This window comes from Neovison vison, chromosome 6 (genome assembly GCF_020171115.1).
Source record: "Neovison vison isolate M4711 chromosome 6, ASM_NN_V1, whole genome shotgun sequence".
Lineage (NCBI taxonomy): Eukaryota > Metazoa > Chordata > Mammalia > Carnivora > Mustelidae > Neogale > Neogale vison.
Genome location: NC_058096.1, coordinates 217,343,967 through 217,415,510, shown reverse-complemented (window position 1 = coordinate 217,415,510; position 71,544 = coordinate 217,343,967). Strand labels below are relative to the sequence as shown.

At 42.9% G+C, this 71,544-nt stretch overlaps 2 protein-coding genes and 1 long non-coding RNA gene across 9 annotated transcripts; all 3 read right to left on the bottom strand.

The window, feature by feature from the left end:
* Nucleotides 1-478: 478 nt before the first annotated feature.
* ZNF846 (zinc finger protein 846) lies at nucleotides 479-12,284 on the bottom strand. Of its 7 annotated transcripts, none has more exons than XM_044254272.1 (7): nucleotides 9,328-11,241; nucleotides 8,790-8,878; nucleotides 8,022-8,148; nucleotides 7,254-7,337; nucleotides 3,349-3,431; nucleotides 2,358-2,877; nucleotides 479-655 (listed from the first exon to the last, which is right to left on the bottom strand). In XM_044254272.1, the coding sequence occupies exons 1-7, from the start codon at nucleotides 9,374-9,376 to the stop codon at nucleotides 639-641; spliced, it is 969 nt and encodes a 322-aa protein (XP_044110207.1). In that variant the 5' UTR covers nucleotides 9,377-11,241; the 3' UTR covers nucleotides 479-638. The 7 variants fall into 7 exon arrangements, with proteins under 7 accessions (XP_044110207.1, XP_044110200.1, XP_044110202.1 ...); XM_044254265.1 differs by lacking the exon at nucleotides 479-655 and adding an exon at nucleotides 12,255-12,284 and having other exon boundaries at nucleotides 1,686-2,877; nucleotides 9,328-9,555; XM_044254267.1 differs by lacking the exon at nucleotides 479-655 and having other exon boundaries at nucleotides 1,686-2,877; nucleotides 8,790-8,901.
* A 22,500-nt stretch (nucleotides 12,285-34,784) lies between these two features.
* Nucleotides 34,785-55,885, bottom strand: LOC122909756. Its single transcript, XR_006385180.1, has 4 exons — nucleotides 55,789-55,885; nucleotides 39,045-39,188; nucleotides 36,934-37,015; nucleotides 34,785-35,823 (listed from the first exon to the last, which is right to left on the bottom strand). It is a non-coding gene; the product is annotated as an uncharacterized LOC122909756 (long non-coding RNA).
* A 7,942-nt stretch (nucleotides 55,886-63,827) lies between these two features.
* On the bottom strand, nucleotides 63,828-67,785 carry FBXL12 (F-box and leucine rich repeat protein 12). The gene is made up of 3 exons (XM_044254264.1): nucleotides 67,488-67,785; nucleotides 67,297-67,369; nucleotides 63,828-65,238 (listed from the first exon to the last, which is right to left on the bottom strand). The coding sequence occupies exons 1-3, from the start codon at nucleotides 67,571-67,573 to the stop codon at nucleotides 64,417-64,419; spliced, it is 981 nt and encodes a 326-aa protein (XP_044110199.1). The 5' UTR covers nucleotides 67,574-67,785; the 3' UTR covers nucleotides 63,828-64,416.
* Between the last annotated feature and the right edge of the window lie 3,759 nt (nucleotides 67,786-71,544).

Sequence of the window (71,544 nt, the reverse complement as noted above, 5' to 3'; positions counted from 1 at the left end):
ACTTTGTAATACAAAACCACCACAAAAATAAAGGTGCCAGCTGCTTTCCTTGAGAATGAGACACAGAGAAAGGTGACTGCATTTATGTCATTTATTTCAATCTGACCTCCAGGAAGAATTGTCTTCTGTACACTAAGGAAGAGCAGTGCCTGAAGGCTTCCCCAAATTCCTCTCATTCATACTTCATTCCTCCAGTGAGTATTCTGTGAGTCTCTTAATGGATGTGTATTTACCAAAAATCATTCCCACATTTTTACGCGCATTCAGCTTCTTTGCAGGGTGGGTTTTCACACGTAGAGTAAAATGTATAAGATGGATACACCATTTCCCATGTATCCTACAACCACTATTTCTCTCCAGTGTGGATTATTTTTACCAATAAGTAGCCAAAGCCAAAAAAGTAAACATACACACACACATACACACACACACACACACACAGGCATATCCATTATTTCTAATAGTCATAACATTGTCTGCCTCTGTGAGATTGCCAAAGAATGTCAACAATGGGGCTGTTTTCCCACGTATCTTACCATCATAAGGTTTCTCTTCACTGTGTGTTGTGACTTCCTCATTAACACCTGAACAATCTTCAACATTTCTTACATTCACAAGTCTCCCTGCACATGAAGCAATCAAGAATTTCTAAAAGCTAAAAAAAAAAAAAGAATTTCTAAAAGCTTTCCCGAAGCTTTCCCATATTTCCTCCATGCATAGAAATCTCTCCAGTTTTTTTTGAATGTTGAGTTCTTAAGATAAAAGAAACAACTGTAGGTCTTCCTGAGTCCTTTACATTTGTAGGGTTTTATACCAGTATGAAGTCTCATGTGGCTATTAAGACCTTGACACTAAGGTTTTACCACATTCCTTACATACAGGTGATTTATCCCTACTAGAATGAATTATCATGTGCTCTCAAAGCCCATTGTCATATTTTTTTTTCATTAAGATTTTATTTATTTATTTGACAGATCACAAGTAAGCAGAGAGGGAGACACAGAGAGAGGGGGCTCAATCCCAGGACCCTGAGATCACAACCCAAGCCAAAGGCAAAGGCTTTACCCATTGAGCCACCCAGGCACCCCACTGTCATATTGTCATATTTTAAGGCTATACTTCATTCTTACCTTCACATCACTTTTACAGTCATTTTTTATTTATTTATAAGTAATCTCTATGCACAACAGGGAGCTCAGACTCACAACCCTGAGATCAAGAGTCGCCTGCTCTACCAACTGAGCCAGCCAGGCACCCGGACTTTTATGGTAATTTTAGTTATGTAAAATTAATGTCAGAGCAACAACAAAAAGGCTCTCCCACATACCTTATAACTGGAAGGTTCTCTCAAGTGTGAGTTTTTGTTTTTTTTTTTTTTAAAGATTTTATTTATTTATTTATTTGACAGACAGAGATCACAAGTAGGCAGAGAGGCAGGCAGAGAGGAGGAAGCAGGCTCCCCGCAGAGCAGAGAGCCCAACGCGGGGCTCGATCCCAGGACCCTGAGATCATGACCTGAGCCGAAGGCAGCAGCTTAACCCACTGAGCCACCCAGGCGCCCCTCAAGTGTGAGTTCTTACACTTTACATTCTGTAAAGTATGAACAATTACTGCTCTCCCATATACCTTATATGCATGCAAATTCTGCCCCAGGATGTTCCTATCACGTAAGCATGAAAAATGAGTACAGCTTTCTCACACATTCTTTACTTTCATAAGGTACTTTTTATCCAGATGAGTTTAGATGTGAATACTAAGATCTGGAGAACATTTACAGGTTTTTCCACATGCCTTAGTTCTTAAATGTTTAGTAAGTGCCGAAGATTGAGTGAAGGTTTTCCCACAGTCCTTACATTTATATGGTTTCTCTCCAGTGTGAGTTCGCATGTGAATATTAAGGCATGTGGAGTACCTAAAGGCTTTCCCACATTCTTTACATTTGTACGGTTTTTCGCCAGTATGCGTTCGCATGTGCATATTAAGATTTGTAGAACGAGCAAAACCTTTCCCACATTCTTTACATGCATAGGCCTTCTCTCCAGTGTGAGTTCTTAAGTGTGTGGTAAGGCCTGAAGACTGAGTGAAAGCTTTCCCACATTGCTTGCATTCATATGGCTTCTCGCCAGTGTGTGTCCTGACATGTTGACTAAGCATTGAAGAGTTATTAAAGGCTTTCCCACATTCCTTACATACATAGGGTTTCTCTCCAGTGTGTGTTCGCACATGTAAGACAAGTCCTGAGGAGCGAGTGAAAGTTTTCCCACACTCCTTACATAAATATGGCTTTTCTCCACTGTGAATTCTTACGTGTTTTGTAAGGTATGAAGAGTGAATAAAAGCTTTTCCACATTCCTTACATTCATATGGTTTTTCTCCAGTGTGAATTCGCATGTGTAAAATAAGTCCCGTGGATCGAGTAAAGGCTTTCCCACATTCCATGCACACAAAGGGCTTTTTTCCACTGTGAATTCTTCTATGATCTGTAAGGTACGAGGAATGAGTGAAGACCTTCCCACATTCTTTACATTCACATGGTTTTTCTCCAGTGTGGTGTCTCCTGTGTGCCTTACGGGATGACTGATTAACAGAAGTTCTCTGACTCTCTTTGCATTCACACACGTTCCCTCGTGTCTGAGTTTTCTTGTGCCCAGTAAGATCTGAAAGCTGACCAAAGGCTTTACCAGGCTCGACACTCTCAGAAGTTTTCTCCCCAATGATTTCCTTGAGCAGAGTACAAATAAAGTTCTTTTTAAAGGCCTTTCCATTCTGATTACCCTTAGAAGTTTTCTGTCTACTGTGAGTCAGAAATGAGTGTCCACTAAACGCTCTTCCACACAAGTCAGAGCCATATTGTTTCGCTCCAGCATTGCTTCTCTCCTGTTGATTAAGGTTTAAATAACTAAAGACTTACTCACAATACAACAGAATTTCTCCCCCATCACAACTTTTATGCATTGGAAACATCATCATAATTGAAGTGGTTTTTTTTTTTTCCCATTTCAGTGTACAGAGTTCCTGCCCTGTTTTTGAGTTATTTTAAGTCAAATAAACAGACTCTGAGGCTACACTCTACTTTCACAGAGTATCTTCTGGTAATTACTCATACTAAATCATTTAAAACCGAATCCCAGTTTATCAAAAACTGGGCATCTGAGCTATATTTATGTGGATCTCTGAGGAGAAACAGGTTTGAAGTAGGTTTACAGTGCTCCCCAAATTCTTGACATTCAAAAAAATCTCTTCAGAGATTCTTTTTTTGGGCAAATGACATTTATTTCATATCCTCTGCATCAATTCTGTACTTCTGGTCCAGGTGTGGAAGAAAGGAATTACTTTTGGATATCTTACCAATTGTATTCCATTTGATGTTTTTTCCAAAGAAATATCCTGAAGGGCTGTGAAAACTTTAGTTTTGAGCTGCAAATCCAATTCTGAAAAAAAGTAGAAAAATTTTGTTTCAGAGAAAAATCCTGGGACAAAGTTGTTTAAAAACATACAGCACAGAGAATGACACCACGAAATATGGTGGATCAGGGAACTCCAGGACTCCTTCCCACCAAAAAACAAATAAAAAGCTTACAAAAACTATCAAGATCAACTATTACAGAACTTGGGAATCTAGTCAAAAACTTACAACTGCCAAGCGAACACTTATAGAAAAACGCAGCAGCTACAGTTCACCGAGAGAGTGTGGAAGCATTTTAATTACCCCCTACCATCCCCACTCCTCAGGTCAGCTGCAGTCATGTAGACAACAGGATGCAACCCTGAGAAAGTTACAATTGCTGAAAGGAGCACTATGGACTTTGCTCTCGGAGAACTGCCATTGTGTGTTTCCATCTGTCTGGCAGCTTCAAGTATCATGGCTGCAAGGGTGTGCCTTTATATCATCGAACTCAAAGAGTTCCCAGAAGCAAGGCAGCATCAGACAACTACTGATTAAAGTATCTGAAGGCAAAGTATTGCCTATGGCAGTCCAAGGACAGGGAAAACATTTGAGACAAATAAAAGACAGCCTGAAAAGCCTTAGAAGGAACAGACTAGAAATGTTGGTATGTGCGTAAATAGGGTTTTGAAAAGCTCAGGTGTTTACCAGTGAATCAAGAAGTACACATGCACACATGGGGCTGGGAGGCTGGAGAGGACCCAAAGCTTTCACCTCTCACTGACCTTCAGCATCCACTCTACCAGGAATGGAAAGCTAAGAAAGAGTTGTACATGGCCCAGCTAAACACTGAAGGAGTGGCCCAACACATAGCCAATCAGCAAAAACTAAAAGAATATTTTTAGTTTTCTTTTCTTGGTTCCAGTTATTCAAGGAATTTCTGTCACTCTAAGATGACCACTAAACTAACAGAACACGGATTTCAGGGACCGCACTAAAAAGAATGAAGAACATACAAAAATAATTTATAAAAAGAGCCACAAAACAAACATCAAGAATACACAACAAGCAGCAACAAACCCAGGGAGGGGCTGAATCATATTTTCAATTGCCACATTATGATGTCTAAAATTTATACTTCCAACTAAAATATATGAGGTATGCAAAGGAACAATTAAAAAATTAATACAAATTGTTCCTGAAAGCCCAGGCATTGGACTAATAACTTTAAATCAATTTGTTTCAACACACCAAAGAGCTAACAGAAACCATGGACAAAGAACTAAGGAAACTAGAAGAATTAGGACTCAAGTAAGAGACTGTCAAGTAAGAGACAGAAATTACAAAAAAGAACCAAATAAAATTCTGGAGCTGAGAAATACATTATCAGAAATGTGTTGGAAAAGTGCTCAACGTAACTTGGTATCAGGGAAATACAAATCAAAGCCACAATGAGATACCACCTCACACCAGTCAGAATGGCTAAAATTAACAAGTCAGGAAACAACAGATGTTGGTGTGGATGCGGAGAAAGGGGAGCCCTCCTACACTGTTGGTGGGAATGCAAGCTGGTGCAGCCACTGTGGAAAACAGCTTGGAGGTTCTTCAAAAAGTTGAACACATAGCTACCCTACAACCCAACAATTGCACTACTGGGTATTTATCCTAAAGATACAAATGTGATCCAAAGGGGCATGTGCACCAAATGTTTATAGCAGCAATGTCCACAATAGCCAAACTATGGAAAAAAACCTAGATGTCCATCAACAAATGAATGGATAAAGAAGATGTGATACACACACACACACACACACACACTGGAATACTATGTAGCCATCAAAAGAAATGAAATAACCAGAGGGTATTATGCTGAGTGAAATAAGTCAATCACAGAAACACAATTATCATATGATCTCCCTGATATGAGGAATTTGAGAGGCAGGGTGGGGAGTTTGGGAGTAGGGAAGGAAAAAATGAAACAAGATGGGATTCGGAAGGAGAGACTCTTAATCTCACAAAACAAACTGAGGGTGAGTGGGGGTGGGGAGGTATGGAGAGGGTAGTTGGGTTATGGACATTGGGAAGGATATGTGATATGGTGAGTCCTGTGAAATGTGTAAGCCTGACGATTCATAGACCTGTACTCCTGGGGCAAATGATACACTATATGTTAATAAAAATAATTAGTTAAAAATAAATAAATAAATGTCCAAAAAAAAAAAAAAACCAGAAACGTGTCATACAGGAAAAAGGATAGACATATACACAAATAGAACAAAGAATCCATAAGAAAATCCCCATACATTTAGAATAAATATATTCTCAACAAGTGTGCCATGACCATTCAATGGGGGAAAGAACAGTCTCTTTAATACACAATACCAGATAACTGGTATTTCTATGCAGAAGAATCAAACTGGACCCCTACTTCACACCATATATACCAATTCACTCAAAATGGATCAAAACCCTAATGTAAAGGCTAAATGTATAAAACCCTTAGAAGAAAACAAGGGGGTAAATCTTCAGAACCTCAGATTTGATAGTGTCCAATATTTCTGTTCTTAGATATGACATCAAAAGCACCAAAGAGAACAAAAGATAAATTGAACCCCACGGCAATTTAAAACGTACATCAAAGAACACTATCAAAAAAGCAAAATGATAACCCCAAAAGTGGGAGAAAATATTTGCATATCATCCATGTGATATATGTCCACTATTAGAGTACAGAAAGAACTCCTATGCTTTAACAACAAAACAACTCAAAGTAAAAAATGGGCGAAGAACTTGAATCGGCATTTCTCCAAAGACACAGAAAATGGTCAACAAGCACACAAAAAGATGTCCAACATCACTTGTTTTAGGGAAATGCAAATCAAAACTACCGTAAGATACCACTTCATACCTGCTAGGATGGTTACTATTAAAAAAAAGAAGAGGGAGGAGAGAGGAAGGAAGGAAGAAGTGATGGCAGGGACGTGAAGTAACTTCTACACTGCTAGAGGGAATAGAAGATGGTACAGCTTCTGTGTTAAACAGTTTAGTAATCCTTAACAAGTTAAACATAAAATGACCATATGCCGCACAAATCTATTTCTAGGTAATAAGTAATAGTCCTGAAACTGAATTCTGTATGATCCTATTTGATATGCACAGAACAGACAAACCTATAAATTATAAAGCAGATTACTAGCTGCAGAGAATAGGGGTAGAGCTGAAGGGAGACTGACTGACTAATGGTTACAGGGTTTCCTTTTCAAGTGATAAGTGATGAAAATATTTTGGAACTAGAAAGAGCTGATGGTTGCACAACACTGTGTATGTACTCAACAACAATAAATCATATTTATTAAAATGGTTAATTTTTGTGTATTTTATCTTAAAAAATGGCATATACATATGTTTAAATATGCATGAAACAAGATAAAAAGGTTGAAACAAAAGGGAAGTTGGATTACACAAAGTACAGCTGTGTTAGGAGTCCAGCAATGGTAAGGCTATGGTGTTAAAATTGTAGGCAATTTCCAAAGCTTAATACTCTGGAAAACTAAGGCTGACAGTGAACAAAAAACACTGATAGAATCAGGAAAGCAAGAGAGAAAGCACTGCAAAATGAGCTACTGTAAGTAATGACATTTTCAATTGAGTCAGACAGAACTTTCTGGGAGAACAGAAAAAGGTTGAGATCGCTGGAAATTTAAAGGAAAAGGGAGATGAAGGTTCCTAAGCAAACTCAGAAACCAAATGACTTCCTTCTCAGAAAGAGTTTACCTTTGAAAGTTTGCCAAGTGGCATTTCCAAACGTACTGTACCTTTCCCAGGCTAGTCACATCACTTGTCACAAAACCGTACCTCATGAACTTACCCTGCAGAATTCCTCTCCCTCCTGTGCTCAGCTCTTCTGCTCCTCCCATTAGAGAGTTGAGATCAGGTTTGCATGATTCATATCCTGCTTACAGGAAGAATATGTAAGGACCTCGCAAGACATGAAACATGGCTCTTTGGATAGGAACCAACACTTTAGCTTCAGGGATTTTGTAGACAGTGAAGTCTCACTTTACAAACGCCAAATAATCACACAAAATTTTAAATCAATGCAATAAAACTATTCTAAAAGGAATAAAAATGTGAGTATATTCTTTCTGTGCCCTCAAATGACGAGAGAGCTCAAGACTTGAAAATCGTGTCTAGGGGGGCCTGGGTGGCTCAGTGGGTTAAGCCGCTGCCTTCAGCTCAGGTCATGATCCCAGAGTCCTGGGATCGAGTCCCGCATCGGGCTCTCTGCTCAGCAGGGAGCCTGCTTCCCTCTCTCTCTCTGCCTGCCTCTCCATCTACTTGTGATTTCTCTCTGTCAAATAAATAAATAAAATCTTTAAAAAAAAAAAAAAAGAAAAGAAAATCGTGTCTGGCCTCTACACACATTTAAAGTCCTAAGGATTTCAGTCCCTAAAAGGAATAAAGTCATTTATTTAGACAGATCTTCATTTTCACAGGGAATCCTCTAGACAGTAAGGCCCCTGAGGCCAGGAATTACATCTGTCTTGTTTACCACAGTATTCCCATCTGACAGCAAAGATACTTATGAAACATTCATTTCATAAAGGGCTCAGTGAAGAAATGATGCCAACCTTACCTAGTATAATGAGATTCTGGTAGTTCTCCAACATCACATCTCTGTAGAGATCTCTCTGTGTTTGATCCAACAAAGTCCACTCCTCCTGGGTAAAGGTCACAGCCACATCCTCGAAGGTCACTAAGTGCTAAACCATCAAATACATACTGGCTTCAGCTAACCACTGTCTTCTTTGAGGTTCTCAGGAAGATGTATGAAAGACTGAGGAAGGTAGACCAGAAACCTACAGTACTCCTGGGACCAGACATCATCTCTTCTCTACCTACAGATACTGTCTGGTGATCACAGCCAGTAACATGGACTTACCAGCATCACTGACATGTGACTAAACTTCTGTTACCACTACTTGACTATGGTCTCTTTTTGCTTTATTACTCCTCTATTTATAAGCTACACTTAGCACTGAACACAGTGCAACACTGTGTAAAATCTTCTAACAGATAAATTATTTCCACAATAACACATGCTTTGTATGAGATTAGATACCTTCATATCATTCCTCAGTATCTATCATAACACTCAGCAAAACAACAGGCCAACAAGCATGACTGAGGATCAGAAAGAATTAGTGAATAGTGGGATAAAAGAATCATATCCATGTAATCCCTATATATTCTGAGATGGCATGAGTCCTGGAGAAACTGACCAGAGACTCATTCCTTAAGCAGGGTCATTAGTTGCTATAAGAAGATTGGGGACATTACAAGGAGATACGGCTACCTAATATATAAGGCTGACATTCTGAAGAAAGATCAACTTTTCACTTACCTGAGAAGAATCCATCAGTAACCCAGCCACCATCTTTGCCTCCTCAATCTTCCCCTCAGGAAGATAGAAAGGGTTCCGAGAAAGATAACCTCAGAGAGAAGAATGCCATGAACTGGGAAGCCAATCCAATTCCAGTAATAACATGCTTATAAGCTATTCCACACCATGCATAGAACATACCACAAACACACTAATTCCATAAACTGGCAAAGTGCTGAGTTACCTGGAGCAAAAAATGGTTTTCTGGATCTTGCTACCCATAAGAAACAGGTTAAATATTCCACCTTAGAGTTACACAAATTACAGTAGAGAGAGACAGAGCTGTCTGACACAACAGAATTCATGAACATGTTATTCCCTCAAACAGCACACACACCTTCTTGCCTCCCAAATCCCAGGAAACTGACTTATACATGCTCTACTCATTTCCATTTTTCTTCTATGGCCCACTGCACCATCGCTCAGGCTCTGAGCACTGAGCACTGGATCTTCCACTTGTGAAGGAACTACATAAAAAGAAGCATCAATAAGAACTCACCATACACCTGATTCACATCAAGGGCTTCCATCCTGTGATCTGATAGCATTTCCAGAATATTCCATAACTCACTCTGAAGACCACTTCAGAGAAGCTTCTGAGTTTAAATTAAGAGCTTGATCTCAATTTTCTTTGAATACTGGAGTGTCTGGGTAACTGGTTCACAATATCCATCATTAAGCAATAGACATTTTCCCTCAATCATCCAACACCACTCTCTAGCCATCTCTGTGCAGATGAAACATGTGACAGCCATTAAAAACCCGAATATCCTACCATGCAAATATTAATGCCAACCTCTATTTACTGAGGACTGTTCTACAATATATACTGTTCTACATATATAACTCCTTTAACTGCCCTAACAACCCTCCAAATTGGGTATTAATAACTGTCATTTAATAGTTCAGAAAATGGAGGTTCACACAGTATTAATAGCTATCTCAAGTCACCCATCAGAAAAGCTAGGCAGACACATACTGGAATGGCAAGAGCCTTATCTCCTGTGGTGGTTGTTATTCCTGACATGACCAGAATTCAGTCCACATCCTCTGCTAGGCATAATGGAGATGAGAAATACAAAAGGTTTTATGAAATGAGAAGTCCCTCTGAATACCCCTGCGGGAGCTTTGTCGGATTTGGAAACTTTGCCACCTTCCGTCTCTTATTCCTTCATTCAGTTAGCAAATACTTAGTACGGGTCTTCCTTCTGCCAGGCCAGGTACAAGGCAATGAGAAGGGAACAGTTTTTAGGGATCTCACAGTACAATCTGGTAATGCAGGTAATAAACAGATAATCATCAGTTGGTGATATGCAGTATAAAGAATCAATCCCATTAAAGTATAAGGAGTACTGCACATATACAAATATACTCCTGATACAGAGACAAGGCTAGTTAGAGGTAGGATAAAGACGGAACTGGGAAATAATCACTTCAGAGGCCTGTGATAATTGATACCTCACTTACTTCAAAAGTAGTGCCCAAATTTTGACCCAAAGACACCCAACCTTGAAATATCATAATTTTAGAAAAACTCAAAATAACATTTCTCATGTTACCCACTCCAACAGCATCTGAATCATGTCACTGGGTTGTTGTTCTTTTTTTTAATGTTGAAACTAAAGGCTTTCCATATTATCTCACAGTTAACCACAAAGACTAGTATATAAATATATCATGCATTGTTTCACCTTTTCTTATTATTGATCAGTTCTACTTTTTTCCATCATTAGTTTTATTTTTATTCACCCTTTCAGTACATTTTCTTCTACTTCTTTATTTCTTGCTCAATCTTAATGAAGTAGCAAGCTTAGTTCCACTTCTCAAACTTCTTTTATTAAACTACAGCATACATACAACTAAGGGAGGCAATCATGAATAAAAACCTCAATAAGGTATTAAGAAATGAACAGCCCCATGTAACCATCATTCAGGTTGAGAAGTAGAACACACCCAAATCCAGCATCTCAGACATATTCCTGGTCTCCCCCAAATCACTCATTCCATGCCTCCCAACTGCATCCACTATCCTGACATTTAACACTCTAGAGTGTTCTGCCCGTTTTTGAATTTTAAAGACAGAGTATCAAGCAGCATGGATTCTTTTATGTCTGGCTTCTTTCATTCAACATTATGTTTTGTGACGTTCATCCAAGTTGTTACATCTGTGCTCCTTTCTTTTACTAAATAGTATCCCACAAAAAATATATGCTACAATTCATCCACTCATCCTTTGATCAACTTTGGATTATTTCCAATTTAGGGATATTTCAAATAATGATGTTACAAATAGTGTTTATGTTGAATTGGCAGACGTGTGTGTGTACTGGTGTGTAAGTTAGTTGATACACTTTGAAAATGTGTTTCCAGGGGCACCTGGGTGGCTCAGTGGGTTAAGCCGCTGCCTTCAGCTCAGGTCATGATCCCAGGGTCCTGGGATCGAGCCCCGCACCGGGCTCTCTGCTCAGCGGGGAGCCTGCTTCCTCCCCTCTCTCTGCCTGCCTCTCTGCCTGCTTGTCATCCCTGTCAAATTAAAAAAAAAAAATGTGTTTCCACTAGCAGTTATGCACATCTCACTTGATACATTAACCCTTGGCACTGCCACTTTTTTTAGTTTTTCTTTTATTTAGATATTTAGTGTGTGCAGTAGTATTACACCATGGTTTTTATTTGCAAATCTCTGGTTGCTAGTGATATGAAGTATCTTTTCATGTATTTATTGTCTATTTGCATTTTTTTTGCTTTTATTGAAGAGCCTACCCAAACCTCTTGCTCATTTTTCACCTTAGGTATTAATTTGTAGGAGTTATTACATAACTCCTCTGTCCTTACACGTGAGGCAATTAACCAAGTACTAAAGGTCGAATATCATGCCTGCAAATTATTTTAATCTTATTTTCAAAGAGCTTATCATAAACATTTAACTATACACATGGAGAGAGATGTAGAAAGAGGTATACTACGCATGCAAAATACTAACAAATGGTCAATGTGCGACAAGGGAACACCTGAATAATTCGTCAAACGTCAATAACGGGTGCCCACAGCCAGAGAGAGCATTTCCGTCCAGCGCTCACCAGAACCTCCCGCCATCCCCAGGTCAGTGAAAAGAGGGCACTGCGGCCGTTTTCCACCACTGCGTACACGTTTCTCCTCTGGAGAAGGGGCAAAGCGGTCTGGTAGCTTTGGAGGAGCACACGGGAGGGAGAAAAGGCCCTGCCTCCTCCGGGGTCCCTGAGCCACGACCCCTCCCCCAACCCGTGCGGGCGGAGCAGACAGAAGCTCTCGGAGAGACCCGGGCGGCTTCAGTCCCTCCGGCGCTGTGTGCCGGTGGGGAGGAGGTGCCGCGACTCCCGACCACCCCAAGAAGTTCGAAACCCCCGAGGCTGAGCGCCCTGCGGGAAGCCAACAGAATGGAAAACTCACCTCCCACGCAGGGCGGAGCGGGAAGTGAGGCGTTAGCCGAGGAGCGCTTCCGCTTCCGCTTTCCGCCACGAGGTCAGCGTAAGGGGCGGGGCCCCAGGAGCATCTGGGTCTGGTGGCATTTGGACTTGGTTCCCCCCCGGTGCAGGCTGTCCACACTGACTGGGCAGGAGAGCCGAGCGGAGTCCAGGGCACCGAGCTGGAAGAGCAGCGGGCGTGGTGGGCAAGGTGTGCCTCCGGGTTCCCGGCCAAGGAGGCTCATCAAGTGGTTTTCTACAAGTCTTTCTCGTTGGTTCAGCTCCACGCAGCGCTATGCAGATTTATCAAGATAACCCTACTAGTCCATAAAATGAACTCCTAGCCCATTCAGTTCTCTTTTTAGATCTTGAGTCTTGTTTGAGATGGCATTTTAGCACATCATTAACCCGCTTAAAATTCTTTTTAGTATAGTCAGAACTGTGCATCGATCACCACAATTTTAGTACATTTTCATAATCACAAAAGGGATCCCAGTACCCACCTCACCGCAAGCCCAAGGCAACAACTAACTTACTTTTTGTCTCTAGGAATTTACCTATTCTCAACATTTCACGTGAACAAAATATTACAATATGTGGTCTTTGCGTCGGCTTCTTTGACTTCTGTAACGTTTTCAAGGTTTGCCCATACTGTAGCGTGTACCAGTACTTCATTTCTTTTCCTTACTGAGTAATATTCCGTCGTATGGGTGTGTCACAATTTATCCATTCAATAGTTTATGGACAATAGGTTACTTCCCCTTTCTTGACTTATAAATAGTATGGGATATTTTTTTAACAGTGATCAGAGGAAAATTGATATTCTTAAACGTTTATATCCTGAAAAATGAAACAATTATATATATCAAGCTAAAAAACAAAAACAAAAAAACTGGAAATAGAGCAAACCAACATAGAAAGTTATATAGGAACTTATCATTATGAAAGAGCACCCAGCCCAGATGGATTGGTTTTTGTCTGAGTGGGGGTAATAACAGCTTTACTGAAACATAATTCACATACAGTTCACCCATGTAAAGTGTACATTAGTGGTTACCATATTCAGAGTTGTGAAATCATTACCACAGTCAGTTTTAGAACAATTTCACCACCCCAAACTCCCCATCCTATCCCTAACCTAAAGCAGTTAATAATCTATTGTCTCTCTAGATTTGCCTATTCTGGCAATTTCATTTTAAGTTTTTAAAAATACTATATGGGGGTGCCTGGGTGGCTCAGTGGGTTAAAGCCTCAGCCTTCAGCTCAGGTCATGATCCCAGGGTCCTGGGATCAAGCCCCGCATTGAGCTCTCTGCTCAGCGGGGAGCTTGCTTCCCCCTCTCTCTCTGCCTGCCTCTCTGCCTATGTGATTTCTCTCTGTCAAATAAATAAATAAAATCTTTTATTTAAAAGGCAAAATTTATTAAAAAATAAAAATAAAAATATATGGTCTTTTGTGACTGATTTCTTTCACATAGCATAAACTTTTCAAGATTAATCTATTGTAGCATTTATCAGTATTTTATTTTTTAAATTTAAGTAATCTACACCCAATGTGGGGTTCAAACTCACAACCCTGAGATCAAGAGTTGCATGTTCTTCTGACTGAGCCAGCCAGATACCCTAGTATTTTATTCTTTTAATCAGTGAATAATATTCCTATCAGTTGGTGAACATGTGGGTTGTTTTCACTCTTTGGCCATTGTGAATAATGCTATGAAATACTGTCATACAAGTTTTTATGCAGACATGTTTTCATTTGTTTTAGATGTATGCCTGGGATAGGAACTGCTCCATCATATTCTAACACTATGTTTAAGCTTTAGAGGAACTGCCTATTTTCCCTAAGTGGCTGTACCACTTTACAATCTCACCTGCAATATATGAGGTTTCCAATTTCTCATCCTGTCCAACATTTAGTGTTTTGTTTTGTTTTTAATATTACACACATCCTGGTAGATGTGAGGTAGTATTTCATTGTAGTTTTCATTTTCATTTCCTGGATGATTAGTGGGTATTGATTATCTTTGCATGTGCATATTGGCCATTTATGTTTTATTAGGAGAAATGTCCGTTCAGAATCCTTGACTATGTTTTGTGCTATTTACCATTTTATTATGGACTCTGAGAGTTCTTTGAATATTAAAGATGTCAGCCCCTTTTCAGATGTAGAATTTTCAAATATTCTCTCCCATTAAATAGGTTGTCTTTTCACTTTATGGTATCCTCTCAAGTACAAAACAATTTCATTTTTATGAAGTCTCAACTTGTCTATTTTTTTCTTTCATTGCTTATGCTTTGGATGTGAAATTTAAGAAACAACTATCAAATTCAAGATCACTAAAAATTTACCACTATTTTCCTCTAAGAGTTTTAAGCTTCTAGCTCTTATATTTAGTTCTTTGATCCACTTTGGGTAATTTTCAGATACAGTGTGAGGCAGACATCCAGCTTCATGCTATGTTGTATGGATATCCAGTTGTCCCAGCACCATTTGTTGAAAAGACTCTTTGTTCCCCTAATGAATTGTTTTGGCACCCTCACCAAGCATCACTGGACCCAAAATATAAGCCCAGGTATATTAATTAGGAGAATTATACCTTCAAAGTTCAAATATTTGTACTACTCCATAAGTTAAGAGCAATGAGAATGAAGAAAAACTTCCTAACATACAAAAATAGAAAGTTAAAAAGCCATATCACTTACGAGTATTGATTCAAGTGAGCTATGTTAAATATTAGCAAAAATAATGTAAAACCACAAGGGTACAAGGCGGTTGCAATTAGTTAAGCATCGGATACTTGGTTTCTGCTTAAGGTCTCAGGGTCATGGGATCAAAGCCCCACATCAGGATCTGGGCTCAGCTTGAAGTCTGCTTAAGATTCTCTTTCCCAGCAACTTCTTTCAAGATACGTCTCCAAAGGCAAAGGAAACAAAAGCGAAAATAAACTTCTGGGACTTCATCAAAATCAAAAGTTTCTGCACAGCAGAGGAAACAGTCAAAAAAACAAAGAGGCAACCCACGGAATGGGAGAAGATATTTGCAAATGACAGTACAGACAAAAGGTTGATATCCAGGATCTATAATGAACTCCTCAAACTCAACCCACACGAAACAGACAAACACATCAAAAAATGGGCAGAAGATATGAACAGACACTTCTCCAATCAAGAAATACAAATGGCTATCAGACACATGAAAAAATGCTCATCATCATTAGCCCTCAGGGAGATTCAAATGAAAACCACATTGAGATATCACCTTACACCAGTTAGAATGGCCAAAATTAACAAAACAGGAAACAACATGTGTTGGAGAGGATGTGGAGAAAGGGGAACCCTCTTACACTGTTGGTGGGAATGCAAGTTGGTGCAGCCTCTTTGGAGAACAGTGTGGAGATTCCTCAAGAAATTAAAAATAGAGCTTCCCTACGACCCTGCAATTGCACTCCTGGGTATTTACCCCAAAGATACAGATGTCGTGAAAAGAAGGGCCATCTGTACCCCAATGTTTATAGCAGCAATGGCCACAGTCGCCAAACTATGGAAAGAACCAAGATGCCCTTCAACGGATGAATGGATAAGGAAGATGTGGTCCATATACACTATGGAGTATTATGCCTCCATCAGAAAGGACGAATATCCAACTTTTGTAGCAACATGGACGGGACTGGAAGAGATTATGCTGAGTGAAATCAGTCAAGCAGAGAGAGTCAATTATCATATGGTTTCACTCATTTGTGGAGCATAACCAATAGCATGGAGGACAAGGGGCGTTAGAGAGTAGTAGGGAATTTGGGTAAATTGGAAGGGGAGGTGAACCATGAGAGACTATGGACTCTGAAAGACAGTCTGAGGGGTTTGAGGTGGCGGGGGGGTGGGAGGTTGGGGTACCAGGTGGTGGGTATTGTAGAGGGCACGGCTTGCATGGAGCACTGGGTGTGGTGAAAAAATAATGAATACTGTTTTTCTGAAAATAAATAAATTGGGGGAAAAAAAAAAGATTCTCTTTCCCTCTCCCTCTACCCCATTCTTTCTCTCTCAAATAAATGAACAAATCTTTAAAAAAAAGAATATGAAACCACATTAAGAAAATAATAACCTTGAGCAAGTGGAATTTACTCTAGAAACTCCAGGTTTGCTTAGTTATTAGGAAATCTATTAAATAATATACCATATTAATACATTTAAGAAAACAAGTCATTATCATCTCCATGGGTGCTGATGAAGCCTTAAACAAAATTCAACATCCATTATTGACAAAAGCACTCAAAAATAGAAATTGATGAATATTTTCTTAAGATGATTGCCTATATCAGGGCACCTGGGTGGTTTAGGTGGCTAAGTGTCTGGCTTAGGTCACAATCTTGCAGTTGTGGGATAAAGCCCTGCATTGGTTCCATGCTCCAATGCAGTCTGCTTGAGATTCTCTCTCTCCCTCTTCTTCTGCTCCTCCTGTTCTCCCTCTCTCTCTCTAAATAAGTAAAAAAAATTTTAAAAGATGATTGTTTATATCTATAGCTATGTGTGTGGGTATACATGTGTCTGGGTGTGTACAGCTGATATTGGTTAATGCGGTTAGAGAAGAGAAACTAATAAGAAACATAAGAATTGCAAAAAAAAAAGTAAAACCATCTCTTTTTACAGATGATATGATATTATACATAGAAAGCTCTAGAGAATTAATGGTAAAATTAATTAATGATAAACAATAAAGAATTTAGTATGTTAGCAGGATATAAAATTGTCATCTAGAAATCGAAAGCCTTCATTTACTCAACCAATAATCAGTGTATACCAGTTGAGCCAGTCAGGCACCCCTAATTCTTCTTTTTTTTTTTTCAATTTATTTATTTTCAGAAAAACAGTATTCATTATTTTTTCACCACACCCAGTGCTCCATGCAAGCCGTGCCCTCTACAATACCCACCACCTGGTACCCCAACCTCCCACCCCCCCCCCGCCACTTCAAACCCCTCATTATTTTTCAGAGTCCATAGTCTCTCATGGTTCACCTCCCCTTCCAATTCACCCAAATTCCCTTCTCCTCTCTAACGCCCCTTGTCCTCCATGTTATTTGTTATGCTCCACAAATAAGTGAAACCATATGATAATTGACTCTCTCTGCTTGACTTATTTCACTCAGCATAATCTCTTCCAGTCCCGTCCATGTTGCTACAAAAGTTGGGTGTTCGTCCTTTCTGATAGAGGCATAATACTCCATAGTGTATATGGACCACATCTTCCTTATCCATTCATCCGTTGAAGGGCATCTTGGTTCTTTCCATAGTTTGGCGACCGTGGCCATTGCTGCTATAAACATTGGGGTACAGATGGCCCTTCTTTTCACGACATCTGATTCTTCTTTAAATGATTGGTAGAATTAGCCTGTGAATCCTTCTGGTCCTGGGCTTTTTTTGCTGGGAGGTGTTTCCTTCTAGGTTCAATATGCTCATTCATTATTGGTTTGTTCACAATTTCTATTTCTTCATGATTCAGTCTTGGTAGGTTGTACATTTCTAAGAATTTAAGCTTTTCTTCTAGGTTCCCCAATTTGTTGGCATATAATTGTTCATATTATCACTTCCAGCCCTTTGTATTTCTGTGAAGTCGCTTGTAAAGTCATCTCTTCCATTTATAATTTTATTCATTTGAATCCTGTCTCTTTTTCTTGGTAATCCTAGCTAAAGAGTTGTCAATTTTATCTTCAAAACAAAAGATTTTCTATTGTTTTCCTATTCTTTTTTTTTATTTGACAGAGAGAGATCACAAGTAGACAGAGAGGCAGGCAGAGAGAGAGGTAGAGGGAAGCAGGCTCCCTGCTGAGCAAAGAGCCCGATGTGGGACTCAATCCCAGGACCCGGAGATCATGACCTGAGCCGAAGGCAGTGGCTTAACCCACTGAGCCACCCAGGCACCCTGTTTTCCTATTCTTTATTTCATTTATGTCTGCTCTGATTTTTGTTATCCCCTTCCTTCTGCAACTTTGGGTTTAGTTTGTTCTTCTATACATAGTACCTTGAGATATAAAGTTAAGTTGTTGATTTGATGTCTTTTTTTCTTTTTTTAAGATTTTATTTATTTATTTGACAGAGAGAAATCACAAGTAGATGGAGAGGCAGGCAGAGAGAGAGAAGCAGGCTCCCCCCTGAGCAGAGAGCCCGTTGTTATAAAATTCCCTCTTATACTCACACTGCTTCACCCCATAAGTTTTGGCAGGCTGCATTTTTATTTTTGTTTCAAAATATTTTCTAGGGGTACCGGGGGGGCTCAGTCAGTTAAGTGTCTGTCTTTGGCTCAGGTCATGATCCCAGGGTTCTGGGATCGAGCTCTGCATTGGGCTCCCTGCTCAGATCCCAGCCTGCTTCTCCTCTGCCACTCCCCCTGCTTGTACTCTCTCTAATAAATAAATAAAAATATTTTTAAAAATATTTTTATATATGGTTATGGTAGGGTTTGTTATTACCAGGTTATACTTCTAGTTGCAATATGAATTGCCAATTTTGGGAAGCAATTCAAATAAGAGGATTCTCAACTGTTAATAGCTTTGGCTCAGCAACGGCACTTTTTAGGTATTTATTTTATGGGAAAGATAAAATATATGTATAAAAATTTAACTACAAGGATATTTGCTACAGTATTGTAACAATAGCAAGAAAGATTAGAAGCAAGTTTCTAACAAGGCATTAGCTAAAATATAGCTTATTCATGTGAAGATAATAAGATATAATGATGTCATAAAATATTTAAATATATGGGAAGTTGATTAAGTTTGAAAAGCAAATTACAATACATTATAATATGACTATTACAAAATATGTGTATAGGAAAATGATTAATAGTGGTTTATGTACTCCATGGAATTTTGGGTTATTTTTCTCTTTTTGTTTGTCTTTGTTTTTTTTTTGTTTTGTTTTTAAAGATTTTTATTTATTTACATGTCAGAGATAGAGCACAAGCAGAGGGAGCAGCAGGCAGAAGGAAAAGCAGACTCCCTGCTGAGCAAGGAGCCTGACATGGGACTTGATCCCAGGACCCGGGGATCATGACCTGAGCCAATAGCAGACACTTAACCAACTGAGCCACCCAGGCATCCCTTGTCTTTGTTTTTTACAACAAATATATATTGATTCCATAAAAACATCTTTTTTTATTTCCCTATTGTTTACTTTTTAGACTCACTGGTTGCTCAGGAATATGTTGTCCACATATTTGTGAATTTTCCAGCTTTCCTTCTGGTAATTTCTAGTTTTTTAGCATCGGGGTTAGTAAAGATACTTGGTATGACTTAAGTCCTCTTGAATTTGCTGAGACTTCTTTTGTGACCTAATATGATCTGTCCTGGAGAATGTTCCATGTGTGCTTGAGAAGAATGTGTATTCTGTTGCCGGTGAATGAAATGTTCTGTGTAAGTCTGTTAGGTCCATTTGATCTAAAGTATATTTCAGGTCCAGTGTAAGTTTATGGACTTTCTGTCTGGTTGATCTATCCATTGTAGAAAATAGGGTATTACTTTGTTGCCTATTTTTCCTTTCATATGTCTCTTAGTATTTGCTTAATATATTTAGGTGCTCTGATGCTCAGTAAATACATATTTACAATTGTTAAATTCTCTTGACAAATTGATTCCTTTATCCTTATATAATGACATTTTTGTCTCTTGTTACAGTTAATGACTTAAAGTCTATTTTTCCTGATATAACTATTTCTGCAATCTTTTGGTTTCCATTTGCATGGAATATCTTTTTTCATTCTTTAACTTTGACTCTATGTGTGTCTAAAGCTGAGGTGACTTTTGTGTAGGCAGCATACAGATGGGCCTCTTTTTTTTTTTTTTTAAATCCCTTCAGGCTCACTTTGCCTTTTAACCAGGAATTTAAAGATTTTATTTATTTATTTCACAGACAGAGATCACAAGGGGGGGGGGATGGGTGGAGCAGGCTCCCTGCTGAGCAGAAAGCCCGCTGTGGGGCTTGATCCCAGGACCCTGGGATCATGACCTGAGCTGAAGGCAGAGGCTTTAACCCACTGAGCCAGCCAGGTGCCCCTCAACCAGGAATTTAATCATTTACATTTAAAGTATTAACTGGTAAGGACTTACTAATGTCGTCTTATTAAGAGTTTTCTGGCTGTTTTGTAGTTCCTTTGTTCCTTTTTGGCTACGTTGAAAAGATGTTTACCCTAAATCTAACCTGTAAATGCTTATTGCCCAATAAGCTAGCCACTAGCCAAATGTGACTGTTTAAATTTAATCAAAATTGAAACCTCAGTTTTTAGTCATGCTAGCCATATTTGAAGTGCTGAAGAGTCACATGTGGCTCAAGTCTACTATGTTGAACAGTGCAGATATAGAACATTTCCCTCATCACAAATAGTGCTGCTCTAAGCCATGGTTTCTCAGTTTCAGCACTATTGACACATGGAGCCAGCCAAGTCTTTGTTGGGGAGTGGCGGCGACCTGTACACTGGAGAATGTTTAGCCACATCCCTGACCTCTACATATTAAATGCCAGAAGCACCCCCAGTTATGACAACCAAAAACATCTCCACATATTGCCAAATGTCCTTTGGGAACTGAATGACCTCCATTAAGAACCACCACTCTAGACCTAACTTCCAATTTACAGGAAATGCAGGTAACTAAAAACAAGCTAAAATAAACCATGAGAAAACATTGAAACATCCATAAAGTGAAACATCCCACAAGAAATTGATGTCGATTCCTCAAAATGTCATGAAGGCAAAAAAAGAGGGGGCACGTTGGGTGGCTCGGTCGTCAGGTGTCTGCCTTAGGCTCAGGTCATGATCCCAGAGTCCTGGGATCCAGCCCAGCATCAGGCTGCCCGCTCAGTGGGAAGCCTGCTTCTCCCTCTCCCATTCCCCCTGCTTGTGTTCCCTCTCTCGCTGTCTCTCTGTCAAATAAATAAACAAAATCTTTTTTAAAAAATGTCAGGAGTACTGTTCTAGACTGACAATATATACAGACAGTAATAACCAATGTAAACGTGTAAACCTTGACTGAATCCTGGATTAAATAAATAATTAGCTCTGTGAGACTGTATTTTGGATTGAGTATATTGGGCTGTATATTAAATGGCATAACTATTTTTAATTTTTCTAGGTGGAATAACATTGTGGTTAAGTAGAAGACCACCCCTGGTTCTAGGAGATGCACATGAAAGCATTTAGGGGTCTGACATATGTCTTCTACTTGATTCAGTTCAAGTTCAGCAGGGGGAAAAAGTATAATAGGATTTGGTAAAGGGTTAACAATTGATGGCTCCAGGTTAAGGGTATATATATACATTCTTTCAACTTTTGAAATTTTTTAAAATAAAAGGTTGGCCAGAGGGAGGCAGGGGGTATTTCATTTGGTCCCAAACAAAACCATTTTACAAGGAAATAAATTTTGACATTATTTTTCCAAAGAAACCAGCTTCTCTTCTTAGTGACACTGGGAAGCTACAGCTGGATGAAATGTTAGGGATTTAACTCCTCTCACACAAGTGGGGATTAGGGGCTGGGCACCTGGGTGGCTTAGTCAGTTTAAGCCTCTGACTTCCGCCCAGGTCATGATCTGAGAGTCCTGGCTCAACCCCCAGGATGGGCTTCCCGCTCAGGGCACAGTGGTTTTGTCCCTCTACACCTCCCCCTGCCCCTGCTCTCTCAAATAAATAAAATCTTGGGGGGGGGAAAAAAGAGACTTTCCCTCTGCCACTCCCCTCGCTCACGCCCATGCTCTCTTAAAAATAAAAGAGGGATTAGGGGCTCCCCAAGGACAGTCTGTCCAGTTCTCACCAGAACCCGCCCACATCTGCAGAAGAGCGATAATACACCGACAAAGCCTCTGCGGAACTGAGCGGAAGTAGCGTGTTTTCTCCCCGTCGAAGGCCAGTTTTTCACCGGAAGCCACGCCTGGCATGGGAGACCAGACTCACCCGTTGACCCAGTGCCTACCAGTGCCTACCATGTCTGTCCAGGGCCCTCTGGCCCGTTATGGTCCAAGACCAGCTGGGCCAGACCGGAAGCCAATTTCATAGACTCCGCCCCCCATGTTGTGGGGAAGTTCAGCAGCCACGGTGTGGCCCCAGAACGCACACTTCCGCTTCCGTTCTGGAGGAAGGAAGGGGTGTGGCCCACCGCCTACCACTTGGAGAGCGGAGAAATCCGTGTTCCTTCACCGAGAGCCTAGTTGAATACAGTGGTTGGACCAGGCCAGAGGCGTGGTTTGACTCGGATTCCTACCGACTTGGAGGCGAGGGCTTTGTTTCTGCAGTGATATTTTCTTTTCTTTCCACTCATCTACCGCCTAGGACCATGACCAGCCATGTTTATAGTGGCAGGCCTGCCAGTCTGTGAAATGTTATAGCCTCCCGTTCATTCGTTTTTCTTAAAATGTACTTCACTGGTTTGCTTTTTGCCATGTTGGTTAGAGTCGTTCCTGGACGCTTCATATACACTTGTGTATATATACATTTCACACGGATTAGTTATCTGATTAATAGAATAATGGTATTTTTATGTATTGATCACGAATCTAGTAACCTTGACAGAGACTAGTTCTAATAATTTGCTGATTTTCTTGGATTTTTAATGTAAATGGGTCTAAATAGCTATAAACAATAATCTATTTTAAGATATTTTTCTTTCTGCCAGTAATTGTATCTCATTTTTCTTATGGTGTTGATCAGAATTCCTAATATTATGTTGAATAATGGCAGTGATTAGTAGGCATCCTTGTCTTATTCTTGATGTATAAAGCAGTGATTCTAGGGGCACCTGGGTGGTTCAGCTGGTTAAGCCTCCAACTCTTGATTTCATCTCAGGTCATGATCTTGGGGTTGTGGGCTGAAGCCCCAAGTCTAGCTCTGCGCTGGCTCAGAAACTGCTTGGGATTCTCTCCCTCCCTATCTGAATAATAGTAAATAATAATAATAAAGCAATGGTTCTAAAGTTTCTCTATTAATTATGATATTTGTAGTGGAGGGGTGTCAGTGACGCAAACACGTAAAAAATTAATTTTTATCCTTGGATTGGGAAGAGATTTTATTGGAAAATGTGTTGAACTTTATCAAAGGCTTTTTTATGCTTTTGTTTTCTTTAACCTTAGGGAATCGTAAGTCATATAAAATATTTGTGAATTCAAATTTGTCCTTTATAGTTTCTGGAAACTATTGTCCTTTTTAAAAGTGAGTTCATGATGGGTGCCTGGGTGGCTCAGTGGGTTAAGCCGCTGCCTTCGGCTCAGGTCATGATCTCAGGGTCCTGGGATCGAGTCCCGCATCAGGCTCTCTGCTCAGCAGGGAGCCTGCTTCCCTCTCCCTCTCTCTCTGCCTGCCTCTCTGCCTGCTTGTGATCTCTATCAAATAAATAAATAAATAAATATTAAAAAAAAAAGAAAAGAAAAAAAAAGTGAGTTCATGAATGCCTGGGTAGCTCAGTCAGTTAAGTGTCACCTCCAACTCAAGTCATAATCCCAAGATCTTGGGATCCAGGCCCAGGTCAGGCTTCTTGCTCAGTGGGGAGCCTGCTTCTCCCTCTGCCTGCCACTCCCCCTGCTTATGTGCTCTCTCTCTCTGACAAATAAAATCTTTTAAAGTAAATAAATAAATGTGTATGTTAGGTCCCCCAATAATGGGTCCGTGATTAAAGGAGACTGATACAAAACGAAGGTCAAGCAAAGCTTTATTTTGCGCCAAGCACCAAGAATCAAACCGAACATTTGGGGCCTCGCCTCTTACAGAGAGGGCGACATCTTTCTGCTTCACAGACTAGCTTTTAAGGGCAAAGTCCACGTGGTTGGGCCTGGCCACGCACAGGTGGCCAATGAGATTGTAACACACAGAAAAGGCTGCACAATCATGTTAGGTCACACATAAGTGACCAATTGAATTACAATTTACCCTAGTAGATATTTTAATTAGCCTATCACCTTGGTTAGAATTGGCACCCAAAAGGCTCCCAAAGGGTGGGGCCCATACTCCCTGGTAACTAAGGAGACAGTATGCACCCCCCCCCCACTGATTGGATGTCTCCACCTGGCCTGATCCACCCTTGTATTTGGGCTTTGTTACCTGGGACTGGTTTCCTGGACTTGTTTTTAAGTAAGTCCCCTGGGGAAAAGGGGCAGGGACAGTTTAAGGCTTAAACAACAAGGTTATTGTTTAACTGGATGGAAGCGCTCTGGCTAAATAGGTCCTTAGAATCACAAGTAGGCAGAGAGGCAGGCAGAGAGAGGGAGAAGTAGGCTCCCTGCTGAGCAGAAAGCCCAATGCAGGACTCGATCCCAAGACCCCAAGATCACGACCTGAGCTGAAGGCAGAGGCTTTTTAACCCACTGAGCCACCTATGCACCCCAAATAAATATTTTTAAAATAAAAGGGGGGCCTGGGTGGCTCAGTGGGTTAAACCCTCTGCCTTCGGCCCAGGTCATGATCCCAGGGGTCTGGGATCAAGCCCCGCATCGGGCTCTCTGCTCAGCGGGGACCCTGCTTCCTCCTTTCTCTCTCTGCCTACTTGTGATTTGTCTGTCAAATAAATGAATAAAATCTTTTAAAAAAATAAAAATAAAAAAATAAAATAAAAATATTTGCCATCCTTATGGGAGGAAAATAATGTCTCAGTATTATTTTAATATTGTTGGGGTCGATTCCACATTAAAACCTGCTAAACCCTTAGGGCCTGCCTGGGCCTGCTTAGCCAGAGTGACTCCATGTTACCTAGATAGCCATTTTGTTGTTAATAAACGCCTCAACAGTTAGTGATATCGGTTCCGGGTAACCGTTGCTAAAACACACATCTAAAATAAGGCCAGACAGGTAAAAGAGATCCAATCAGCCAAAGCCACATATGCAGAGGTCTGCGGTTGTGCCCTATAAAAACTAGCCTGTAAAATGAAAGGGGGTCGCTTGCTTCAGAGGTGGCCCTGGCCAGTCAGTCTAACTTCTAATGCTTGGCATAAAATAAGGCTTTGCATAACTTTCACTTTGTCCCAGTCTTGTTCCTTTGATAACAGACCCAACAAATATACTTCTCCCTGACTATTCCTGTGTTAGGGTCCATAATCAAACGAGCAAGACTGATACAAAGCGAAGGTCAAGCAAAGCTTTATTTTGCGCCAAGCATCGAGAATCAAACTGACTGGTCAGGGCTGTCTCTTGCAAAGAGGCGACCCCTCCCAGCCTCACAGACTTACTTTTATAGAGGTAGTTTAGCCAGGCTATACACAGGTGGCCAATGAGATTGCAATACACAGAGAAAACTGCACAGTCATGCTAGGTCTGCCACACACAAAACTGCTAGGTTACACATGGGCGGCCAGTTGAATTTCAATTTACCCTAGTAGATATATGCGCGCCCCACTGATTGGATGTCTTCACCTGGCCTGACCCACCCTTTGCAAGTAAGTTCCTCTGGGAGGGCCAGGGTCAATCTAAGTTTACTGCATGAACAACAAAATGGCTCCCTCTGATCAAGTAGGCCCTTACAATGAGCAATTGTTTTTTTCATTCATCTAATTTTCTGTCTCAACATGTGAAATTTTTTTCTTTTCTGTTATTTTTAACATAACCAACCGATGACACCATGTAATAGAAAAACCATTTGTATTTTTATATATTCTACTTTACTAATGAAATTTATTTATAAACTATCATATTGTTTCAGTTCATTCTTAGATATACAAAATCTTGTCTTGATCTCTTTACCTTGTCTTCCAAAGTTTCTCCCATTTCTGTAAAATATCTTAAAGTTCTGCTCATATCTTTTTTTCTGCTCGTATCTTTTTAAAATGTTAAACATTAACAATGTTAAAATGTTACTTTAAAAAATTACAACTTATCTGTTAAAAATAACAACAAACCATTACATGTAGACATATATAACATTTTTATTTTTGAAAATAGAAGTATATTTTCCAAACCAGAACATTTAGAAAGAAGAGTGGCATTGATATTTTTGCATAACTTAATGTCTGCTTAACAGGTAAACAGCTGAACTCTCATATCTGCTTCTACAATCTATCTGTTGTGATTTGTTTTAATTGAAGCATATGAAGACTTTCAGCTTCACAAAGAAACAGATGGAAAAGACAAGAGTTTTTTAACAGAATTTTCAGATAATTGTGGATAATCCTTTTTGATACTGCATCAAAATTAACAAGTGGTCATTCCTTAAAGATTAGTTACAATGTGAAATCTAAAACCGTATCAGTAAATTTGTTGTGTTCTGTTGCATACAAAAATAGAGATTTTTAAATTTTATTTATTGGGACGCCTGGGTGGCTCAGTTGCTTAAGCAGCTGCCTTCTGCTCAGGTCATGATCCCAGTGCCCTGGGATCGAGTCCCATATCAGGGAGCCTGCTTCTCCCTCTGACTGCCTGCCACTCTGTCTGCCTGTGCTCGCTCTCCCTCTCTCTCTCTGACAAATAAATAAATAAATAAATAAATAAATAAAATCTAAAAAAAAAAAAAAGATTTTATTTATTTATTTGACAGACGGAGATCACAAGCAGGCAGAGAGAGGGGAGGAAGCAGGCTCCCCGTCAAACAGAGAGCCCATGAGGGGCTCGATCCCAGCACCCTGGGACCATGACCTGAGCTGAAGGCAGAGGCTTTAACCCATTGAGCTACCCAGGTGCCCCCAAAATAGAGATTTTAAATGTGAAACTGAACTTCAAAAAATGAAGAAGACACTAAAGCCAAAAACATTTATAATCACTTGTTTGGGGAAGGATTTCTTAAACAAGACGCAAAAACTCACACCAAAAAGGAAAAGACTAATAAATTTGACTAAAATTCAGAATCTCTGCCATCAAGACACCATAAAGAGAGGGACATTTACAGGCAAAAGTAAAAATTGATAAAGTTATCACACTCCTAAAAATCATAGGAAAGACAAAGATACAAAGAAAAATCAGCAAAAACATGTACAGGTAATTCCCAAGGGGAAATTAAAAATAGCCAATATTAGGACACCTGAGTGGCTCAGTTGGTTAGGCAACTGCCTTCGGCTCAGGTCATGATTCCGGAGATCTGGGATCAAGTTCCACATCAGGCTCCCAGCTCCATGGGGAGTCTGCTTCTCCCTATTACTTTTCCCCTCTCATGCTCTTTCTATTGTCTCTCTCTCAAATAAATAAATAAATATCTTTCTTTTAAATAGCCAATATTGGGGCACCTGGGTTCAGTCGGTTAAGTGGCTGCCTTCAGTTTGGGTCATGATCCCAGGGTCCTGGGATTGAGCCCCGAGTCGGGCTCCCTGTTCGGCGGGGAGTCTGCTTCTCCCTCTCCCTCTGCCTGCTGCTCTGCCTACTTGTACTCTCTCTCTGTCAAATAAATAAATAAAATCTTTTTTAAAAAGCCAATATTATTTAAAATGCCCATTCTCAATAGTAATCAGCAAAACATGAATTAAAACAATGAGATACCATTTCCTAACTACTCGAAAAAAAAAATATAAGAAAAAGCATAAAACACAAGACAAATTTTAGCATATAGATTCTATAGCCAGCGAGTTCAGTTCTAGAGTAATTCAGTATATATGAGCAAGGGAGATGAGCAAGAATGTTCATGACAGGGGCACCTGTGTGGCTCGGTCAGTTAAGCAGCTGCCTTCAGCTGTCCTGGAAATGGAGCCCTGCATCGGGCTCCCTGCTCAGCAGAGAGCCTGCTTCTCCCTCTCCCTCTGCCTGCTTCTCTAGTTGTGCTCTCTCTGTATCTCTCTGTCAAATAAATAAATAAAAATCTTTAAAAAAAAGAATGTTTATGGCATCAATTTTCATGATGGATGAAAGCTACAAACAACCCAAGGAGGTCCATCCACTGTAGACTGGATAAATGAGCTGCGGTATATTCACATAAAAGGCCCCTATGCAGCAATTAAATAAATCTAAAACTAGGTCCATCCACTGTAGACTGGATAAATGAGCTGCGGTATATTCACACAAAAGGCCCCTATGCAGCAATTAAATAAATCTAAAACTATGAGACACACAAATAAAAGTTTAAAAATGTGAGCAAAAATATGTCACAAGAATGTATAAACATGCTATTCACTTACATAGTGTTTTTCCTTCCTTGATTTTTTTTTAGTAATTTTATTTTGAAATAGTTTCAGAATTACAAGAAGTTGCAACAATAGAATAGAGTTCCCATGTACTCTTTACTCAGATTCCCCCAAAGGTAATATCTAACATAACCACAGTCTATTCTCAAACCAGGACACTGGCATTTCTATAATACTATTCATCTACAGACCTCATCTGGATCTTATCTGTTGTTATGTGCACTCTTTTCTTTTGTGGGGGTAGATTATATAGTTATGTAGGTAATATATGAGTGATAAAGTTCTTTGACTTTTTTTCACTTCCTATCACATATACAGATAGGTTCAGAGAACCATTCTTATAATCAGGATACAAAATGATTCCATCTCTACAAAGAAATCTTCATGTTATCCTTCCCCCAACCCTTGGCAATGTTATCATACAAGAAATTAATAAATTTAAGAATCACAATAGTTACTTCATCTTGAGAATAATCATGAAGATCCCACACTTAAGACCTGAGGTAGAGCAATCTCCTATCTCTTGGCTTGGTTGATGGGTACAAGTTTATTGATCTTTAACTGTATGTGTATATTTTCAACAAATCTTTATTTCCAATTTTTCCAAAGAAAAATACAGAATAGAAATCACAACCATTACTCTAATTTGGTAGAAATTAATCCAAAATATTAGGCATCATAATAAGAGACCAGAGTGGTTCATAAACTAAAAGATATTTTCAGATTGGACTTTCTTATCCAGCTACATCCTATTTATAAGGGACACATCTAAAGCTTAAGTACACAGAAGGTTTAAATTAAAAGAATGGAGAAATACATAACAGATACTAACAAAAGAAAACTGGCATGGCTTTACTAATAATATTAAATTAATAAGATTAAAATAAGATTAAAAAATCTTTCTCTTTACTATCTCCAATTTTTCTTCTAGTTTGTCCTGAACCCACTTCAATCAGGCTTCTGTGGGCAAATAGGTCACAGAATCAACTTCGACAAGGTCATCAAGGACTTATATTGATATTTTGATATTTTTTGCCAACTCAGTCAGGAAAAAGGGGTAAGGGCCAAGGAGGACCAGGTAGGGAGAGTCTCAAACCTCAGCACAGTCTAGCCAAGTCTGGGCCAGGCCAGTGGAGGGTTCTTGAGCCACAGACATCACTTGAAGAGCCCTACACAGGAGTGGGCCTGCACTATTACTCCTGCCATGCTTAGTCACTGCTAGGAGTAGTCTTAGCACAACACCAAAGGTAGGTCCTGGCATGGGTAGCAACCAGGGCCAGCAGCCAACTAAGTCCCCAGGTGGCTATCCAAGGAGCAGGTTCTCATAGCTGCCACACAAATTTCTGATTGCTCCCCTACTATGAATCTACAATTAGGACTTTGTTTTAAAAGAAGATCTCTTTTTCTCATGTAACATGAGTCTAGAAATAAGCAATTCAGGGCTGGTGCAGTCACTCAAAGAAACCCCTTGGGGAGCAAGGAGTCCTATGATCTGGGTACACCAACTCTACCTGTGGCTTCTGCCTATGGGTTACAAAGTAACCTCCTTCCAACACTAGGCTCTGTATCCAGGGTCTAGGCAGAAAGGAGGAGGAAGGACCGTGAACAAAAAGTGAAAATAACAAGCATGGGGCTGTCCCCTTTCCAAGAACTTTCCCAGAAGCTACACCAGTGATTCTGCCTACCTGCCGCAGGCCAGGGCTCTGGGACATGACCACTCCTTCAAGAAAGACTGAGAGAGCTGCCTGGGTTTTTGGTTTTGTTTGGTTTGTTTTTATAGTAAACATTAACAAATTGAGCAAAATCCAAGTTCTGGGAGTAAGAAGAATGAGGAGAATGGATAGAGAGGCAGCCAGCAGTGTCTGCTACACTGGGCTAGAGAGAAAGTCCCAACAAATGCCAAAGAACCCATATCCTACAGATCACTGACTCTGACCACAAAGCAGTTACATGTGAAATGAAAAACAAGCCACCTAAGAACTCCTGGCATCGCACTTGAAAACACATTCCTGAACAACCCACGAGTCCAAGAAGTTGTTAAAATGGAAATGAGACAGCATTTACAATTGGGCCATAGTAAATACAAATATCACCTATCACAACTTGTTCAATAATGAGGGTATTTAGAGGGATAGGAGTGTTCTTGACTATTTATATTATGAAAGAAAAAAACACATTAATGAATTAGGGGTCCCCCTCAAGAAGGCAGCACAAAGTCAATCCCGTATTCACAACATGGACATGGTCTCTCTCCCTCAGAATGAGTTCTCTTGTGTAGAGCAAGCAAAGATCCATACCTGAAGACCTTCCATATTCATTACACTAACAGGACTTTCCTCCAATGTGTCCTCATGTGTTTCATACAAGAAGGAGGGCTTGTAAAGGCTTTCACACTTTCTTTTGTGAAAAAAAATTTATATATATATATATATATATGACTTTTCTGCGCAGTTCCTGCCCTGATTCGGAGTTGAATAAAGTGACTTTTGCCAAATGGCTCTATTAAGTGTCTGTTATCCCAGAGCTTCGCACATAAGATTTCTTAAAATCATTTTTATAACTAAATTATGTTCCAAATCCTCAATAAAGAATGTTTGTGATGGGAGAGATTTGTTATTTGTGTGCTCGTAACGTTATTTTGTTAATGCTAAATTTCATCAGTGTATTAATGATATTTGATTATAGAGGAAAATGTCTGTGGGAAGGCAATTCTTCATGGGTAGCTCATGTGTGCACACCTTATTCTGCTCTAAACTATGTCTTGGAGGATGTTTATAAACATCCTTAGAGCAAAGGGCGGGTTTTTTGTTGTTCTGTGTAGGAAAGATAACATCTCCCTGTGGGGGAAAGAAAGAGCAGGTTTGTGTGCAGCTCTTTAGAAAAGATTGGGGCTCCAGCTGTGATACAAATCCACTTCATGTCACCCCCAGGGGACTTGGGAATCAGGAGGAACTGACAGCAATATGACGCTTCTACTGCCTGCTGGGCTGTAATAAAGTCCTGACCCAGAAGTCTGGTGTCTTTCGCCAACATCCATGAAACTGTGGCAGGCTAACTTGTTACCCTGTAAGTAGGGGGAAATCTCAGACCTTTGAGCTCCTGACAATGTCCCTGTTCTTAGTATAAATGTTGAAGAAGTCTTATATCTGTAATGGCTCATCCATACAATAAAATTATACACAAATGAGAAAAGCTTTTAACAGTCAAAATGTTGACAACTGGTGAATCTAGGTGAAAGAATGGACTTTGGGAGAATTTTCCCAACCAGTACTATAAGGCTACCATATCCTTGAAACAATAACAGAAGGACAACATGAGAAAGAAAAACTGCAGGGCAATCTCATTCAAAGATGCAAAAATCCTAATATATTAGCAAACTAGGAAAAATGATGTGTAACTGATATGTGATGGCCAAGTTATTTAGGAATGCAAAGTTAATTTCACAGTGAAAAATCAATTAAAGTAATTTACCACACAAACATGTTAAAGATGTTACATGTATTCATTCATTCATTCATTCATTCAACAAATACTTATTGAGTGCCTAGCCTGTGTCCTACTATTGTTCTAGGAGTTCTGAAATACATCAGTGAACAAGTATCATCATCTCAGGAGATGCTGAACAAACATTTGATAAAATTCGACATCTGTTCATGAGTAAGGATGCCAACCAATATCCTAGGAAAAAGAAACAAACTTTCTTACCCTAGTAAAGTTATCTACAAAAATGTTATAGAGAACACCACAATTAAAGATGAAATATGAAAAAAATGCCCTTTAAGATCAGGAAGAAGACAAGAGTACCTATAGGACTACTTCTAGTCAATATGGTTCAAGTCCCAATCAGAGAAAGTCAAGCAACAAACGCATGAGAAAGGTACAAATTAAAAAGGAGCAGAGGAAATCTGCCAGGTACATACGATCATCTACAGAAAACATCAAAAGATCCACACATCGGTTATTAGAGTAAGAGTACAGCAAGTCTACTACAGGTCAAACTCAACATACAAAGAGAATTATAATCTATAAGGACCAGCAAGATACATATACCTCTAGCCCTTCTCCAGAAAACTTACATCCTGCTTTTAGTTTGAAGTACCCAAAGCCTATGAAAGAAAACCATTCAAGGTCTCACAATAAGCCCAAAAAGACTTTTAAAGAACACAAGGAAAATAACCAAATTAGAAAGTGTGGCACTGAAACTACTGAGTAAAAGGAGGAAGACTCTGAAAAGGATGACATCTCCAAGCTAAATAAATATCTCACCTGAATTCCAATAAATGAGCTTATAGAGGGTCATACTCTTCGGTCATGCATCTACTCCAAAAAGGATTCATCAACTGAACTCACGCATCATTTGAGAAAAGATCATGCTGTTGTCCCCTACGAGGAATGCCACTATTGTAACGATGACTTCAGAGCTAAGTATTATGGACATATCCCACCACAGTGGAGACCGTGGCTCATTTATAAAAGGAATCTCCTTTTATAACAGCTTTAGTGAGATATAGTTTACATACCATAAAACTCAACCCTTTAAATGTACATTCAAATGATTTTTAGTGAGTGTAGCTGTGCAACATCAGCACAAACCAGTTTTAGAACATTACTATCAACCCAACAAGATACTTCGTGCCTGTTTAATCAAGGTCCCCCCCACAGGCAAGGCAAACATGAACCTACTCTATGGCTTTCTCTATTCTGGATATTTCATATAAATGAAATCACACAATATGTGGTCCTTTCTGACTGGTTTCTCTCACTGAGCATAATGTTTTCAAAGTTCATTCATGTTGTAGCATGTATCAGAACTTCATTTCTTTGTATGGGCAAATATTGCTTCCTATGGATAGCTAGATTTTGTTTACTTATTCTCCAACTGATGGACTTTCAGGGTTTCCTCTTTTGGGTATTATGAAACATGCTATAAACATTTGTGGGCAAGTCTTTGTGTGGAAGTACCTTTTTCTTTCTCTTGGGGGCCAAATGGTAAATTTGTTTTAAGAAATTGCCAAACTTTGGTGTGTAAACCTGGCGATTCATAGACCTGTACCCCTGGGGATAAAAATATATGTTTATAAAAATTTAAAAAAAAAGAAATTGCCAAACTTCGGGATACCTGGGTGGCTCAGAAGGTAGAATGTCTGCCTTCCGCTCAGATCATGATCTCAGGGTCCTGGGATTGAGCCCCGCATCAGGCTCCCTGCTTGATGGGGAGTCTGCTTCTCCCTCTTTCTCCACACTGTTCCCCTACTTGTGCTCCCTTGTTCTCTTTGTCCAATTAATAAAAAAATAAATAATTAATTAAAGAATCTTAAGGAAAAAAAAAAGAAATTGCCAAACTTCGTCAAAATGACCACACATCACTTTACAATGCCACCAGCAACACATGTTCCCTAAATGCTGGAGGCTGCTTTTTTCTGATCCCTCTTTTCCCTCAAGACCCATGTTTGTCAATATAGATGGTTATTTTAGATACTAAGAAACCAATGCCCACCCATTTCATATGTTTAAGAAAATAGTATTTTAGGGGCGCCTGGGTGGCTTAGTGGGTTAAGCCACTGCCTTCGGCTCAGGTCATGATCTCAGGGTCCTGGGATCGAGTCCCACATCGGGCTCTCTGCTCAGCAGGGAGCCTGCTTCCCTCTCTCTCTCTCTGCCTGCCTCTCTGCCTGCTTGTGATCTCTCTCTGTCAAATAAATAAATAAAATCTTATTTTAAATATGTATATATTTATCAAATGTATAAAACTTTACTGAAAGACATTAGAGAATGACTAAATAAATGAAGTTATTGAGTTTAAGGCCTGAAAGACTTAACAACAATTCTACCAGTACTGATCTAATGAGATGCCAGACAGGATACCAATAGGACTTTTTGTGGAATTGTGCAAGTTTACTGTAAAATACATATGAAGAAATGAAAGGCACAGAAGAGAGAAGCTACTCTTGAAGAACAGGTTGTAGGGATCTCTTAGATGTTACAAAATAGTATAAAGTTATTAAAGATGGTGCTGGATTGATACAGGATTAACAAATTTGATTATAATAGAATGGAAGGTCCAGAAACATAAAACATGCACACAGAAACTTCAAAAGGGAGCTTTCAGATTAGAGTTCTAGGAAAACTGGTTATCTACCAGGAAGGAAATTAAATTGGACCCCTCCTGACACACATATTTAAAATATCATGAATGGATAGGAGAATATGTTGGAAGAATTTCAGAAGGACTTTTAGAAACATTTTAGATGACAAGAGAATAGAACATATTTATGACTGACTATTGTCTCAACATAACCAGCCAAAGACCACCAGGGACTAAACCTATAGTCTAACAAAGTCCAGCTTACTGGCTCATTGCAACAAGGGGGACCACACACCTAAGGAACCATGGATGTCCTACCAAAGAACTATGGATATCATAAAATCTGGGGGAAGGAGAAAATTCAGGTGAAATTTAAATGAAGTTGTATTTTGATAGGCTCAAAAGAAAGTGACATTGTTGAGTTAAAATACATCGAACAGAAACAGTATTTCGAATTAAACCAAAATAAAAAATACCTTAGGTCGAAACCCATGTAATGTAGCTAAAGGGATGTGCAGGGGATCTCTATGGGTGATTTTATTCACAAACATGATCTGAATACTAAGGAATTAGATTTCCATTTTGAGGAGAAGACCCTGCTGAAAGCAATTCTATATTTATAACACTCGTAAGGTTTCTCTGCCACTCTGTATTTCTTTGTGCAGGAACTGAAGTCCCCGTGGAAGGCTTTCTCAGACGAATGATATGCACAGAGTTGCTCACATGTGAGACCGACGGGGCTTTCCCATGTGCTTCCAATCCCAGGGCTTCTCTCCACCGTGAGTACTCACATGTTTCCTCCGGGGTGGGTGACTACTCAAGTTACTACAGTAGCTGCACTGGTCAATCTTCCTCGTATGTACCCTCTTGTCATCAGTCAGGTTAAGGATCCTATTGAAGGCTTTTCCATGGTTACTGCAATGGTAAAGCTTCTCCCTGTTATGGGTTCTCATGTGTGCCATCAGATGGAATTTCCTGCTTAAGGCTTTGCGACAGTCATCACACACAGAGTCCCTCCCTGGTGTGCACTCTCTTATGCACGGTCAGGTTCCTGCTCCTGATGAAGTCTTTCCACAATCCTTGCATTTATACAGCTTCTCCCAATTGTGTATCCTCTCCTATGCTGGTTAAACTCATAGGATTTCTCTCCGGTGTGGATTCGCATGTGTGTCATAAAGGACGGATGATGACCAGAAGCTTTCCTACGCACAGGGTTTCTTGCCAGCGTGAGAGCACACGTGGGTCTGAAGGGATGAAAGACAACTAAACACTCTCCCACATTCTTTACATTCATTTCATTTCTCTCCTGTGTAACTTCTCTTTGGCCAAACAAGGTTAGAATTCCTTCTGATGGCTCTTCCACACAGATGTATTCATGGGATTTCTCTCCAGCTGGATTTAGTGCCTGTTGGGTAAGGGATAAGCCTTGGGTAAAGGATTTTTCACTTTCACTGCACTCCCGGGGATTACCCCCCACCATAGAAAGTCTGCACTAGGGATGCCTGGGTGGCTCCATTGGTTAAGCAGCTGCCTTCGGCTCAGGTCATCATCCCAGGGTCCTAAGATTGAGCCCGACATTGGGTTCCTTGCTCAGTGGGGAGCCTGTTTCTACCTCTCCCTTCCACTTCCCCTTGTGCTCTCTCTGACAAATAAATAAATCTTTTAAAAAAAACTTTTTACTTATTTATTTGACAGAGAAAGATCACAAGTAGGCAGACAGGCAGGCAGAGCAGCGAGCCCGATACAGGGCTCGATCCCAGAACCCTGAGATCATGACCTGAGCCAAAGGCAGAGGCCTAACCCACTGAGCCACCCAGGTGCCCCTCAAATAAATAAAATCTTAAAAAAAACAGGGGCACTTGGGTGGCTCAGTGGGTTAAGCCACTGCCTTCAGCTCAGGTCATGATCTCGCGTCCCGGGATCGAGTCCCGCATCGGGCTCTTTGCTCAGCAGGGAGCCTGCTTCCTCCTCTCTCTCTCTCTCTCTCTGCCTGCCTCTCTGCCTACCTGTGATCTCTGTCAAATAAATAAATAAATAAATAATCTTTTTAAAAAAAAATAAATAAAATAAAATAAAATCTTAAAAAAAACAAACAAATTCCTACTTGCTAAGTTGCTACCATTCCCAGAGCACATGCACTACTTCTGCCCCAAGTTCTTTCTAATTTTAAGTAAAGCGAATGCTCTGCCTCAAGGGCCCATCATATGGGCACTCATAAAGCTGCTTACGTAGATTTTTCTTGATAATTACTTCAACAAAAACTGAATTATATGTCAACATTCACTAAGTCATATTTATGAACTGCTTACTTGTGGGAACTCTCCATAAATACTGAAACTGGTTTAGAAGGTTCCCCAAATTCATGATATTCAGAGACTCTCTCCTGAGAAATAACTTCTTTTGGGTGAAGGTCACTGGACCCAAGTGTCTCCCCATGGTGGTTGCGTTCTTCTGTGACACAGTAATCCCAGACTCCTACTGCAGAGAACCAGCAATGTGCCCGCATGAACCTTACCATATTCCTGACAGTGGATGTTTTTTCCAAACTTTTTTCTGCTTTGCAGTGGTCTTTTGGGTATTCAGTTGAAACTTTGAATCTGAAATTAATGGGAGAGAGGAGGAGAAAGGTTTAGTTCTTAGAGAAATAAATGATGAGATAGATAATTAAAAACAAAAAGAGCCAGGCCCACGTAGCTTTTCTTCGTAAACAGACTCTAAACATGAGAGTCTCTAAATATGAAAGAATGCCCCAGAATTGGACAGACTTTAAGGATTTCAGCAATATGAAGAATTTAATAATTTTTTATTTTATTTTATGTATTATTATTTTTCAAGATTTTATTTATGTATTCATGAGAAACAGAGAGAGAGAGAGAGAGAGAGAGAAGCAGAGGGAGAAGCAAGGAGCCCAATGCGGGACTCAATCCCAGGACCCTGGGACCATGACCTGAGCTGAAGGCAGACACTTAACAGGCTGAGCCTCCCAGGTGCCCAGCAATATGAAGAATTTGACGGTGACAGGAACAAGGGATGGAAATGCTAAGAAATGATTTTGTTAAGAATGAGACAGCTGCTAACAGTCTGATAGAAGGCACTGTCAAAGTTTGAGGACAGTAGAAAAATGAATAAACAAACAGGTGGGGCCATGGTCCAATATTTACAAAGGTGGAAATGTTCAGAAAAAAGGAAGCAAGATAGAGCTTTCTCTGGGAGCAAAAGAAAGGTGGGGAGAAAAGGAAGAAGGAGAGGAAGGGAAGCCAAACCTTCAAGAGATAACTCATCCTAAGTGGCCTGAGATGATTTCTCAGACAAGATAACATCTTAGACACTGTAAAATATAGTATGTGGTCGCAGATGCTAGCTACACTTGTGGGGAGCACAGCATAACATAAAAACTTGTGGTCAAATCCCTATGTTGTACACCTGAACTAAGCTAACACTGTGTCAACTATACCTCAATTTTTTAAAAAGATTTTATTTATTTGACAGAGAGAGAGGTCACAAGTAGGCAGAGAGGCAAGCAGAGAGAGAGGGGGAGGCAGGCTCCCTGCTGAGCAGAGAGCCCAATGTGGGGCTCGATCCCAGGACCCCAAGATCATAACTGGAGCCGAAGGCAGAGGCTTAGCCCACTGAGCCACCCAGGCACCCTTACACCTCAAATTTTATTTTATTTTATTTTATTTTATTTAAGATTTTATTTATTTATTTGACAGAGAGAGATGACAAGCAGGCAGAGAGGCAGGCAGAGAGAGAGGAGGAAGCTGACTCCCTGCTGAGCAGTGAGCCCAATGCGGGGCTCGATCCCAGGACCCTGATATCATGACCTGAGCCGAAGGCAGCGGTTTAACCCACTGAGCAACCCAGGTGCCCCTACCTCAAATTTTAAAAAATCATGACATTTTAGAAATTCCCTGAATGTTGTCCCTTTCACCTGGGGCTGACCTGCACTGGTTTTTTGGGGAATCAGAACTCTCCCTTCCTTGGTCCCCCGCTCCTCCTGCTCCACCTGGGTGAGCAGGCTGGGTTTATGGAAATGATGCCTGCACACATGGAAAGACACATCAAGGGGATGTGCAGGGATGAAAAGGCAACCTCCCCTCAGAGTGGGGCCAACACCTTCAGAGGATGGGCATGTGTGACCCCATAAGCAATGAGCTGATGTACCCCACATGCCCTATAGGGATGGGGGACCCTCAGCCCCCAGCTCAGAGACAAACATCAGGAACACCAAAGCTTCTAATCATGAAGAAAATAAAGTCAGCGTAAGAGATGAATCTTCATTCTCAAGGGGAAGATGCTAGACTGGGGATGAATGGCTAGAGTCCAGAGTTAGCCACCTGCTTTTGTGAATAAAGTTTTAGCGGAACACAACTGTATTTGCTTACGCACCATACTATTCCGGGCACTATATTAGCAATACTGTATAGTTGCCACAGAAACTCTACGGCCCACGATGCCGAAAACATCTCCTCTCTGGCCTCTAAAGAAAAGTGTGGCCATTCCTGTTCTACACTGTCGCTCCTCAAGAGCGGTCCACATCTCCTTCTTCACTACTCTTTACCTAAGACCAAGAACAGTTCCCAGAACGTAACAGGTGCTTAAGAAATACTTGCAGCAGAGATCTACCAATGAAGAGATGAGCGTGGCAGAGGCCAGGTTCCTGTAGTTCTCTAGCATCACGTCTCTGTACAGAATTTTCTTAGCAGGCTCCAGGGGTGCCCACACCTCCTGGGAGAAGTCCACCACCATTTCCTCAAAGGCCACTGAATCCTGAAACGACACACACATTCAGGTTCAGCCAAAGCGCATCTCAATCAGTGTCCCAGGAAGGTGAGGTGTGAGGAGGATGGCATCAGAAGAACAAGGAGGGGGAAATTCAGATGCGGAGGGGAAGGGACTCCTCACTTCATCTCTCTCCATTGACACATCCTCCACGATCTAGCTCAGAGATTATTAGCTCTTCGACAAGTGGCTGAACTGTTCTCTCTGCAACTACTCTGTGAACCCATCTGGCCTGGGTCCCCAGGTGAGATGCCACACAGCCCTGGGCGCATGGAGGCCTGGGACAAATACATAGAGAGTAAGGGACTGAATGATGTCTCCATGAATTCCTGAGATGAAGTCATCTTGTAGCCTTTCCTGGTTTTCTGCCCCGGCTCTGAAGTGACCACTGAGCTAATATGAACAAGGCACTGGAAAAAATTCACAAACGCTGAGCATTCTCTGGAAGTCCCTCAGCCACCATTCATGAGAGGCTAAGGGTCCTGAGGAAGTGTGGAGACAAGTCCTGGTCAGATTAGAAGGCTCCGGGCTACCAGAAGGAGACACAGCTAACCTCATGGAGGGAGAAGTCACATTGGAAAAACAGGGATTAATGATTATCTGTGGTCAGATTGTCGGCAACCCTGGAGCCATCACTCCCGCTTCCACATTCCCATCCTGGAGACAGGCGGTCACGAGCAGGCACAGCGAGAGGACAAGAGGGTGAATGTGAGAGGCAGGATATGCCCTAGACTCCAGCTGGCACATGCCTGGAAGCTGCGTCCCAGGACCCGGGACCCCACATGAAGACCAAGCAAAAGCTTGCGTGCGCACAGGTTTCCTAAAAGGCCACAGGGAATCCTGTCTCTCACAGCCAGGAGAGAGGCCTCTGGGACTTGCTGCTCCTTGCTACTTGAGGAAGACTAGCAAACTTCCATGTCTATTGAGGGTACTCAAGTTCAAAGAGGTTTAGCAAGTCAATTGCCCAAGCTTATGAAAAGAATACAAGGTATAATGTATCATTCTCCAAACATCTCAAAGCCAGGCACCAACCCTGGTGCAAGCAGACTGGGAGGGTTTCCAGGGCTCCATTCCCACCTTGTCTGAGCCTTTGGAAGCCCTGGAGGAAAAGGCCAGGGCATGACCTAGCTCCAGGCAGGTGCACAACAAGGGAGAAAGCCCATGCGGGTGTGGCTGGAGTTGGTGTGACCTGGGTGTCTGGAGAAGAAAGTGATGGGACAGGGTGGCAGAGGCAGGTCAAGATCACGGCAAACAAGCCTAGATCTAATCTGAATTTATACCTTCTGACTGGCAGCTTAGCAGTTTTACGAGTTTCCTATTCCTATTTGTTTTTTTTTAAATATTTTATTTATTTATTTGACACAGAGAGAGCGAGCAATCACATGGAGGCAGGGAGGAAGGTAGAGGGAGAGGGGGAAGCACGCTCCCTACTGAGCAGAGAGCCTGACGCAGGACTCGATCCCAGGACCCTGAGATCACGACCTGAGCCGAAGGCAGAGGTCCAGGTGCCCCTATTCCTATTTGTATTTTTAAAGATCAAACTGGCTGCTGTTCACAGGACAGAAGAGGGGAAGGCCAGAGTAGAAGCAGGGGCGGGCAGTGAGGGGCAACAGCAGGGGCCACGTGAGAACGGGACTCCTTGGAGAGGGAGGAACAGAAGAGATGACGGTGTACACATGGGAGCATCATCAAAGGATTTGCAAGGGACATACACTAGGATGAAAAGTGGGGGGGGGGGGTGCAGCCAGTGAGAGAACTTAGAGAAACCACAGAAGGATCTAGTCTTTATACTGACAGTGTTAAGCTTCACACCCAAACCCTGTGCTTCTAGAAAATTCTGATGGGTAAGAAGTCCCCAACCCTTTTGTGTTCTGGAAAATGTCTGAATGCAATTAAACACCTTTCCCTATATGATTTCGATAAAACAGAAGGATGACCCCTTGTTTACCTATGACAAGGCCAGGCACAGGCGATCCAAATTCCCATTTTTTAAAAATTTCTTCTCAATGTTCCAGAATTCATTGTTTATGCACCACACCCAGTGCTCCATGCAATGTGTGCCCTCCATAATACCCACCACCAGGTTCCCCCAACCTCCCACCCCCCGCCCTCCAAAACCCTCAGTTTGTTTCTCAGAGTCCACAGTCTCTCATGCTTCGTCATTTTTGTCTCATGAATGAGTAGCTGAACTGTTTGTCTCCAGTGAACTACCTAGATAAAATACCTTTGAATTTAATTTGACTTCACTACACTTCAGCCCAGTTTTTCTCCTCCCCACAACCTACCTCCTGAGTGCTGGGACACAGAACAACCCTCTCTATCAGCGCCTCTGTGACAATCTGCTGACCTCCAAGACCGAAAACCCTGACACCCCACCCACTCATCCCACTTTCCAACGTGTAAACTCCTTCTTATAAAAGTTTAGCACCAGACTTTAGGTACGGCGATAGTCTCTCCTTATAGTACCAATAAACTGGGTAGGTAGTGGCGGGATAAACCCAAGAGGGAAAGAATACGAGACAAATTTGTTCAAGGTGAGGCTTTACAGGGGAAAAAATATATATATTGTATAATATGTGAAAATTAATATGTATATATCATGAATAATATACTTCATAAATATACACAGCACTTAACATATTTTACATACAGCATCTTAATGCTGTAAAAGTAATATTAATTAATACCCCATTGAATTAAACAGGGTATATAGTGACAGGGAGCCCAGGCCCTACAGATGCGTCGGTCCATCTGACTCCTGCCTCCCCACATTGTGGCATAAGAGGAAGCGGCTGCGAGCTGGAGGGTTCAAGAGAAGGGAAACTCCCTCCCGGCACAGGGCCCCTCCACATGGTTGCTTCTCCCTTAGAGGAGTTTGATAGGGCAGAGGGTTTTGGTGGGGTGTTGGGGTTTGGGGGAGGATCTTTTTGCAAGAGGCCTATCAGGGCCTGTTTTTAAGCTTGTGAGAATAATGTGAGTTAGCCAGAATAATTTCAAAACCAGCAGGCTGAGGCGGGGCTCCAAGTTCAAGCTTCTTCAGCACTGGGTAGAAAAACTGTCTTAGCTACAGATGCCAAAGGATGACTAGAGGCCATTGGTAGTTGGGAGTGTGCTGGGGATATTGGAATTTACGTCTACAAAACTTTAAATACTCCTATCCTTAAACCAGCAACTCATAGGATTGTCGCCAAGAGAAGTCCCGGCATCTGTGTAGATAGACAGATAGGCAGAGAGATAGCTTGTCTACTACAAACTGTTTATTATAGGTAAGAACTGGAACTAATCAAAATACACATTACTGCATTATTTATCATGTATCATACTATGGGATATGATTATGGTATTAATTTTTTTAAGATTTTGTTTATTTCAGAGAGAAAGATTACAAGGCAGGCAGAGGGGCAGAGGGGCAGAGGGAGAAGAAGAAGCAGACTCCTTGCTGAGCAGGGAGCCAGATGTGGGGCTCAATCCTAGGACCCCACAATCATGACCTGAGTGGAAGGCACTTAACTGACTGAGCCACCCAGGCACCCTGATTATGGTGTTTAAAACAAAGACTGACATAGATCTTAAGATAAAGTATAAATATATTTATATGATTTATAAAATATATATATGTACCTGCATTAAAAATTACTGTTAGGGGTGCCTGGGTGGCTCAGTGGGTTAAGCCTCTGCCTTCGGCTCACGTCATGATCCCAGCGTCCTGGGATCGAGCCCCGCATCTGGCTCTCTGTTCATCAAGGAGCCTGCTTCCCCCTCTCTTTCTGCCTGCCTCTCTGCCTGCTTGTGATCTCTGTCAAATAAATAAATAAAAACCCTTTTTTTTAAAAAAGATTTTATTTATTTATTTGAGAGAGAGACAGTGAGAAAGAGCATGGGCGAGGAGAAGGTCAGAGGGAGAAGCAGACTCCCCATGGAGCTGGGAGCCCGATGCGGGACTCGATCCCAGGACTCCAGGATCATGACCTGAGCTGAAGGCAGTCGTCCAACCAACTGAGCCACCCAGGCGTCCCTAAATAAAAACCCTTTTAAAAAAAAGACTTAGGCAAAGGATTTGAATAGAAAGTTCCCCAACGACATACAGATGGCCAGTAAGCCTGTGACAAGATGTTCATCATCACTCATCATTAGGGAAATACAAATCAAAACTATAATGAGATGCCACTTCATACCCATTAGGATGGCTATTATCAAAACAATAAAAATAACAAGTGTTAGTGAGGATTTGGAGAAATTTGAACCCTTGCTCATTGCGGAGGGGATTATGAAACAGCACAGCCCCTGTAGAGAACAGTATGGTGGTTCCTCAAAAAACTTACACAGAAAAAAAAAAAGCATACACAGAATTACCGCATAATTCAGCAATTCCATTTCTGAGTATATGCCCAAAAGAACTGAAAGCAGAAACTTGACCCGGTATTTGTAAATGAATGTTCATAGCATGATTCACACAATCCAAGTATCAACAGATGAATGGAGAAATAAAATGTACATTAACATTTTAACTATAGTTTCTGAATTCATTGAATGTTAAACAAGAAAAACAAAATACCCATGCATCAAGAAAAATTAAACAGCCAAGTACAAAAATAATGCACATAGCTGAATCATCACTTCCGCCCACAGCTAATCTCACTGATCCAAGTGCCTTTTACCATCTCACCTCCACACACACCAGATGCCTTCCATTTGGAGCCCTGCCAACAGCATACTCTAGACCCACTCATTACTGACTACAGATTCATATTTCATCTATTTCCCATCTTTCTGTCCAACCAAAGGAAGAGTTTTTTTTTTTTTGTCAAAGATTTATCTATTTATTTGAGCAAGAGAAAGGGAGAGGGAGAGAGAGAATTTCAAGCAGACTCCCCACTGAGTATGGAGCCCAACACAGGGCTGGATCTCAAATCTTGAGCCAAAATTAGGAGTCGGATACTTAGCTGACTGAGCCACTCATGCGCCCCTGGGAAGAGATTTTTATTTTTTTATTTTTTTTAAGATTTTATTTATTTATTTGACAGACAGAGATCACAAGTAGGCAGAGAGGCAGGCAGAGAGAGAAGGGGAAGCAGGCTCCCTGTTGATCAGAGAGCCTGATGTGGGGCTCGATCCCAGGACCCTGAGATCATGACCTGAGCTGAAGGCAGAGGCTTTAACCCACTGAGCCACCCGGGCACCCCTGGGAAGAGCTTTTTATTTTTTTAATTTTTTAAAAGATTTTTTATGTATTTATTTGACAGAGAGAAATCACAAGTAGATGGAGAGGCAGGCAGAGAGAGAGAGAGGGAAGCAGGCTCCCCGCTGAGCAGAGAGCCCGATGTGGGACTTGATCCCAGGACCCCGAGATCACGACCCGAGCCGAAGGCAGCGGCTTAACCCACTGAGCCACCCAGGCGCCCCGGGAAGAGCTTTTTAAATCAAACATCTACAGCCTTATGAAATGCATCTACATACAGTATATTACATTCTTTAGATGGTGCGGAGGATACATTGTGCATTACAAAGGCAACATCATTTAGTAGCACAGAATGTGCTAAAATTGTGGTTTTTATCACCTCCTGCCTGGAAGATTCCAATGTTTTACAGACTGGTTCCTTTGCTTTCTTGTATCTCTATGCCTAATAGTTAATAATGTTCCATGAGGTCAACACAACTCTACTAGGGAGGAAAAAAGCCTAGAAATCGGATCTTGCCCCCTCCCAGTCTAGTTTAAGAACTTCTAGAATGTCTACTGCATTTGGCACACAGTCCAAATTCCAATCTCAGCAGGTGACACCTTCCCACCTCTGGCCTTTCACACACCTGTCTTGCCCCTCCCTGGTGGGAATGCTTGCTGAATGAGGACCGGAAGATGACCAGGGTTCTTCTGGCATCAGTGCTGGGTTACTGGGACAATCTCTCCTGAGAGTTTGCAAACATAAGCCCATTCTCCCTTGGGTATTGGTGTAAATCACAGCACCTCTGTGGTCCAAAACACCTTAAGCAAGAAACTAACATATGAACAAGCACACAGTTTCTGGAAAAACTCAGTTCCCACCAGGCCATAGAAGAGACCCAGTCACGAGAGCCCCAGAAACCGAACACTGACAGTAAAACAACAACATAAAAACCAGTTTAAGTCAAGGAGGCACCAAATAATAATGGTTATAAGAAAGGAAAATAAGGAGCCCAACTCATTCATGAGCATAAGTGCGAAGAGCAGAAAGGAGGTATTAACACGCTGAATGTACCAGTGAGCAGGAGAATCTAAGACAAGCACACAGGGATTCAAGATAGGGTTAGTGTCTTTATGAAAACGCTTAATAGAATTCACTACATTTGCAGACTGGAGAGAATCATATGATTCTCTAAATATATTCAGTAAAAGTACTTGATAAAATCATTATTCCATGGCTTCAGGAAAAAAAATAATAAGGGAACATCTTGGGGTGCCTGGGTGGCTCAGTCATTAAGCATCTGCCTTCGGCTCAGGTCATGATCCTAGGGTCCTGGGATCGAGCCCCACATTGGGCTCCCTGCTCTGCGGGGAGCCTGCTTCTCCCTCTGCTACTCCCCCCTGCTTGTGTTCCCTTTCTCGCTGTGTCTCTGTCAAATGAATAAATAAGATCTTAAAAAAAAAAGTTTTATCAGAAAACAGTTTTTTTAGGGCACCTGGGTGGCTCAGTTGGTTAAACAACTGCCTTTGGCTGAGGTCATAGTCCTGGAGTTCCGGTATAGAGTCCCACATGCATCGGGCTCCCAGCTCCATGGGCAGTCTGCTTCTCTCTCTGACCTACTCCCCTCTCATGCTCTCTCTCAGTCTGTCTCTGTCTCTAATAAATAGGTAAAATCCTTAATTGTTTTTTAGACCTACACCTTCCAGAACTTAGTAATTAGGCTGAGGTTATAAAAGAGAAGAATGCCTGTTTTTAGGAACTATATGCTCACTGAGGTCTTCAGAAGTAAAGGGTTATGATTTCTGCAACTTACTCTCAAATGATCCAGCTAATTTAGTAATTATTATATGTATACCGAGAGAGACAAGAAATGTGGCAAAACATTAACAAATGCTCAATCTAGACAAAGAGCAAATGGGATTTCATTGTACTGTTCTTGCAACGTTTTCTCCTATAAGCTTCAGGGGGTTCCCAAACATTTTATTTTTAAAAAGGGAAATCTAGAGGCATCTGGGTGGCTCAGTTATGCACCTGCCTTCAGCTCAGGTCATGATCCTGGGGTGCTGGGATCAAGCCCCACATCTGGCTTCCTGCTCAGCAGGGAGCCTGCTTCTCCCTCTCCCTCTGCTGCTCCCCCTGCTTGTGCTCTCTCGCTCTGTCAAATAAATGAATAACAAATTTCCCATAGTCCTAGTACCTGATGTTGGGAGAGCTCCTTCCTCCCTTTTTCCTGGAGATCCCCGTGGTTTTAACTCACAAAATTTCATGCATGTCACTTATGCTTTAGACTTCTATTAGGCTTTAGCCGCAGGTATATGCCACCAAAATCCGTTTTAATAATATCGAGAGCAAGAGATCCCCACGTTTTAAAACTTGGGAAGTACGGAGCGGAACCGCCTCCTTTAATTTTAAGACTCGTTATTTACATTTTCATTCGCGCTGTTTCCTTCTCTCTTCCTGATTACACGTACGTACTGGCACTCACGCTACAATACTGAGGAAGCATTTTCCCAAATGAATTTATCAAACGTTATTAACCGAAAAAAGTTTTAAGATCTTCTCACCTCAACCATTTCTCACAAAAGTCGCAAAAGTAAAAGTCTCTTGTGTGAGGAAGGCAGAAAGGGATCTCCCGGATGTACATTTCACCGAGGCCTCTTAACCCCCAAAACCAACGACAAACCGAAGGATGCCGGCAGGCGACCAACTGCCCTTGCTCTCCCAGCCCGCGAGACTGAGGCCACGCCCCTCGTGGACCACGCCCCTCAGCCCCGCCCACAGTCCCCTTTGTCCATCCCAAGACCCCGCCCCCCAAAGTCCCATCCGGAGCCCCATTTGTCCACCCTCACCGGAACCGCGCCTTCCCAGAGCCCCGCCTCCTCAGCTTCGTCAAGACCCCGCCCTCCCAGAAGCGCTCCCCAGGCTACCGACCCGACCTTGCACCTGCCCCCACTCTTCTGTGTTGGAAGCGAATAACGAGAAAAACCGTGGTGCCGTTAGAGGCAAGATGGCGGCCGCTCGGGGGACACGCACCCCACTTCCGGTCTGGGGTTTGGGAAGTAGAAAGCTCCCTGGGGCGTAGGAGCGCTGAGGCAGCGGGAGGGGCGGTGGCCACGTCCTTGGGCCTCCACAGAGAAGTCCTGTTGTGGCCCAAGGCACTGCAGCCTGGCCCAGGCCCCAGGGGATCCACTCCAGTGACCCTGAGAAGGGAGACCGGCGCCCCGGCTGGGGGCGGGACCAGAGCCCGCGTGCCCCTGACTGGCCGGGCAGCTCCCTCTCAGAAAAACGGCTGTTCTCAGTCTTGCTCATTTTGGCCATTCTAACTGGTGTAAGGTGGTATCTCAATGTGGTTTTAATTTGAATCTCCCTGAGGGCTAGTGATGATGAACATGTTTTCACGTGTCTGATAGCCATTTGTATGTCTTCACTGGAGAAGTGTCTGTTCATATCTTCTGCCCATTTTTTGATATGATTGTCTGTTTTGTGTGTGTTGAGTTTGAGGAGTTCTTTATAGATCCTGGATATCAACCTTTTGTCTGTACTGTCATTTGCAAATATCTTCTCCCATTCCGTGGGTTGCCTCTTTGTTTTGTTGACTGTTTCCTTTGATGTGCAGAAGCTTTTGATTTTGATGAAGTCCCAAAAGTTTATTTTCGCTTTTGTTTTCTTTGCCTTTGGAGACATATCTTGAAAGAAGTTGCTGTGGCTGATATCAAAGAGATTACTGCCTAGGTTCTCCTCTAGGATTCTGATGGATTCCTGTCTCACGTTGAGGTCTTTTATCCATTTTGAGTTTATCTTGGTGTACGGTGTAAGAGAATGGTCGAGTTTCATTCTTCTACATATAGCTGCCCAGTTTTCCCAGCACCATTTATTGAAGAGACTGTCTTTTTTCCACTGTATATTTTTTCCTGTTTTGTCGAAGATTATTTGCACATAGAGTTGAGGGTCCATATCTGGGCTCTCTACTCTGTTCCACTGGTCTATGTGTCTGTTTTTATGCCAGTACCATGCTGTCTTGGTGATCACAGCTTTGTAGTAAAGCTTGAAATCAGGTAGCGTGATGTCCCCAGTTTTATTTTTGTTTTTCAACATTTCCTTAGCGATTCGGGGTCTCTTCTGATTCCATACAACTTTCTGGATTATTTGCTCCAGCTCTTTGAAGAATACCGGTGGAATTTTGATCGGAATGGCATTAAAAGTATAGATTGCAACATGTGTTGGAGGGGATGTGGAGAAAGGGGAACCCTCTTACCCTGTTGGTGGGAATGCAAGTTGGTGCAACCTCTTTGGAGAACAGAGTGGAGATTCCTCAAGAAATTAAAAATAGAGCTTCCCTGTGACCCTGCAATTGCACTCCTGGGTATTTACCCCAAAGATACAGATGGAGTGAAAAGAAGGGCCATCTGTACCCCAATGTTTATAGCAGCAATGGCCATGGTTGCCAAACTGTGGGAAGAACCAAGATGCCCTTCAATGGACGAATGGATAAGGAAGATGTGGTCCATATACACTATGGAGTATTATACCTCCATCAGAAAGGATGATTACCCAACTTTTGTAGCAACATGGACAGGACTGGAAGAGATGATGCTGAGTGAAATAAGTCAAGCAGAGAGAGTCAATTATCATATGGTTTCACTTATTTGTGGAGCATAACAAATAGCATGGAGGACATGGGGAGTTAAAGAGGAGAAGGGAGTTGGGGTAAATTGGAAGGGGAGGTGAATCATGAGAGACTATGGACTCTGAAAAACAATCTGAGGGGTTTGAAGTGGCGGGCTGTGGAAGGTTGGGGGAACCAGGTGGTGGGTATTAGAGAGGGCACGTATTGCATGGAGCACTGGGTGTGGGGCAAAAATAATACTGTTATGCTGAAAATAAATAAAAAAATAAATTAGGGGGGAAAACAGCTGTTCTCTGAGTTAACGGGGTGAGCTGCAAGGATGTGTGAAGCTTGGAGATGCTTTGTTATGCAGCAGTGCTGACTCCTCCATCCCCACTATTCTTAAAAAACCCTCTTGTCCCTTCTCAGTTTTTCAATTTTATCTTCGAACTTGTCCTACATTTGCATGTTAATCTTGGGACTGTAGACTTTATTTTTTAAAACCTTGGGTTTTTTAATATTTTATTTATTTGACAGAGAGATCACAAGTAGGCAGAGAGGCAGGCAGAGAGAGAGGAGGAAGCAGGCTCCCTGCTGAGCAGAGAGCCCGATGCGGGGCTCGATCCCAGGACCCTGAGATCACGACCTGAGCCAAAGGCAGAGGCCTTAACCCACTGAGCCACCCAGGCACCTAAAACCTATTTTTGTATGACAAATAGTAAATGACATTTAGTCTTTCCTTAGGTATGAGCTTCTGTATATCTTTTATGTATTTCTATTGCTGTTTTACTTTTATGTGGTTACCATCATGTCCCCTAATAAGGTTTTTCCTTTCATTCATTAAATTGCTCAGACCTTCACAGAGCTTTAATTTCTACTGGGGAGGAGGATAGATGGTAGAACTAACAAGAAAACATGCATGTCAATGCCACACTGGAGTATTTTTAGTATATCTAGAAACCTGTGGAGATTTGTTGAATCATTTCTTTTTAACCCATTTCAAAAAAATAATATGATAAAGTGTTGACCTTAAAAATAAAAGTTATTTTACTGGGAAAAATGGGTTTATTGAGGAATAGCCAAGAATTAAAATTTGGGACAAGCAAACTATGGCAAAACCATAGTCCAACAAAGGACAGGAATGTCATTCATGGAAAAGAAGGGTAAGTTGGGAATTGTTTTTTGTTTAAGATTTTATTCATTCATCTGACAGACAGGAGATCACAAGTAGGCAGAGAGGCAGGCAGGTGGGAGCGGGGGCGGGAGCAAGCCCCAGAGCCCAATGCGGGGCTCGATCTCAGGACCCTGAGATTATGACCTGAGCTGAAGGCAGAGGCTTTAAACCACTGAGCCACCCAGGCATCCCAGGAGGAGTTGTTTTGAACAAAAGTAAATTGCATAAAAGCAAGAGTTGAGAGTAATGAGGAGTTTCTCATTGGCTAAGTTGCTTGAAGGATAGTCAATTTCTTGTAGGAGATACAAGGTACATCTTTTCCTTTTAGAGGACTGTAATGGACAGTTCTTCCTGTGGTTCATAAGAAGTGGTACAGCATGAAAACCACCCCTTCTGGCCTCCGGACTCCATTTTAGTGAGGTTTCTCTTTATTAAGTTTCACAACAGAAAGTAAATTTATAGCTTAAATTTTATTTTATTTTCTAGAGATTTTATGTTATTAAAGATTTTGTTTTTATTAATTTTTTTTAGAGAGGTAGAGACAGAATCTACTTCTAAACTCCAACAGGGGGGGGGCACCTGGATGGCTCAATGGGTAAAAGCCTTTGCCTTCCTCTCGGGTCATGATCCCAGGGTCCTGGGATCGAGCCCCGCATCAGGCTCTCTGCTCAGCAGTGAGCCTGCTTCCCTTCCTCTCTCTCTGCCTACTTGTGATCTCTATCAGATAAATAAATAAAATCTTAAAAAAAAAAACTTCAACACTATGACTAAAATATTTTAAATAAATAAATAAATAAATAAGCTCCATCAGGGGTATGCCCGTGGCTTGGTCGGTTAAGCTTCTGCCTTTGGCTCTGGTCACGATCCTAGGGTCCTGGGACTGAGTCCCACATCAGGGTCCCTGCTCAGTGGAAAGCCTCCTTCTCCCTCTCCCTGCCACTCCTCCTGCATAATTATGCTCTCTCTCCTTCTGTCAAATAAATAATATCTTTAAAACAACAACACCTCAGCTCTTTAAAAAAAAAAATAAACTCCATCAGGTTTGGTGACTTAATTGGCAAACTTAATTTCCTTTGGCTGTACTATTTGATGAGAACAAAGGCAAGAGAAATGTAGCTAAAATTAAGTCTCCTTACAACTTGCAGCCCACTGATAAATCCCCAAGATATGTGGAATGTGATATTCCTCAAGGAATTCATGGCTACTTTACTGTTGATATTTCATTAAAGACTAAAAACAATGTTACCTTAATAGCTAGCCCTCCAAGGTCCTGGAGACCTTACTTTTAACGTGCACAAATTCCTTAGAGACATACTATCCCTAACCTCCGCTAACAAAAAAGTATACAATCAGTTACTCCTCACAATCCCATGTGGCTCTTTCTGACCATAGGTCCCCATACTGTAATAAAAGCATCTTTTTTATAGTTTTTTTTAAAGATTTTATTTATTTATTAGACAGAGATCACAAGTAGGCAGAGAGGCAGGCAGAGAGAGGAGGAAGCAGGCTCCCTGCTGAGCAGATCTTTTCATAGATGGGGCTTGATCCCAGGACACTGGGATCATGACCTGAGCCAAAGGCAGAGGCTTTAACCCACTGAGCCACCCAGGCGCCCTTAATAAAAGCATCTTATTGCACCAAAAATATCTCAAGAATTCGTTCTTTTTTAAGGTTTTATTTATTTATTTGAGAGAGAGCACAGAGAGTGAGAGTGAAAGGAAGTAGCAGACTTCCCAATAAGCAGAGAGCTTGATGCAGAGCTCAACCCCAGGACCCCAAGATAATGACCTGAGCCCAAGCAGACGCTTACCTGACTGAGCTACCCAGGCACCCCATCAAGAATTCTTTTTTAATCATTAGCTCACTGGTCCACATCACTATTTGTGAAAGCTTGCTGCGTCAATGCCAAAGAGAGGAAGACTCTAGAAACTACAGTCAGCTATCAAGTTTTACATAATGCATTAGAATTACAGGAGTCGTATCCCATTACCTCTGCCATATTCTCTTGGTTAGAAAGAAATATGATGGTGCAAATTTATACTCCCACACAGTATGAGCATTGCTGTTCTGCATCCTTATCCATACTTGGTATTGAAAGCCTGTATACTTTTTAAGATTTTATTTACTTACTTATTTGTCCAACAGAGAGAGAGAGCCAAAGAGGACACAACCAGGGGAGCTGCAGGAAGAGTGAAAATCAGGCTCCCTGCTGAGCAAGGGCCCTGGGATCATGACCTGAGCTGAATGCAGACAATTAACCTACTGAGCCACCCAGGCGTCCCAGCCTGTAATTTTCAACACTCTATTAGGTGTGTACTAGCACCTCTGGATGGTTTTATTCCCATTTCATTGATCACTGAAACTACGCATCTTTTCATATGCTTATTGTTTGGAAACCTTTATTTTTGGGAACTGCGTACTCAAGGCTCTTGTCCATTTTTCTTCTGGAACTTTTTTTTTTAATATTTTATTTTATTTATTTGACAGAGAGAGATCACAAGTAGGCAGAGAGGCAGGCAGAGAGAGAGAGAGAGAGGAGGAAGCAGGCTCCCTGCTGAGCAGAGAGCCCGATGCGGGACTCAATCCCAGGACCCTGAGATCATGACCTGAGCCGAAGGCAGCGGCTTAACCCACTGAGCCACCCAGGCGCCCCATCATCTGGAACTTTTGTCTTTTTCTTCGATAATATAGAAGTTATTCTGCACAGCAATCCTTTTCATACATATGTTACATATATCTTATCCCTCATTATAGCTTATTTTCCCTTTCTTAATGGTGCCTTTTTAAAAAGATCTATTTATTTGAGTGAGAGAGAGCACATGCAGTGGGGAGGAACTGAAGGAGAGCCAGATCTTAAGCAGACACCAGCCTGACTCCGTGGAGCCTGACATAAAGCGCAATCTCAGGACCCTGAGATTATGATTGGAGTCAAAGTCAATCAGGGCGCCTGGGTGGCTCAGTGGGTTAAGCCGCTGCCTTCGGCTCAGGTCATGATCTCAGGGTCCTGGGATCGAGTCCCGCATCGGGCTCTCTGCTCAGCGGGGAGCCTGCTTCCCTCTCTCTCTCTCTGCCTGCCTCTCCATCTACTTGTGATTTCTCTCCGTCAAATAAATAAGTAAAATCTTTAAAAAAAAAAAATCAAGAGTCAGATGCTTAACTGAATGAGCCACCCAGGCACCTCATGGTGTCTTTTTTTTTTTAAGATTTTATTTATTGATTTGACACAGAGAGAGCACAAGTAGGCAGAGAGGCAGGCAGAGAGAGAGGAGGAAGCAGGCTCCCCGCTGAGCAGAGAGCCCAAGGTGGGGCTCCATCCCAGGACCCCAAGACCATGACCTGAGCTGAAGGCAGAGGCTTAACCCACTAAGCCACCCAAGCATCCCGTCATGGTGTCTTTTTGATAGAGTTCTTTGTGTATTCCAATAGATCTGTCTTTAATATGGTTACTGTTATTTCCTTATCTATAAACTGCCTATTTCCATGCCAATTCTCTACTGAATTGCTTGCCTTTTCATCACTGATACATAAGAGTAAGTTGTATATCACATATTCCTTCTCCTGGTTTACTTCCTGTCTTTCAATTCTGTATTAAATTTTGATGTAGTCAGATATCTTTTACATTTACATCTTTTTAAAAAGATTTTATTTGTTTGTCAGAGAGAGAGAGAGTGCACACACAAGCAGACAGAAAGAGAAGCAAGCTCCCTGCTAAGCACGGAGCCCAGTGTGGGACTCAATCCCAGGACCCTAGGATCACAACCTGAACCAAAGGCTGATGCTTAACTGACTGAGCCACCCAGGTGTCCCGTATTTACATCTTTTTTTGAGGGAGAGAGAGAGTGAGTGCATTTGAGGGGACATGGGGTGGCGGGAAAGGGAGAATTTTAAGCAGGCCCCATGCCCAACGCAAAGCCAACAGTGGGCTCAATCTTACAACTGTGAGATTATGATCTGAGCCAAATCAGGAGTCAATGGCTTAACCAACTGGGCCACGTGGGCACCCCTCCTTTTGTATTTACATTTTTTAAAAGATTAGATTTATTTATTTGAAAGTGAGAGAATGAGATAAAGGAGGGTCAGAGGGAGAAGCAAACTCCCCACTGTGCAGGGATCCTGATGCGGACCTCCATGCAGGACTCCAGGATCTGACCTGAGCCGAAGGCAGTCACTTGACCAACTGAGTCACCCAGGAACCATACATCTTTTTTTTTTTAAGATTGTTTATTTATTTGACAGGGAGAGAGAATGAGAGAGCACAGGCAGGGACAGCAGCAGAGGGAGAAGCAGGGAGCCTGATACAGGGCTCAATCCTAGGACCCTGGGATCATGACCTGAACCAAAGGCAGACACTTAACCAACTGAGCCACCCAGGCACCCCTGTATTTACATCTTAAACAGGACATCCATAAACAACATATCCTCTAAGTGTACAAGCTTTCCCCCTAACATGTTAAAGATTTTTTTTATTTGAGACAGAGATCACAAGTAGGCAGAGAGGCAGGCAAACAGAGAGGGGGAAGCAAGCTCCCTGCCAAGCAGAGAGTGCAATGCAGGGCTCCATCCCAGGACGCCGAGATCAGGACCTGAGCCAAAGGTAGAGGCTTAACCACTGAGCCACCCAGGTGTCCCTCCCCTAAAATTTTAATATCCAAATTTCCAAATACACAGCAAATCTGTACGAATTTTACAGTTACACCTTATAAGCTACCATTAGCGTTTTCCTATAATTGCATGATCACATATTTATCTATCCTGCCATCTACTCATCAATCTTTTTTACATGTTTTTCAAAGTCACCTGTGACTTCAATACACATCTTCCCAAATTTTTCAGAATGTATATCACCCACTAGTTTAGTATTTGCATACAATATTTTCTTTTGAGGAAAAATTTACATAAGGTGAAATTAAAGTGTGCAGTTCAGTCTTGATAAATACATCTCTGTAACCCAAATCTCTATCAAGTTATAGTTATCCTCGCTTGTGGAAGTTCATGTCCCTTTCCTAGTTAGTTCCCACCCATAACTTCTGCCCAACCACAGTTCTTAAGTTTTGCACTATAGATTACTTTTTGCTTTTCTCAGAACTCCATTTAAACAAGATCGAAAGATATATACACTTGTGCAAAGCTTCATTCACACAGCATGTTTCAACCCACTGAGCCACCCAGGCGCCCTTAAAGTTCTTCTGAAAACCTCCTTTTCCTTAACTCCCCCAACCCCGTAGCATATAGTCAGTCACCCCTCATAACCCCAGGGCCAACAGCTCTTTCTGCCCACGGGTCCTGTCCCCACGCTTTAATAAACCACCATTTTGCACCAAAGATGTCTCAAGGATTCTTCGTCATCCCATATGGATCTCACCCCCCTGAACGTCACTTATACTCTAAAACGTCATCACTGATGTCCTTTTAAAAGTTCTCACTGAAAACATAAAAACACATTCCTGTCCCCCTATACTTTTGGGTTATAACATCAGCCTAGTGCTCTGGAGAAGGGAGCCAAGGAGCAACAGATGAGAACATGGGGGTCCAGAATCATCTGGGCACAGACCCCGATACAACCCAGCCACCCACAACCTCCCCAGATCCAAAAAGCCATGGACCAGCAAGGCTCTCGATAAAAGCGCCACAGGGACGGACCAGACCTACCCTTTGGTCTGAATCCTTCCCAGCAGAGCCATTCGCCGGGGACACCAGAGTCGGCGTCAGGAGATCCCGGAAGCAACACAGCCACCTGTGGGCTCCCGGCCAACCCACACTTCCACTTCCGGTATTGTGGGCAGAGAAGGGGCGGGGCCCCAGGGCTGGGGCGGGGCGCAATGGGAGGAGGGAGGAGCCCGAAGAAGCCCTCAGGGAAGGCTGGGTGCTGAATGGGCCCAGCCGGGGGCGAGTACCAGGTAGGTTGAACGGGCTGAGCTAGAGGTGGGAACAGCCCCGGGGGGGCGTGGCCTGGCTGGCAAAGACCAATCCTGGAAGGCGCGGCTAAGAGTAAGCATCGGGCATCGTGGGTGGGGCTAAGGCGGATTCCAGGCTCCGGGGAGGCGGAGCCCGGGTGGGGACCAGGTGTGAGGGCAGTGCTTGGGCTGAGCCTCACTTCCAGGTGGCCAGTCCTCAGGATGCCTAATAAAAGCTTTTTTGCTCCTTCTCTCTTCCCTTCTGAGACCCTTTGTGACGAACATCAGGTTTACCAAGGTACCTGTCAGTCCACAAAGTGGATCACACCTCCATTCATCCTGCTCCTTCCTTAGGCCCTTAAATTTTGAATTTTCTTCTTCAATGGGTCGTATCTTTCAGTTAGGTCTATTCCTAGACACTATATGTACATACATTTAATTTTTTAAAAGATTTTATTTATTTATTTGACAGGGAGAGCAGAAACACAAGCAGGGGGCATGGAGAGGGAGAAGCTTGCTTCCCGCAGAGGAGGGAGTCTGATGTGGGGCTCAATCCCAGGACCGGGGGATCATGACCTGAGCAGATACTTAAGGACTGAGCCACCCGCGAGCTCCTACATTTAATTGTTTAAAGATTTTATTTATTTGTCAGAGGCAGAGCACAGACAGGGAGGAGGGTCAGAGGGAAAGGGAGAGAAGCAGGCTCCCCGCTGAGCAGGAAGCCCCATAGAGGACTCAATTCCATGACCCAGGACCTGAGCCAAAGGCAGACACTTAACCGACTGAGCCACCCAGGCGTCCCCATATATTTAATATTTTGTTTCATTTCCCATTTGATTGTTATTGGGAAGTTCTAAAAGATGAGGGGGATGCTCTGGTTTAAATCACGGATGTAAACTAGATGTCCAGCCAAAACAATAGATGCCTAACAAATATACTTTCCTTTCATTGTCCCTATTTATGAAGGGCGAAGAAGTACACAAATATTAGCAACTTAGAATTACTGTACTGTGAGAAATGACCTACATGACAAATTCGGTGGCGTGCTGCCATCTGGTGGTAATTAAGGGTATTACACACTCTCTGTCTCAAGCAGCTGCCCTTCAAACCAACCCTAAAAGTTTACTTCAGATTGGAAAGTTCTGTGAAAATGAATAAAAGGAAACCTCAGTTAGAATGCAGTCGGAGGACTCCTGGGTGGCTCAGTTGGTTGGGACACTGCTTTCGGCTCAGGTCATGGTCCCGGGGACCTAGGATCGAGTCCCGCATCGGGCTCCTTGCTTGACCGGGAGCCTGCTTCTCTCTCTGCCTCTGCCTGCCTCTCAGCCTGCTTGTATGTTCTCTCTCTCTCTCTCTCTCTGGCAAATAAATAAAATCTTTTTTTAAAAGCTACCCTCTTTGTTGGTGGGACTTATCTATGGTTTTGCCATAGTTTGCTTAGGCCCAATACTGCAAGTTTTTGCTATTCCTAAATAAACCCATCTTTGCTGGTAAAACAACCATCTGTTTTATTTTTAAGGTCAACAGTTCTCACTTTAGAAAGCATTTTCCCTTCCCACTATCCATTTGATTATAAAATCTTCCTGGTGTTTGAGGTAAGGAAGAACAATGGTTTGACCGTTGAGAAACCCAAGGCCCAGAATCATGAACACACAGTATTTCCACTTCACCCCCAGCAATCTGGTTGGAGATGAGTAGGAATGTCTGGGGGAAAAGGCCCTGAGGTAGGAGAGGTTTGGCCTCTAAACAACAGCAGAAGCCCAGTGTCTAAAATGTTTGAAGTTTAAAATAAATAAATAAAAAAAATTTTTTTTAAATAAAATGTTTGACGTGAGTTGGGCAGGATGGAGACTAGCTAGAAGTCAGGTCAGAGAAGTAATGGAACCGTATCATACAAGGCCACCTGGGCAACTGTAAGAATTTCGGGGTTTGGGACAGTTGGTTAAGCGTCTGTCTTTGGCTCAGGTCATGATCCCGGGGTCCTAGGATTGAGCCCCACAGGGGCTCCCCTCTCAGCAGGGATTCTGCTTCTTCCTCTCCCTCTGCCCCTCCCACCTGCTCCTTCTCCCTCTCGAGTGTGTGGTCTCTGTCTCTCTCTCAAACAAATAAACAAATAAGGGGCACATGCATGGCTCAGAAGCCTCTTCCTTCAGCTCAGGTGATCATCCCAGGGTCCTGGAATTGAGCCCTGCGTCTGGTTCTCTGCTCCGTGGAGAGCCTGCTTCCTTCTCTCTCTCTGCCTGCCTCTCCACCTTCTTGTGATCTGTCTGTCAAATAAATAAATAAAATCTTAAAAATAAATAAATGAAATCTTTTTTTTTAATTTCTTTTCAGCGTAACAGTATTCATTGTTTTTGCACCACACCCAGTGCTCCATGCAATACGTGCGCTCCCTAATACCCACCACCTTGTTCCCCCAACCTCCCACCTCCCGCCCCTTCAAGACCCTCGGGTTGTTTTTCAGAGTCCATAGTCTCTCATGGTTCACCTCCCCTTCCAATTTACCCCAACTCCCTTCTCCTCTCTAATGCCCCTTGTCCTCCACGCTATTTGTTATGCTCCACAAATAAGTGAAAACATATGATAATTGACTCTCTCTGCTTGACTTATTTCACTCAGCATAATCTCTTCCAGTCCCGTCCATGTTGCTACAAAAGTTGGGTATTCATCCTTTCTGATGGAGGCATAATACTCCATAGTGTATATGGACCACATCTTCCCTATCCATTCGTCCATTGAAGGGCATCTTGGTTCTTTCCAGTTTGGCGACCGTGGCCATGGCTGCTATAAACATTGGGGTACAGATGGCCTTTCTTTTCACTACATTTGTATCTTTGGGTAAATACCCAGGAGTGCAATTGCAGGGTCATAGGGAAGCTCTATTTTTAATTTCTTGAGGAATCTCCACACTGTTCAAAAATTGTGGGTTTTACCTTGAATGCAATGGGGGAGCCCCTGAAGGCTTTTGAGCTATAGGAGCAATATTATCTGATGTGTATTTTTATTTTATTTTATGTTAAAGTTCTCTTTGTTGTGTGACTCTAGGGAGGCAAAGATAGAATCAGGCAGGACAATTAGAAATTTGAGGCAATAATCCCAATGACAGATGGAAATAGCTGGACGCAGTTGGCTGGGAGGAATGGAAGGAGTGGGACCAGCTCTGATGCTAAAATTAAGGCAGAGCCAATGGCTATGTGCTATCTGCTGATGGATTTGAGTAGTTTTAGGGCAAGGAGCCAAAATGGCTTAAAAGATTTTTGTTTGTTTATCATTGTCAAAAATTATTCTGGACAATGGTAAAGAAAGACTTCATTCAAAAGAATTATTTCAGGAGGGAGAAAGGCCTATTGAAATAAGAACACTCCAACCATAAGAGCTATAAGTATCTTAAAGGTTAGTTAGAGAAAGGCTCTTCTTTTAGAGGGAGGAGTAAGGGAACACAGGAACATCTGTTTGAGGAGGTTCAGTGTAAGTACCTAACGTTAAGTTTTTGATTGAAGGGGCATCCATTTTATGAACTTGAATAAAGGAAATCTCATCTAAAATGGAGTCAGGAGTGGGGCACCTGGGTGGCTCAGTCGGTTTAGCACCCAACTCTTGATCTCACTCAGGTCTTGATCTCAGGGTCCTAAATTCAAGCCCTGGGTTGGGCTCCATGCTGGCTGTGGTGCCTACTTAATAAAATAATTTGGAGTCAGAAAGCCAGAAGGGATAACACACCGCTTCTCACAGCCCTTTGCAGAATGAGCACGAAGAGACATACCTTGCATTCTCAACAGGAAGAAGCCTGCACATTTACTACCCCAGCAGTTGGAGGAAAGATTTACTCCTAGTCAGCAACAGCCCAGCCAATGAGAGACTTGCACAGCTCAGCCAATGAGAAGCCACTGTACTTCAAACTCCGTTTACTCCAATGGACTTTTTTGCTTATAATAACCCTTCCCAACTCCCCTCTTTCCTCTATAAATGGGCATTCCTCTCCTTCGTTCTCCAGACTTGCCTATGGTTTTGCCATAACCTGCACGTTATGAATTGTAATTCTCTGCTATTCCTGAATTAACCCTTTTTTTTTTTTGCTGGCAAAAATAACTTTAATTTTTAAGGTTAACAAAATTCACCAATAAAGGTGAATCCACAAAACCTTGAGCCCTCCACCCCATCCTTAACCCCCAATAAAGACAGAACTCCAAGACTGTTCATTCTCTCTCTCTTTCTCTCTTTCCTGGCAACCTTAGGTATGCCATGTACCCTCCAGAACTCCTAAGTTATAAGTCTCATTTTTCAAAGTTATCTGATAGCTGTTGCTGAGGTGTGTCTTGCAATCATAGTAAGAACCACAAGGGTGGGTCCAGCCACAACACTGGCTCCAGTCAGGGTAATGGCTGTGGGAGCTCACTGCCAGAAGTAGGGGCCCAGATGAGTGCCCCGGGCATTCCCAGCCAATAGCATCACTATTACAGGCTGAGACTGACACAAAACAGGTATGCATCTATTTTAGTCCATTAGGGAGAAAACATCATTCTTCTGGCTTTCCATATCCAAGGAGGGCAAATGTCAGCTAAAGTGACCTCTACACATACACACTTAAACCCTTTATCTCACTAGCAGATTTGGAAGAAAGAACCGAGGATCTTTGTATCTCACCCTTTCTCTCTCTGCTTGGGAGTCTAAGGGACTCCAGAGAAGGGCTAGTTTGATCAGGCTGGGGCCATACAGTAAGCATCCAAAGGAGGTTTGTGGTCAACCAGTTGGACCATGCCCAAGTATATTTGGTAAATGCAGCAGTAAAACATCATAAGGCCAATAAATAAATAAATAAAACATCATAAGGCCAACAGGGGATACATAGCAACACCAGCATGCTTCAATCCAAGTTTTGTTACTCATGAAGCTGATGTTTCCATATCTAACTTCCATGATTGGTCTCAAACTCAGAAGGGAGATTAAGAGATGTCATTGATTAGGGTGTGTGGCTGGCTCAGGTGGAAGAGCGTGTGACTCTTGATCTCGAGTTTATGAGTTTGAGCCCCACGTTGGGTCCAGAGGTTACTTAAAAAATTTTTTAAACTTAAAAAAAAAAGTAATGCCTTTGACTTTTTTCCCCAGAGTCCCAATAGTAGACAAAATTCTAGAGGATTGTACATCCAACTTCTCACAGTGATTTCCTCTGGGGCCTGGGATTAGAAAGAGATTCACTTTCTATAATTTTTTAAAGATTTTATTTATTTAATAAATAAAAGAGAGAGGCAGAGAGAGCACAAGTTGGGGGAGAGGAAGAGGAAGAGGGGGAAGCTGACTCCCCATGGAGTGGGGAGCCTTATGCAGGGCTCACTTCATCCCAGGACCCCAAGATCATGACCTGAGCCAAAGTCAGACACGTAACTGACTGAGTTACCCAGCTGCCCCTCACTTTCCATAATGTTAAAATCCTTTACAAACATATGTTATTTTTTTTAATATCAGGAAAAATTATTTTAAGGAAAACATATGTTTAAACACAAATATCCATCTCTACTTACATAAAACTCTAGGAGAATAAAAATAATTTATAGTGACAGAAAAGAGGCCAGTGTTTGCCTGAGGACGGGAATGGAGGGAGGGTTAAAAGAAGCCACAAGGAAACTTTAGGGAGTTATGGAAATATTTGTTATCTTGATAGTTTCACAAGTGTACACAAGTGTCAGAACCATCAAATTATGCACCTAAATATTTGCTGTTTATTTGTGTGAATTATACCTCAATAGAACTCCTCATTGGGCTGCTAGAGGAAATTCATGCATAAAGGACTGACACAAAACAGACAGTCAATTAAAATTTGCTCGTGATTATCTTTACTTTCAATGGAGAGTGTATTAGTCATGTTTTTATTTTCTATGTTTTGTGATGCTTTGACACCTTAGGGTCTTGCAAACCTGGGTAAGGACCACCCCTCAAACCAACCAATACAATTAGCTCCTTGATCTCAGTCTTACATGCAAACCAATATTCCCTCTGCCCTAAATCAGCCCAGGGCCAAGTAGCAGACAACTAGGGACCGCTTCTAGAGCCTAGAGCCCACCAAAATTATTCAAACTAGCCAATTCTAAACTTGCTCAGCTTGCCTGCCCTACCTTGCCCATTTCTTCCTGCAAAAACCATAATAAAGGCTTAGGCCCATGCTTTCCCCCTACTCCTGCTTCCTACAGACCCTGGTTTTCCCCCCATAGTGGCTCTTCATTGCATGGTGACCCCCTGCTCTTGGGAATTTTAAGTAATAAAGTTTTCTTTCAAAGACAGCTGTCTCCATGTCTATCATCATACGTGATTAAAACAAGTCTCAGGTACATTTAATAGCAAAGGGCATCCTCACGCTCCCAGCCCCTTATCCAGAAGGCAGCGGTCAGGGGTGGAAGGAGCTCTGTCTTATGTCCCATAATCCTATCGCCCCTCAGACCTACACTCAGGAAAAGGGTCACTAAAGTTGGGTGAATCTAGAAGAAAGACACCATGAACCCGTGGCCTCCTGAAGCCAGCTCATGCCAGGTCAGGAGGGCCAATTGCTAAAGTTGCAAGGATTTTGTGAGCCAGTTGTTAAGACTGTTGGTAGCTTGAAACCAGCCACGATGCAATACTTACACCACAGAAATGGGCAAACACTACAAATTAGGGCTCCCCTGCCCCATCATTACTTGCTAGCGCTGGCCATTAAACACTTCCATGTTTACCACTGCCTCCAATTAATTTCATGCCTGCTCCTCCATTTCTGCAGGAAGAGCAAGAATAAAGGAAGGAAATTATTTTTCCTCCTCAAGCTGCTCCAGGTGGGGCATCGGCAGCCTACTCCAGGACCACCAGCAGATCCCAGCATAAGACTGGGGTTGGCCACCCCATCATACTGCCCACAAAAGACCTCAGGTGTCCAGACACCCTTAAGCAGATCTCTTTCCCCAACCTGAGACTTCACCAGTCCCAATGCTCCAGGCTGCATCAGTCTAGCCCACCAGGTGCCCTGAGCTGGAGCTGCCAGGTTTGAGCATGGCATGGAACAAGTAAAGTACACCCTAGCCATGGCCACACTGAGGGGGTACTCATACCATAGTCCTCATATGGCCTGATGGGGAATTTCTGTTCTACCTGCTAGTGGGAAAGCATGGGAGAGACACCCAGTCTCTGGTGAGTGAGCTTGGAACAAGGAACCAAGGGCCCTAGCTCAGCCGTTCTCTCTTCTGGCTCTTCCCACCACAGAGCAGGCAGGCTGGGCTGGGGGGCCTCAAGGGTGGGCGCTCCTGATCACTATCAGCCTGCCATCTGCTTCTTTCAAGTGGCTCAAACTCAGCCTGCAGGAAAAGCATTGCTACTTACTGAACCTCCAAAACCCATGCCACCTGTGAGAAGCCCCCAACCTCACCCCACCAGCTGACTTCACTTTCTATGGCTCACCTCTTGTTCCCTCAGCCACACGGTTCTTCTTGATCCTGAAAAATGTCAAGTTCATTTACATCTCAGTGTCTTGGTCTTTTCTTTTTCCCAGTGCTTCCCAGAGTGGGTTCCTCATCCCCTCAGGTCTCCAGACTTGAGCGGCTCATTCCGCTCACTCTACCAGACACAGGTACCTCCATCACGTGAGCTTGGTTTATTGTCTCCAAAACTATCCCATCGATGCATTCACCTGTTGATCGTCCTGCCTTCTACTCAGGGCTTGTTTTGTTTACTGCTGTGGGCCCAAGACTTAGAACACGGCGTGTGATAGAGTGGGCATTCAAGAAAATGTCGAATAAGAAACCAAATGCTTTTTTGGAAAAAAAAATTCTTTAATAGCAAAATAATATATACTGTGGAAAAATTGGAAAATACAGAATACCAAGTACAGAAAATACAACTTAGAACCTTCATTAACACTTTCGATCATCAAAGCCTAAGACTTGCCGGCTTTCTCATCATGTCCCTTGTGTGCAAGTAGGCATATCAATGGTGTGTGGGTGTGTGGGTGTGTGGGTGCACATGCATAGAGAGTCTTTCCAGGCCTCCTAAGGGGCCTTGGCCCTTCAGGTCCCCCTAACTCCTAACACCACCCTTCTGCATCCATCCTGTTCCTGAGAACAACCCTTCATCAAGGACCTTTTCAGCCCAGGGCTGGTAAAGAGTTAAGGCTTTGCAACGTAACCATGAGGTAGCTATGATCTCCCCCATTTCCAGAAGTGGGGACAGGCCCTCCAGGAGGCTGACTGATGTCACAGAGGCCAAACAACTGCCAAACAGGGATTCCAATTGTCTGGAGGCCCCAAGGCTTTGGTTCTCTCCACCTGTGGCTTTCAGGCCCCGTCAGCCTGACTACAGGCCCTCGAAAGGTGCCATTCAGAGGGTGTGGGGCTCCCCAGTGAAAGCTGAGATGGACAGGTGGTTGTCACATCCACCAGTCCATGGACTCTTTGGGGCAGGCCCTAACGATGACCATACAGTGGGGCAGCCCCCTACACAGGATCCTCTCAGCCTCCTGACCCTCCCACCCCAGACCCTGCAGCTCAAGGACCCTGAGCTTGGGCATAGCAAGGCAGGAAGAGAGGATTTCAGTCGGGGAAGGCATTTCTGGGGTGATGAGAGGGCCTAGCAAACAGAGACTCTCCAGGGCTGGCATGCCCTCCAAGACAGACAGGCCAGGGGCAGAGAGGCCCCTCACGGTCAGCCGGATCTTCCGCACATCTCGAAGGTGGCGGCTGATGGCCAGGAGGGTGCTGTCGGCGGAGAGGGTGCAACCTAGCACCTCCAGCCTCTGCAAGTAGCTCAGCTCCTGGAGGCCCGCATCTAGCCCTGTCTCTGTCACTCGGTAAGTGCCGCCGAGCACCAATGACCGCAGGGCACGAAAGCGTGTCAGGCCCTGCAGGTGCTCGTCTCGGAAGGCAGGGACGCGGTCCAGCACGATGCACTCAAGCAAGGGCAGCACAGTGGGGTCCTGCTCCTTGAGGAGCCAGGCCATAGAGATCTCACAGCTGTGCAGCTCCAGGGTCCTCAGGGTGCAGGGCAAGCTGGTGATGGGCACCATGCTCAGGTCAGCCACGTGTAGGCAGAGGCGCTTCAGATTGGGGCACTTCTGGCCCAGGGCCCTCATCAAGGCGGGGGACAACTGGGGGGCCTGGGAGCCTGAGAACAGGTAGCCACCCATCCGCAGGGAATGGAGCCGGGATGCCATGTACCGGCGAAGGAGGTGCCACATGACTTTAGGCCGCATCTGTAAGAGCCAGAAGTGCGGGTGACAGGGTGAGAGATATGGAGAATATTCCACAGCCCCTGACTGCCTAGAGACAAACAAGCCCCAGCTGGGGCTCTAGTGCTCCCCTGGGCTTCTGCCCTTCCCCTGCCAGCCTCAAGTGACCCTGTACCTCCCCAAGAGTAACAAGACAATATAATCCATTCACTCTGATTTCTAGGTTTGAACAAAAGCAATGAGGGAAAAGAGAAGATCAGAATAGATCTGTCTTTAGCAACAGCAGATTCTCATTACCCGAAGTAAGAAAGCAGAGCAACTCACCAGCATTTTATTTTATCCCTTTCCTCGTGACCACCGCCAACAGAAATAAGCAACACAAAAGCAAGCTGAAAAAGGCTAGAACTGCCTAGAGTAAATTAGACCTGTGTTAAAAATCATCATCATCACCATCACAACCTGGTGATGATGAAAGCTGCAAAAATTAACTGTGCAAAGTTAATTACTAGAAAACAAAGTAACTGGAAGCACTGTGCATTTTAATGTAGGTACACTTTACCATAAAAAGAAAAGGAAGAAAAAAGAAACTGCATAGTGTAAAATTTGTGCATAGCATACAACCTGGAAGGTTGTTAGAAATTCAGGGGCGCCTAGGTGGCTCAATGGGTTAAGCCTCTGCCTTCGGCTCGGGTCGGGTCATGATCTTAGGGTCCTGGGATCGAGCCCCGCATTAGGCTCCCTGCTCGGCAGGGAGCCTGTTTCCCCCGTCTCTCTCTCTCTGCCTGCCTCCCTGCTTACTTGTGATCTCTGCTTGTCAAATAAATAAGTAAAATACATTAAAAAAAAAAAGAAGAAGAAAGAAATTCAGAATCTGGGGCCCCATCCCCATTCACTCAATCAGAATCAGCATTTTTTTTTAAGATTTTATTTATTTATTTGACAGAGAGAAATCACAAGTAGATGGAGAGGCAGGCAGAGAGAGAGAGAGGGAAGCAGGCTCCCTGCTGAGCAGAGAGCCCGATGCGGGACTCGATCCCAGGACCCTGAGATCATGATCTGAGCCGAAGGCAGCGGCTTAACCCACTGAGCCACCCAGGCGCCCTCAGAATCAGCATTTTAACAAGATCCTTAGATGATTCATATACACAGGCAAGTTTGAGACACTCCTTTTTAACACTGTTTGTAATAGTAAAAAGCTGGAAATAACTAAATGTCAACAGGAAAACAGATAAATTGTGGTATACTCAACAAATTAAAAGGAACAAATCAGTCCATGTCTCATTTACAATAAATTTCAAAAGCAATGTTGTGTGAATAAGGCTAGTTTTGGGTGGATATACAATAAATGGCGTTTAATTACCTCAACAGAACACCATTACTTAAACTTTCGATCAACACATGAACAAAACTGTATGTTGCCTCCTGGCACTTACACAGGAAGTGAGTGAGAAATGAGAAAGTGAGAAACATAAGTTTCTAGAAGACTACATTTCCATTTTATAATAGCGATGACCTCTGAGGAGGGTTTCAAAAAAATGCCACGATATATTTATAAATGTTGCCTGCGTACATGTACCCCAAAACCTTTGCATGTATGTTTCACAGAATCTGCAGCAAAAATGACCCAAAGTCAAAGTGGGTTAAATATAGGTGAAGAGTACGCAGCCGTTTCAGATATTATCCTCTATACATTGCTATATATACATTTGGAATAGTTCATACTCAAACAAGAAAAATAAATACGATGCAAATGGGGAAAAGTGGAAAAGGTTGCACTACTCAGGAAATAAACTGTGGAAATTAAGTTGGATCTGGAAGATGATTGCTCCAGGAAAACTCATTAACAGATCATGTAAGCAACTAACGTTTGTCCTATACTCCCTGTACGCGGGACTCGGCTCTAAGGTCCTTCCCTGCAGGAACTTGGTTATCCCCACTTTGGAGATGGGGAAACAGGCTGAGCAGCGAGTGTGCCGCGATGCACCCCGGGCCGCCAAGCTCGAAATCTAGGGGGCGAGGGGGTGGGGCTCGAGAGCCAGACACCCGACCGCGGCCCAGGCCCGCCCGGTCGGCCCCGCGTACCGTGTACAGCGTCAGGTCGACGTGTCGCCAGAGCCACCGGTCGTCCACCAGCTTCTTCCAGCCGTGACAAACCCTGGGGGAGGGGACCCGGCGTTAGAACCACCCCGCCCCGCGGGGACCCGATCCGCGTCCCAGGGGCAGCCCCACGCCCCCCGACCTTCCCGTCACCCCCCCGCGGGCCGGGGCCGCACCTGGAGATGCGGATCCGGTCCCGGACCGGGAGGTAGGAGAAGATCTCCAACAGGACTGAGTCCGGCAGGTCCGCCAAAGTCGCCATGATCCGAGCGACACGCACTTCCGCTTGCGGCTGAGGGGACTCGGGATCTCGCCCGGGGGGCGCCAGCGGGTGACGGGGGGTGCCGGCAGGGCGGTGGCCGCCGCCTCCGACAGCGGGCGGAGAGTTTCAGCTTTCCTCTGACAGGGACATGGTTGGGTCCCGGCGACAGGCCCGCCGGCGACCACGACGGAGCCGGGAGGCGGGGACTGGGAACCAAGCCCGCGTTCGGAAGGCGTGGCTGAGGCTCTGACGCAGCCCGGAGGCGGGGTTGGGGGCGCGGACGAGGCTGGGGGCGGGGCTGGGGCTGGGGCAGGGACAAGGGGCCCCGAGGCGGTGACTGGAGACCCGGGGACTTGTTTGGGTCGAGAACCGGCCTGGGAGCGGGATTACCCGCTGGGAAGAGGCTGGGGACAGGGCTAAGGGCTGGGACGAGGCTGGGGCGGGGCTGGGGTTAGGCTGGGGGCGGGGCTAAGGGCGGGCAGTAGGCTAGTGGGGCGAGACTGAGGGCGGGAATCGAGCCCGGGAAAAGCGCCCTGGGGCGGTGACGGACGGCCCAAGGGCGGGGCCGGACGGTCCAAGGGCGGGGCCAAGGGCGGTGACGAGCGGCCCCGGGTCGCGGCAAGTGTTGGGACGGCGGAGCTGCAGACCCCAGGACCCAGCCTGGAAGGCGCCCTTAGAGCAGTGCTGCTGGGGGACGACCAGCGGTTGTGCTAAGGGAGAGCGAGGCCCCAACTTTTCTACTTAATACCGCTTTTTTGATGCCTATAAACAAGAATAAATCTGTAGGACCGAAATAGCTGGTTAACAAACGGTGTGTTCTGTTTTTCGTTTTGATAGCGCCAAACTGTTATCCAAAGAGGCTGAGTGGACACGCCCACCAAATATATATCACTCATTTGTGGGTTTTTTTTTTTCAGAAAAATTTTAAAAAGATTTTATTTATTTGGGGCAACTGGGTGGCTCAGTGGGTTAAGCCTCTGCCTCTGGCTCAGGTCATGATGTCAGGGTCCTGGGATCCAACCCCCTATCGGGCTCTGCTCAGCAGGGAGCATGCTTCCCCTTTCTCTCTGCCTGCCTCTCTGCCTACCCGTGATCTCTGTCAAATTCTGCCTACCTCTGTCACAGGTAGGCAGAGAGGCAGGCGGGCCGGGGGGAATGGGGGTGAAGCAGGCTCCCAGCTGAGCAGACAGCCCCACTTGGGGCTGGATCCCAGGACCCTGAGATCATGACCTGAGCTGAAGGCATAGGGCCTAACCCACTGAGCCACCCAGGCGCCCCCACTCATTTGTTTTTAAAAGTTTTTATTTTTGAGTAAGCTCTACACCCAGCCTGGGTCTTGAACTTACAACTTGGAGATCAAGAGTCGCATACTCTACCCCTGAACCAGTCAGGCGCCCCACACCATTTTTTTTTCCTAAGATTTTATTTTCAAATAATCTCTATGCACAACACAGGGCTGGAACCCACAACCCCAAGGTCAAGGATTGCATGCTGCATAGACTGAGCTGGCAAGATACCCCATCACTCTTTTTTTTTTTTAAGATTATTTATTTATTTATTTGACAGAGAGAAATCACAAGTAGGCAGAGAGATAGGCAGAGAGAGGGGGAAGCAGGCTCCCTGCTGAGCAGAGAGCCGGATGTGGGGCTCGATCCCAGGACCCTGAGATCATGACCTGAGCCAGAGGCAGAGGCTTAACCCACTGAGTCACCAAAGCACCCCCATCACTTATTTTTAAAGTAGCAATTCATTAGAAAATTATCAATTGATAGGGCACATATATATATATATATATATATATATATATGCATGTTTTTCTACTGGATAAATAACCAGGAACCAGTTTGATGAGTCAAAGGACACATGAAGTTTAATTGTGAGGTTTTGCTAAATCACACCCCCAAGAGCCCATAACGGCAATACAATGCTTTCAATACACACACACACACACACACACACACACACAGGCAGGAATTGCAGATGCTGAAAACTGTCTTAAAAAGAAATGCAAGGGCCCCCCCACCCCGGCCTGCCTCTCGGCCTACTTGTGATCTGTCTGTCAAATAAATAAAATCTTTGAAGAAAAAAATGCAAAACTCATTAAGATGTATGCGTTAAATGTGTGCAATTTCTGTGTATCAACCATACCCAATAAAGCTAAAAAATATATATATCTGTATGCCCATACTTATCCATAAACAAAAACACCAGAGCTTTCACCTATCAGATTAAAAAAGATGAAGAAGGGGCGCCTGGGTGGCTCTGTTAAGCTGCTGCCTTCAGCTCAAGTCATGATCTCAGGGTCCTGGAATCAATCAAGCCCTGCATAGGACTCCCCACTGAGTGAGGAGTCTGCTCTCCCTCTCCTTCTGCCCCTCCCCCTGCTCATGCACAGTCTCTCTCTCAAATAAATAATAAACAAAATCTTTAAAAGCAAAACAAAACAAACAAAAAGATGAAGAAGGTGGAAAATACCCACACTGGACTTGGTGTGAGGTAACAGGCCCTTTCAACCCTGCAGAAGGGGCAGGATAGATTCAAACTCTTTGAAGCCAGTTTAGTAATATAAGATTATAGCTTCTGTTGGACCCAACAATATGCTCCCAAAATGTTAAAAAGAAAAAAATTAGGTAGGTCTTTCTATGCTGTTTGGAACAATCTTCAGGATACTGTTTGCTTTAAAAAGCAAAAGGTGTAGAGATCAAGGACTATAATTTGATCTCACTAGAGATATATATACCTCCCAAAAATGCACACACAATTTATTGTGTTTCACCCTTTATACAAGGCCTGTATGAAAACTAAAACATTCAAAGGGTTCCTGGATGGCTCACTTGGTGGAGCATGTGACTCTTGATCTCAGGGTTGTGAATTCAAGCCCCACAATGGGTGTAGAGATTACTTAAAAAAAGTCTTGGGATACCTGTCTTGGTATCTGTCTTCAGCTCAGGTCATGATCCCAGGGTCCTGGAAAAGTGTGCCTATTCTCCGGGCTTCCTGCTCAGCGGGGAGTCTGCTTCCCCCTCTCCCCCTGCTTGTGCTCTCTCTCCGGCAAACAAATAAATAAAATCTTAAAAAAAAAGTCTTAACAAAACCAAAAAACCCAAGTCATTTTTTTCTGCCCTTTGACATAACTTAAAATATTGTAGGTTACCTGAAAATACAAAGTCTCTCTCCATTGAGATGTGTTAATGTCTGAAAAGTTTTATCATTTTGGGGGAAGGCTCCACATCACACATTTGAAGATGCAGAAACTGTCTCCAAAAATGGAAATCTTTAAGATTTTATTTATTTGACAGAGAGAGATGACAAGTAGGCAGAGAGGCAGGCAGAGAGAGGAGGAGAAGCAGGCTCCCCGCCAAGCAGAGAGCCCAATACAGGGCTTGATCCCAGGACCCCGAGATCATGACCCCAGCCAAAGGCAGAAGCTTAACCCACTGAGCCACCCAGGCGCCCCCCGAAAACAGAAACTTTTAATGGTAGTTGCCCCTGGGGATGGCTGGGATCTGAAGGCAAGGACACTTTAGGCTGCCATATATATACTTTCATACTGCTTGAATTGTTACCATGTGCAATTATTACCTTAAAAAAAGTAAGTTCCAAATGTTTATTCATCAATCAAACCCCTTTGATATTTTTCCTCAAACAAAAGCACAGAAAAAAATGCTTCATGCTTTGGCAGCAATCCTGCAACTATGGAAAGACCAAAAGAATCCCACAGAGGTCAAGTCACTTGCCAGGGCCACAGGCCCAGATCTGATGCCACAGTTTAGCCCTCTACCACACTACTCTGTGGTCTTGATTCCTTCTGGAAAGCCTATGCCATTATGCATGGGGAATGCCTTCTTTGCTCCCAGAGCCTTGGGCTTCCCCCTCACAGCACTGTACTGAAGGCCTCTTCACTTGTCTTATTCTTCTATGAGACTGAATTCTCGGGTGGTGGGTGAGCCTTGGTCACTGCTGTATCTCCA

What these genes read in the sequence shown, in the direction of transcription:
- ZNF846 (XM_044254265.1), bottom strand. Translation starts at nt 9,376, where the DNA reads ATGCTATCAGATCACAGGATGGAAGCCCTTGATGTGAATCAGGTGTAT. An exon ending in AGGGAGAGGAATTCTGCAGG is followed by an intron (nt 3,432 to 7,253) that starts GTAAGTTCATGA and finishes ACTTTTTTTCAG; the next exon opens with AATTGGATTTGCAGCTCAAA. An exon ending in CATCAAATGGAATACAATTG is followed by an intron (nt 2,878 to 3,348) that starts GTAAGATATCCA and finishes CTTAATCAACAG; the next exon opens with GAGAGAAGCAATGCTGGAGC.
- FBXL12 (XM_044254264.1), bottom strand. Translation starts at nt 67,573, where the DNA reads ATGGCGACTTTGGCGGACCTGCCGGACTCAGTCCTGTTGGAGATCTTC. An exon ending in GACCGGATCCGCATCTCCAG is followed by an intron (nt 67,370 to 67,487) that starts GTGCGGCCCCGG and finishes CCCCTCCCCCAG; the next exon opens with GGTTTGTCACGGCTGGAAGA. An exon ending in TCGACCTGACGCTGTACACG is followed by an intron (nt 65,239 to 67,296) that starts GTACGCGGGGCC and finishes TGGCTCTTACAG; the next exon opens with ATGCGGCCTAAAGTCATGTG.